General features: G+C 43.9%; 3 pseudogenes; 1 reads left to right on the plus strand and 2 right to left on the minus strand.

Annotated features, from left to right (window-relative positions):
* The first annotated feature begins 1,687 nt into the window (after positions 1-1,687).
* LOC132344454 (protein Shroom2-like) lies at positions 1,688-4,078 on the plus strand (annotated as a pseudogene).
* Positions 4,079-13,482: 9,404 nt separating this feature from the next.
* LOC132344455 (zinc finger protein 280B-like) lies at positions 13,483-31,487 on the minus strand (annotated as a pseudogene).
* Positions 31,488-50,961: 19,474 nt separating this feature from the next.
* LOC132344653 (zinc finger protein 280A-like) lies at positions 50,962-51,699 on the minus strand (annotated as a pseudogene).
* Between the last annotated feature and the right edge of the window lie 20,390 nt (positions 51,700-72,089).

The raw sequence follows: 72,089 nt of genomic DNA on the forward strand, positions 1-72,089 counted from the left end.
GGTTCACAAAAGCATTGGCAGGAGCTTTCCTGGAGCCTGCTTCTGGGTTTAGAGTGCGTGTCTGTGAGGAAAGAGCCAGGAGGGCTGCTTGAGGGTCATTCAGTCCCATCAGGCATCTCGGGCTATAAGAATCTGCTCATTTTGTAGTGTGGTTTATCAGACCTAGGGTAGCACACCAAGGATTTTCCTCATAGTTCAGTCAGTAAAGAGTCTGCCTGCAATGTAGGAGACCTGGGTTCAATTCCTGAGTCAGAAAGATCCCCTGAAGGATGGCATGGCAACCCACTCCAGTATTCTTGCCTGGAGAACCCCATGGACAGATGAGCCTGGTGGGCTTATAGTCCATGGGGTCACAAGAGTCAGACATGGCTTAACAACTAAAGAGAGAGAGACAGTAGCTTGTTAACTGAGGGATCCCTTGGGATTAGGTGCTGCTGGGGACTGGGCCCTCTGGAAAGACCTGTCCAGACTCACCTAGATGGAGCCTGGAGAGGGACCCAGGCCCAGCCCACACCTCATCCTCCACTGCTCCAGGTCCTGCTTCCCAGCAGGAATGGATGTGACCAGGAGGTGATAAGGTCTTGTCCACTGTGTGGTTTGTCCTCATGCAGAGGGAGCAGTTTGTCAAACATTCTGAATATGGAAGTCTGCATGGATTTCAAGAGGAGAGGAAGTTGTGCTCAGGAATCACCTGAAGACCTTCTTTTTCAGAATGGATATCACAAGCTGTAGAGGATTTGTTTCTATTGCTTTGTTTGTTTGTTTTTTCCAATCAAGTTTCCCCCAAAGTGAGGATTTGGATAAAGATGTAAATACACGCTGAGTAGGGCTTCACTTGAGGCTCACTTGGTAAAGAATCCACATACAATTCGGGAGACCAGGGTTAGATCCCTTGGTAGGGAAGATCAGCTGGAGAAGGGAAAGGCTATCCACCCCAGTGTTGTTGGGTTTCCCTTATGGCTTAGCTGGTAATGAATCTGCCTGTAATGTGGGAGATCTGGGTTTGATCTCTGGTTTGGGAAGATACCTTGGAGAAGAGAAAGGGTATACACTTTGGAACGCTGGCCTGGAGAATTCCATGGACTCTGTAGTCCATGGGATAGCAAAGAATCGGACATGGCTGAATGTCCAGTGTACTTTCACTTTCATTCACTCCAGTATTCTTGGGCTTTCCTTGTGGCTCAGCTGGTAAAGAATCCACTTACAATTTGGGAGACCTGGGTACAATCCCTGGGTTGTGAAGATCCCCTGAAGAAGGGAAAGGTTACCCTCTCCAGTATTCTGGCCTATAGTCCACGGGGTCACAGAGGGTTGGAAACTACTGAGCAACTTTCACTTAACTTCAAGTTACTAGTAAGTGGGGAGGGTTTATACATGTGGAGATAAAGGAATGCAATGAAGAGGGGTGTTCCCTGTGTTTTTCTGCTTGGGTGAAATGCTGGAATTTTCCCTCTGAATTTAAGCACCTTGAGGCAGAGTAGGGTCAACCTACTCTGTTGGACTCAGAGTAGGGTCAAGTTGAGTGGCTGTGGGCAGGAACTCCTAGAATTCATCCTCCCAATCCTGGAATGTGTGACCTGGATAGGCCCATCTTTGAGTTGGGCTCCCCTGTCTGGAAGGCTCCACCCTAGGACCAGCCGGTTCACTCATGTGAGTTCTGATCCTTGAGCTATGCCTGGAACACAGCATGTCTCCAATGGACACCTCTTGTTTTGGCAGAATCGAGTGGGTGATGGACAACACCAAGATGAAGATGGTGCCCATCAAAATAGTGCACTTGGAGAGCCAGCCTTGAGAAGGAAAGCTGTCAGTCACTGGCCCGCATCCCAGAGCCACCCACATTGCCCCACGGCCTCCAGTGGGATCAAATCAAGATGCTCAGCAGGTCGGAGCAGTCCTACTCACACTTCTGCCCCTACAGCCTCCAGGGTGCCAAGCCCCAGCCCCCTGGAGACCCTGGGCCTCCCGCCAAGGACGGTCGGGCCTCCCCTCCCACGCTCAGGTACATGAAGGCCAAAGATAGGGCCGATGATGACCTCAAGTCAGAGGAGCTGGCCCGCAAAAGCTCAGGCAGGGATAAGTCACTGGCAGATATCCTGGACCCCGATGTGAGGATGAGAACCACCATGGATCTATGGAAGGCATCTTCCCTAAAGATGAGCACCTCCTGAAAGGACTGCAGCAATGGAGGAAGCTGCTGTCCAAGGTGCTCTCGCCCAGGATGGCAGAGAAGTGAGTAAACCACCCCACCCCATCTCTGCCCCTCACTTTCCCTGTGTGTGGTTCTAACCTTTTGTGCTTCCACCTTGAGGGGCCTGAGATGTATCTCTTTATCCATTCACGTGCATGCTCTCTGATGACAGATTTCTCCATAGGTGTTTGGCACTTCGGGGATTATTTTTTTGACACCCACCTCAAATTAAATGTCCATCTGGGCAGTGACGTCAGTTGGGTAAAGATGTGAAAAGACACATTTCTAGGGATGCCCATGGGTGCTTTTCTCATAAGGTAGCGGTTCTCTGCTGTCTGCCCTTGGAGCACTTGGCAATGTTGGGAGACACTTCTCATTGTCTCCTTTGGGACAGTGGAGGCCAGGGATGGTGCTCATCAAAGTTCAGGGACACAGGACAGTGCCCCCCCCCAAAAAAAGAACAATCAAATGCCAAAGGTCACTAGTATTGAGGAGCAGAAACTTGTTACAGAGGTGTGAAAATTGAGGCTACGGAGGATATGTGCTTACAAAAAAAAAAAGAACTTCTGTTTTTACATATTTAGCTGAGGGGGTAAATTTGCTGTAACTCATTCTGTATAGAGAACTGGATGGGAAGCTTCCCTGGTGACTCAGATGGTTAAAGAATCCACTTGCAACAGGAGAGACCTTGGTTAAGTCCCTGGGTTGGCAAGATCACCTGTAGAAGGGAATGGCTACCCACTCCAGTATTCTGGCCTTGAGAATCACGAAGACAGAGAAACCTGGTGGGCTACACTCCCCAGGGGTTACCAAGACTGGGACATGACAGAGTGACTAAGAGCATCACATTTTATTATCTAAAGGACCCTCTCTAGCCTCTTGCATTCAGTCGCCTACCCTCCAAGATGCATCTGCTTACATCTGTCATACCCGTGCATGTGGTCTTGGTAAATATCACTGATTGACAGTAGATGGGAGCATGAATGTGCAGCAGACAGGGGCTCAGAGGCTGCAAATGTGGCTGCTGGTGGAAGGATGCCTGGTGAACTTGGGGTCTGTGGCTGCACTCTCAATGGCAAAAGACAGCTCTCCATAGACCTCAGGCTCCCCAAGAAAACTACCTTTACCCTCCTCCCCCACAAGCAGGGCTTCAGGTACTATTTGGCAGGGGTTTCTAGTTCTGGCTGGAGTCCCTGGTGGATCAGATAGTAAAGGGTCTACCTGCAATGTAGGAGTCCCCAATTCGATCCCTGGGTTGGGAAGATCCCCTGGAGAAGGGAATGGCAACCCACTCCAGTATTCTTGCCTGGAAAATCCAAGCAACAGTGGAGTCTGGGGGGGCTACAGTTCATTGGGTCTCAGAGTCAAATGTGACTGAGCAACTTCACTTTCCAGTTCTGGCCTCAGGACCTGCCATTTCCACACTTCTTTTTGTTTGCTTGCTTTATTGATTTTTTTTTTTTTTTTTGCATACTCCCTAGAATGTGTGATCTTCTCTTCCTAACTAAGCGATCAAACTCTTATCCCCTGCATTGGAAGGCAGAATCATAGCCACTGTACCGCCAGGGAACCCTACTCTGTTCATGCTTCTGCTGGCTCCTTTCTCTGGCTGGTGTCCTTTCATCAGCCCTGTGATTTGCAGATCCCAGCCCAGGTTTCAGGTGTACCTGCAGGCACATTTTGTTTCCCAGGAGGGAGGAGACCAGCCTACTGGAGACCACACCCTTGGCCACCAACTACATGTACTACAGCAAATAGGCCCCCAAGGCAGAGCTGCTGATAAAGATGAAGGACCTGAAGGAGCAGCAGGACCCAGAAGAGGACTCGGGGAGTGACTTGGATCATGACCTGTCAGTGGAAAAGTTAGGGAGGCTGAAATTCAGATGATAATGTGCTGGCTGGTGGCCCTCAAGTCCACCCTCAGCCTGCCCCTGAACCATGTGCCATTTGTGTTGGGCAGGATGTTGACATTTGGGCCTTCATGTGAAGCCTTTTATGGGAGAGTCTTCTGTCCTAAAATTGGGCCTCTCCGCAGGACCTCCTTGCTATCTCTCTGTCATGAGATTCAGTGTCAAAAGAACTTTGTGGCCACCAGTCTCTTTCATTTTAAGATCAATGGATAATGTCTCTTCTATTCCAGTTGAAACCCAAGGGACTTAATTATATGACCTTTAGAGGGTCCATACCATTTTTGAGTGCCAATTTAAAATTCTTATAATCAGGTAATAAATCCAACAGCAGATTGTAAAGCCTGTGCTAACCAAAAAGCAGTCACTGTTCAACTCCAAAAACTAACCCACGCCCTTAGGGATACAGCAGCAACATGCAAAATAGTCATTCATTCCCTGAAGGCACTGTGTATTCACAGCACAAAAACAAACACACAATACAGGGCCTGCAGGCCACACATGGCCCCCACTCTGCTATTGTCAATTATGTTTTATTTAAAGACAACTAATTCATTATTTTACACATGGCCTCTGGTGGACTTTAATACTGTAAGCCATGTTGAGTAGTGGCTGTGTGGCTTCTAAAGTCTAAAATATTTACTCTCTGGTTCTTTACAGAAAACATTTTCAAACATAATGTAGTTGGTCAGAAAAGTAAAACTGGGTGAAGGCATACAGAGATAAAGCAGTGTGATAGTAGAGAAGGCTCTGATGAGCTCATAATGAAGAAAATCCTGGAGTGACATTAGGGACTGGGGGGATGTGGGGGCAACAAGTACTAAGGCCCTGGTGTAGGAGATATGTGACATGTTGGGCAGGCAGCAAACACCACTGGTGGGAGCACTGTGGACAGAAGGAGGGAGGATTGTAGATGTAGGTCAGGGATCAGAGGGTGGACCAGAAGGAAGGAGAGTGGGAGATGAGTTCAGGGTGCAGTGGCTGAAGCTGTGTGCACAAGGAGGCTAGGAGGGGAGGTCAGGGGCCAGTGTCTATAACTGGAAAAAGAGGAGGGAGGACCAAAGAGGAGATCAGAGACCAGTGTTTGGAGTGGTGTGGACAAGGACTGGTATGATTGGAGAGGAGGGCACGTACCAGTGGGTGAAGTTGTGTGGACAAGGAGGAGGGAAGATTAAACAGGAAGTCAGGGCCTTGTGGTAGGAGCTCCATGGAAATTTAAGAGGCGAATTGGAGATCAAACTCTGGTAACTGTGGCCGGAGCTGAGTGGACAAGGATGGGAAAGAATGCACTTGAGGTCACACAGACCCATGGCTGCAGCTGTGTGGACAGGGAGGAAGATGATGATCAGAGAGGATGTCAGGGACCAGTGATTGGAGACATGTGGATAAAGAAGAACAAGACTGGAGAAACAGTCAAGGTGCTTGAGCTGCAGCTGTGTAGACGAGGAGGGACGATTGGATATAACATCATAAGACAAGTGGCTGGACCTGTGTGAACAAGGATGAAGAGGTTTGGAGATGAAGTCAGAGACCAGTTGGCTGGAGATGTATGGACATGTAGCTGGAGAATTGGAAAGGAAGTCAAGGACCAGTTTCTGGAACTCTCTGTACAAAGAAGAAGAGGATTGTAGATAACTGTCAGGGACAGGGGGGCCAAAGCCATGTGAACAAGGGTGAGGAAGATTGCAGTTCAGGTCAGTGACCACTAGAAGCTGTGTAGACAAACAGAAAGGGGAATGAGAGACAAAGTGAGGGACCAGTTGCTAGAGCTGTGTGGACAAGGAGGAAGATTGGAAGTGTGGCTAGACCAGTGGCTGAAGCTTTGTGGAAAAGGAGGAGGAGGACCAGAGAAGAGGTTAGGGACATGTCTTCTGGAGATGTTTCAACAAGCAAGTGAAGGATTTGTGATAACAGTCAAGGCAACCAGTGGCTGGTGCTGTATAAAGAAGGATGAGGTAGATTGGAGATAAAGTCAGGACAAGTGGCTGGAACTGAGTATGCAAGGAGGAGAAAGACTGGAGATAAAGTCAGCAGCAAAATGGTCAGACCTGTGTGAATAAAGATTAGGTTTGGTGGTTTGGAGATTTTAAGTCAGGGATCAGTGGCTGGAGCTGTGTGACAAAAAGGAGGCAGAATGGAGAGGCAGTCAGGGACCAGTAGCTGGAGCTGTGAGAACTGGAAAGAGGAAGATTTGACTGGAGGTTAGGGACCAGGACCTGGAACTTTGTGGACAAGGAGGAGGAAATTTGGAGAGGTGATCAGGAACCAGTGACTGGAGCTGTGTTTATAAGGAAGAGCAGGATTGGAGAGAGGGTCAGAGCCCTGTAGCTGTTGCTGTGTAGACGAGGAGGGAAGATTGGATATAAAATCAGAGACAGGATATAAATTGGATATAAAATCAGTACCTGTGTGAGGAAGGATGAGGGGATTTGTAGATCAAATTGGGGACCCGTGGGAGGGACTGTGGGGACACGGATGAGGAGGATAGCAGTTCAGGCCAGTGATCACTTTAGATGGAACAGTGTTGACAGAATGGAAGACCTTTGAGAGACAAGGTGAGGAATCCAGTTGCTATAGCTACATAGACAAGGAAGAGGACGCTTATAGAGAAAGTCAAGGGACAAGTGTCTGGAGTTGTGTTGACATGCAAAGAGAGGATAAGAAGAAATACAGGGACCAATGATTAGAGCCCTCAGCACACGCCCAATAAGGATTAAAGAGGAAGTCAGGGGCCAGTGGTTGGAACTTTTGGGACAGAGGAGATCTGGAGATGAACTCAGGTGTCCCTGGCTAGTGCTGTTTGGTCAAGGAGAAAGCCTTGCCATGAGCATGAGCAACCTTTGCCTTTTTTGTGAGGTTTCAGAGATGGACCTTCACTGCAGAATAAGCACCTTCTACCTGTAGAGTCTTCCAGTTTGAAACATCACTCTTTGTACTCTGCAGAATGCATATATCAGGCATCAGGACTATAGGATGGATGGCTTAGCTTGATCTTCCTGCTGCTCCCGGACCCACAGGCTTGGGAGAATGGGCAGGCTGGGATGTGTTCTCACATGGAGAACAGAAACACTTTGATAGGGCCTCAATAGAGTAAATGGGCAGACGTGCATGTCCCCGGCACCAGTGAGTCGTGGAACTTAACTGGGAGCTGTCCTTAGCGTCTCACAGGCAGACATTCGAACAAGGTTTAGGGAATTTCCTCATGCCAGGAGAGCATGCCCCATTTCTCCCTCTGTGCAAAGTGTGGCCAAGCTGCTGCAGGCTTGAGCAGCATTCATGTCTGTCCAGCAAGGGAGGGAGGGTACCACATCCCCTTCTGTGGTTCAGCAGTAACCACCTACTGTTGGCTTTCAAGTTTGAGAAAGCACTCTCCAAACGTGTGGACTAAAACAGTCTGATCTCCCACTGGTGCAACTCACTCAGGAGGAGAAGGGCTTGCCTTCATGCCAAGGATAAGCTTCTCTTCTAAGCGATGGTGTCCAGAGAGAGGCAAACGGCAAGAGCACCACTTAGAGAGACAGAGACACACGGACACCAGCCCTTGGTACACATACAGAAGGATTGCCCAAAGCAGTGCTATGGCCAGAAGTAGAGATAAAGAGACACAGAGAGAGCTCTGTACCCTAAGTCTCTGGTTTCCCTGAACAGTGGATATCAATTGTAGCAAACAGTAAGCTTTTCCCCTACTTCTCTAGAATCCGGACAGCAACAGGCTGTCTGTCCCATGGAGAAAATATCCAGCCACTTGGTGCCTTTGCATATCCTTTGGATATTCAGTGAGAGCACCCAGTTATTGACTTTCCCTTGGGACACAGGAGTGCACTGTTCAAATTGCAGAACAGGAACCCTGGGTAGGAACTTCCAGAGCCAGGTCAATGACAGTGCCTGGCGTAGTGGCAGATGAAAAACCCTCTCCCTCCCTGGAGCAGAATCTGGCCACGCTGGGGTGCTGGAGCCCAGGAACCATGAAAGATGCCCTCTGGTCTAGAGGCATGTCCATAAGGGTACTGCCCACTACCCTCTTGGCCACTGGTCTAGATTTGGGCCAGCAACCTGTGCGTGGCTCACAGCCTAGGGCCCCGCCTGTTTGGTTGATATCCCAGGGCCGGTTCACCCTGTCCTGGGCTGTCTGCCACTCCTTTCTTCAGCCTCCAGCCAACCCACACACACACCAGCCCCTGCCTCCCAACCACCACCATCTCTCCCCACCCTCAAAGAGCTAGTGGGCCCCACAGGTTTACTGCAGCCTGGGCCACCATTGCGCACCACTTGCTGTGCTATTATGTTCTGTCCCTTCACATCTGCACCAGCTTGGGGTCATGGCCAGGGCCAAGGGGAGCATTGAGAGGTGGTCAGAGGAAGGCAGGTGTGTCCCAGGATCCCGGACCTTCTTAGTTGTGAGCCTGGTTGCTCAGGGGGCAGGGGCTCCATGGCCTGCCATCCCGATGTTGTGCACAGCTGGGACCTTGCACACCAGTTGTCATGCCAGGTGAAGAGGCCACCCTCTTCAAGGTGGAGGTGGTGGAGGACAGCAAGGGCCTGGTGGACACAGACGTGATGGGGATCGGGCTGATGTTTCAGCGTCTGGCAGAAGACATCATGGAGGAGGTGGAGGTTGTAGCGGATGAGGAGCAGGAACAGGGGTCCTCCTAGGAGCTAAAGGAGAAGACGGTGGAGGAGCAGGGCCAGGAGAGGCCTGGAGGCCCGAGTGAGCTGCCAGCGCTAGATGTACTGCAGGCACTGGCTGCCCTGCAGGTGGAACTGAGCTCTGAGCATGAGAAAAACCACAGGGCCTATGTTCGTTTCATGCACAAGAGCATCAGAGGAGGAAGCGTGACTTGGCTCAAAGGAGCACCATCATCCAGGGCATCCCTGGCTTCTGGGCCAAAACTGTATCCTTTCTGCTGCTCCTTGGGGTCCGCTGCTCAGGAGGAGGAGGAGGAGGGGCAGGAGTAGGAGCAGGAGGAGGGGTTGGGGTGAGGGCACAGGAAGGGTGCTGGAGGCCCCTGAAGGAAGTGTTGTCCTGGGCAATTGGCAAGCTCCAAAGGCACAGGCGAGTAGAGTCTGGGTAGGCCCACACCTGTAAGTGTCACAGCCATGACTTTGAGTGTCTCTTTCAGGCCTGCATCTGAGGAGGAGCAGGACCCGAGGCCTCTAAGTCAGGAATGACCAGAGACAGTACACCAGAGCAGCCTCGGCAGACACTTATTATTGTAAATGTGGAGGTTCCCGGGAAATAGCTGAGACATGGGACACACACACACGCACGCACGCGCGCGCGCACACACACACACACACACACACACACACTTTGCTTTCAGAAATGGTTTGTCAAAATGACTGCAAGTCTGAACATGTAAGCAGTGACATGCCACCTCCCAGCATACACAGTTCTGGAGAAGAGTAGCGGTCAGAAACAGCCCCTGCATAGGGAATGCAGACCACCTCAGATGTAGAACACCACAAGAAACCCAGAGCCATGAGCGTATCTGATGGTATGAGAGGGCCTGACGACATCAGTAGAGAAGGCAATGGAACCCCACTCCAGTACTCTTGCCTGGAAAATCCCATGGACGGAGGAGTCTGCTAGGCTGCAGTCCACGGGGTCGTGAAGAGTCGGACCCAACTGAGCAACTTCACTTTCACATTTCACTTTCATGATTTGGAGAAGGAAATGGCAACCCACTCCATTGTTCTTGCCTGGAGAATCAGAGGGAAGGGGGAGCCTGGTGGGCTGCCATCTATGGGGTCGCACAGAGTTGGACACGACTGAAGCAACTTTGCAGCAGCAGACGACATCAGTGGTGGCTGGGCAAGCGGAAGTGCCCAGCATCCTTGCAGATGCCTGTTCGGGTGTCTTTCCTCCACCCCAGACTAGGGCTGATGCTTCTGGCTCTTCTTGGCCTGGCATGTGGCCTGAATGACTCCTTGACCTAAAGCAGGTTGTGAACCACCTTCAAGTTTCCGTCATAATCAGCGACCAAGATAAAGACTTTCTCAGCAACATGATCAACTTGAAAGTCAGTGAGGGCGACTGAGGACGGTTGGGTATGGGACCTGGCAGGGAATGGGAGGATCATGTTATTAATGTTCCTGCACTGTGAGACTTTGGAGAGGCATCGTGGAAGCTGTTAATGCCTGCCTTGGAGGCAAGTTAAGGCCCGTAGAAGCTTGCACCTTTTCCCTCCTCCCTGTCCTGGTAGGTGCAGGTGCAGAGCCATCTACGATCCTGCTGCAAGCTGATCTTTACCTATCAGGACAACCCCTACTTCTTGAACATGCTGATCATTAAGAAGTATTATCTTGACATTACTGGTAAAACGTGGCTCCGGGGGTGATGAGTGTGGGTGTGCAAGGGTGTGGATGATCCACCTGTGGGATCCACCCCAGTTTCCCCTGTCTTTCTGCAGGGTGTAGGGCACGTTGTTCCACTCCAGTCCACTGGTTCTGGGACTTTGAACTTGGAGAACCCAGCTGCAGGCTGGACACCAGGATCCTTAACTTTCTCAACTGGTTGTCAGGCCATAACTGCTCAGAATTGGACAGTATTGCTGAGGTGAGGTTGCTTTGGGCCTGCACACAGTTGGCAATTGATGGAGTTCTTGGCTGCTCAAGGGAGGGTTCTGGTCAGCTCTAGGCTGACCTTGCTCATGTTGCCAGCAGGTCATCAGCAAAGACGTTTGGGACGTTCCCCTGAAGTAGTACTCCAGGGAGTAATGTTCTTCCATGAGAGGTAAATGACAGAAACACATGTGGTGAGGAGGTCTGGAGGTGGGCTGAGAAGGGACAGCCATGTAGTAGCTGTGACACTGTCCTTTCCCAAATGGGAATGCTCAGGCTCATGCAAGCTGGCTGTGGAGCCTGAATTTGGGCCATGCATGTAGCAGGTGCCCTGCTGAGACTGGGGGCTTGGGGACTCGGTGTGTCCATGAGTGAAGCAAGTCTCCCTCAAATCTGCTGCGGTTGCAGTGTGAGAGTCCTACGTGATACTATTAGAGGCAGGGTGAATTACGTATCTTTGTCAGAATCATCCGTCTGTGGGTCCTGTCATCCCCCAGCCTCCTGCTGCTCACTGAGTTTGAGATTGCCTGGGCTTCTCACTCCTGCCCCTTACCCTGGGAATTGAAAAGGCATCCTCTCTGGGGTCGCAGTGCACCTGTGTGCTGACTTTGGAATCATCTGTAAATTTCCAAATCCACAACTCAGCATCTCACCACCACCTGACATGCTGCACTGGAAGCAGCTTCAGGCTGCCTTGGGAAAATACAGAAGAGCTCGGGGAGGAGGTGGACAGGGAGACCTAAGGGCAGGACATGGTGCCTACTGATGCCGTCTCTGACATTACTGGACACGGGCATCTTCAGCTCCTGAAATATCTGTGTTCCCCGTTTGCATTTGTGTCCCCATGCAGAGCATGTGTGTATATACACGTGTGTGCTTGTGTCGTCTGTGTGTGTGTGTGTGTGTGTTTCTGGCCAAGGCAAGATGCAGAGATGAAAGTGACAGGAGAGGAGGTGCCAAACAACCAGACAAGGTGGCAGGAGGCGTCACCAGTCTCAGGGTGGTTGGTTGCCCTATTTCCACAGTGACCCAGTCATAGAGGGGAACGAAGAAAGGATGGCCAGTCATAACTCGGGACCGTGGCTCCAGAAATCTGTTATTAGACCAAATAGAAAACACGCTCACCATTTATACCTTGTTGTGTGTGTTTGGACTGGGAAGATGGGGTGCATGGTCTGAGGATTCACCCATAGCAAATCAGGTGGCGTGGGGCTTTGAAACCACTGCCTGTGGACCCCTCAGTCTGTGGGGACGAGGGCTGGCCTGTGGAAATGGTAGACGTGGCTATGGCAGGACCTGGGCTGGTGAGGAGGCTAAGGTCCTGTGAAGATGGGCAGAGACCCAAAGGAGAAAGAGGCACAGATTGCTTGCTGCACTGGAGACTTGTTCCACACACGTGAGAAAGAGACCTGGGAATGTCCTTGAACAGTGCAGCCCATCAGCCAGCACACTCCCTCCCCAAAAGTGGCACACACTGGCACGATGTGACACAAAACGCTAGATGTGCTCAAGTAAGCTGTACGTGCAAAATTTCAGGCATCCTAGGAGAGACAGGGTATGAGAGTGGCATGCCTCCAGGCACTTCCAGCCTCCCTGGCAGTGTAGAAGGGCGAAGAAACCACAGGTGTGGGTGTAGGTGCGTGCCTCTCTGCCGGGGTGTGCCTGTGAGGGAGGAAACAGGGAGGAAGCAAGGATAGTGGGTTAATTGCATGCCCCAAAGAACCTCGGGAAAGTGGGAGACAGGGAAGCCCCTGGGGCAGTTTGGAGCCTGATGGTTTTCAGGGTCCAGGGGCTAGGCAATAGTGGTCCTGCCAAAGATAATACCTCATGGCTTGTGCTGAAAGTCCTGACGTGAATTCCTTCTTTCCTCTGGGGTCTTGCCCCTGCCTTTGGGGTCCTGAGGGGCATAGGTGTGCGTCTTCACCTGAGGGAGGATTCTGGCAGTCTCGCTGGTGCAGAATCTCTGATTTTGTTATAGGGGATCTGCACCAGGTGACGCTCAGAGGGACCTTACCTTCTACGTAACCGTCTTGGATGCCCCTGGGCCCAACCAGGGACTGGCTTCCTTGGCACATGGGCTATGTAGGCAAGCAGGGATGCCTGACTGTATGGAGTCCTACCTGGGCCTAACGAGAGCAACTGAAAGAGAGTCTTGGCATTTAGTAAATCAGTGAGGCCTGGGTGATTCAAGCCCTCTTGGTGCATTTGAAATAGAAAAGCTGCTTTCTGCCCAAGGGAGGCATGAGCTGTGAGCCCAGAAAGGGCAGGTTTCTCAGGGCATCATCTGTTTGGGGACTCTGTGTGTCTGGGTAGTGTTAAATAGAAGGGACAACGTGTAGGGATGCCACCTTACCTTTATGGCCTCATGGAACAAGGCAGGTTCCATGCCTTGTACCGGAAGAGACCATGTATCCATGTGCATCTTCTTCACAACATTGGATTAGACCCAGACCTATCACAGTCTCCTGGGGCTCTTGGAGGCTTGAGTGTCTCTTTGGCCTTTTTCTGCTACTTGGAGATAGCACTTGGGGGAACAGATAGACAGGTGCACACAGAAAGCTACACAGCAGGAAGAACAGGGGGACTCTTTCAGAATGTTGTTGGCCCTAAGGAGTGGTAGGCTAGCAACAGGGGCACAACATTCACAAGGAATGACCTAGATAGGTGCACACTGAGAAAGCAGTTCTCCAAGTCAGCTGAGCCCAGAGGTCCTTGTTTTCTGGTCCCCTGAAGGAATGCACAGGGAATGGATCAGGCCAATGTGACTGGTACTGTGAAGCTGTCCAAGGTGATGGGAGAATGCAGAATGCAGGCGCATGTCACTCAGCTGTCCAGGGAGAGCACTTCCAATCCTGCTCGCTGCTCTGCAGGATAGTCCCTGTCACGAGCAAATGCCAAGATTTTGTAACCTTTGAGGATAAGTCAGAATTAAAAGTGTAACCTGACATGATAAATGAGCAAGTGAAAGAAAACAACCAGGACAAAGAAAGTCGGGTGCTTACCAAAATTCATGTTCCTGGAGAAGAAAGCTTGTACTTCTGCATATGTGCAAGTTTACTCTCAAGAATGTTAGTGTGTCAGGTACATGTGTGTTCACATGTGCACGCAGAAGTGCCTGCCAGTACACTTCTGAGTGTCAGAACTAACCTAGCCAGGTGATAGAAGTTGGATAGCAAAAACATGAAGGTCTTAGGGAAAGGTACATAGTCTCTGGCCAGCAGAAGCACTGAAGCCAGGGAATCGATCCCCATTATCTCACTAAGCAAACATGTTCTAAGTGGAATCACAGTGGTGCACCCAGGACCCTGGCAGAAAGGAGAGGCAGGAGGAAAGAGCCTGTGGAGTGTGCAGAGGGAAGTCCACTACACCTACAGTTTATGAAAAGTAGAAATGTACCTAATGAGCTGGAAGAGAAACTGTACCTAATTAACTATCTAGCTAAGGAGATTTCCAGCCAAACAGCCAAAAGTGCTGCCTGGTTTCTTTTTGCTACATATAGCAAAATATGAAGGGAAATTTAAAGGGGGGGGGACTTTAAGAGAAAGATATTAAAAAAGGAGAAAGAACTTGCTGATTTGGAAATTTTCCAGTCTTAAGATGACAGAAGATGCTAAAATTAATGGCTCTCAAACAAAGATCACATTCAGGGCATTGAGGTAAGGTGGTCTAAATATAACATTGTACATCACCTATATGTCAGTTCTTAAAAAAAAATTTTTTTTTTAAATAAAGGTGGTCTAAAGATGAGTGTGACTGTAAAATTCTTTGTTAAGCCTCAGAAAGCTGGCATTATTTAGTCAGACCAATGCCCTCCAAAGAGTTTAGCGGTGTCACTCAGAGATCATTTCAGTCACACAATACGACTTTTACCAAGTTTCAGGGTGTTGTCCCTCAGCTATCTCAGCAGAAAACCAAGACAGAGTAGGCCTTATTATGAAGACATGTGTGATGGTGGCTTTGGAGTGGGGTGCTTTGGCATGAACACCAGTAAGATTATCAGGAGATACACCAAGTTTTTAAGAGAGCATATTTAAGTTCAGCTTGGACTGAAAAGACCAGCTATAGTACAAAATAAGACAGCTCTGGACTTCTACCTTCAACAAGCAGGAAGCAGGCTAGGCAGACTGTTCCACTGTAACCATATACTACCCACCTTTCATGCAATGGAATCATGTCAGAGGGCAGAATTAAAAATTCAGAGACCAAAGCCTAGGAAGTTTCCAGGCATTGAATACAAATCAAAGTACTGCCAACAAGAACTCATGGGATTTCAGAACTGCTATTATTAAACTCCCATCTCCCCTCCCCTTTCTGGAACAGGAGTGTCTATGAAGGTTATCTATGCATGACCCACCACTGTATGTTAGCTGTGAAAGTGAGCAGATTAACTCATCTCTTTTGTTCACAGATCCTCAGGAACTGTCTAGAGGAACTACACTTATATAATTTGAATCGTTGTGTTGGAGAAGACTCAAGAGTCTCTTGGACTGCAAAGAGATCAAACCAGTCAATACTAAAGTAAATCAGTCCTGCATATTCATTGGAAGGACTGATACTGAAGCTGCAGCTCCAATACTTTGGCTACCTGATGTGAAGAACTGACCCATTGGAAAAGACCCTGATGCGGGAAAGATTGAAGGCAGGAGGAGAAAGGGACAACAGAGGGTGAGATGGTTGGATGGCATCACCACCTCAATGGACTTGAGTTTGAGCAAACTCCTGGAGTTGATGATGGACAGGGAAGCTTGGCATGCTGCAGTCCATGGGGTCGCAAAGAGTAGGACACAACTGAGTGACTGAAAACTTGAGATACTGCACAACTGGACCCTGTTCCATATCTGGACCTGACTTAGATGCCAAGGTCCAGAACTTCAAGCTAATGCTATAATGGATAAAATCTTTGAAAGCATCGGCAGGAAAATGCATTTGGGACATACAAGTATGTAAACAATTTGTGGCCATGTGTGTACCACGTCGTTTTAAATTATGTCCACAAATCCTTTGCTTCAAGGGTGGACCTTATACTCCCCTTCACATGTGTGCTGGACTTATGGCTCACTTGCAACGTTAGAATATTGTAGAAATGAAAATGAAGTGTCTGAGACTAGGTCAGAAAAGGCACTGGAGCCTATTTGCTCATCCTCTTGATCACTCAGCTTAGTCATATCTTGAGAACACTCAGGTAGCCCAGTACAGAGGCCCACGTGAAAGAACTGAGGCTTTCTCCCAACAGCCAGCAAGGAAACTGGTTTCAACAGCTATGTGAGTAAGCCATCTTGGAAGGAAATCCACCAGCCCATGTCAAGGCTTCAAATGACGGCAATCTCATGAAACCCCGAGCCAGAACACTCAGCTGAATTACTCCTGGATTCCCAACTTTCAGCAGCAGTATGAGATAATATTCTTTTAAGCGGTTAGTTTGGGGTAATTTGATATGCAGCAGTAGTTCATTAATGCACTGCCAACTTTGGGCAATGTCTTTATCCAGCGGTGCCTGTCCATTTATTCCAATCTAAGCCATAATCTGCTACTTCAGTTTAGAAAAAAATACCCCACCCTTGATCTGACCACCCTCAGTATCAGATCACATTCCTTATCACTCACCTCAATATCTTATCAGCCTTGCCTAGCCTCAGCAATGATCCTCTCAGTTTAGCCAGAATTCACCCTCACCCTTGAAGTGAAGTGAAGTCGCTCAGTCATGTCCAACTCTTTGCGACCCTGTAGACTGTAGCCCACCAGGCTCCTCCATCCATGGGATTCTCCAGGCAAGAATACTGGAGTAGGTTGCCATTTCCTTCTCCAGGAGAATCTTTCTGGTTTTTTTTTTTTTCTTTTTTTAATTTTTTTATTTTTAAACTTTACATAATTGTATTAGTTTTGCCAAATATCAAAATGAATCCGCCACAGGCATACATGTGTTCCCCATCCTGAACCCTCCTCCCTCCTCCCTCCCCACACCATCCCTCTGGGTCGTCCCAGTGCACCAGCCCCAAGCATCCAGTATCGCGCATCGAACCTGGACTGGCAACTCGTTTCTTACATGATATTCTACATGTTTCATTGCCACTCTCTCAAATCTTCCCACCCTCTCCCTCTCCCACAGAGTCCATAAGACTGTTCTATACATCAGTGTCTCTTTTGCTGTCTCGTACACCAGGTTATTGTTACCATCTTTCTAAATTCCATATATATGCGTTAGTATACTGTATTGGTGTTTTTCCTTCTGGCTTACTTCACTCTGTAAAATAGGCTCCAGTTTCATCCACCTCATTAGAACTGATTCAAATGTATTCTTTTTAATGGCTGAGTAATACTCCATTGTGTATATGTACCACAGCTTTCTTATCCATTCGTCTGCTGATGGACATCTAGGTTGCTTCCATGTCCTGGCTATTATAAACAGTGCTGCGATGAACATTGGGGTACACGTGACTCTTTCCCTTCTGGTTTCCTCAGTGTGTATGCCCAGCAGTGGGATTGCTGGAGGGATCGAACCCAGGTCTCCCACATTGCAGGCAGATGCTTTAACCTCTAAGCCACCAGGGAAGTCTTATGCTCCTCTTAATAAGTTTCCATCCACTGACACCCACCCTGTTGTTCATTGCTTTTCAGCCTCCCAGTCTCTCTCTGCAACCCCATGGACCCACCCTTCTCCTTAGATATAAATCACAGCTGTGTCCCTGCTGGAGTCAGACTTAAGCTCAATATCGTTCCCCTATTATAAGACCCAGCTGTTGTACTCTTATCTTGAATAAGGTTTTGTTACCACCCTTAGTTATGAATAATTTTTTAACATTTCCAAGTTCTGTTACTAGGAATTACTCCTTACTTTTTATACAGAATTCATTTTGAGGAACAGATTTCTAGAATCAAAACATTTCATATTTTTACCATACAAACAGAAAATATCTCTTAAAATATATTTATATATCTTAAAAAAACAAATGTAGTAATCTGAAAAGGATGTGTATATAGACATTTCCGTGTATTTTCACACATACTCTCAGACCTGCAAGGAAAACTTAATTCTCAGTGAAAGTGAAGTTGCTCAGTCATGTCCGACCCTTTGTGACCCCCTGGACTGTAGCCTATCAGGCTCCTCCATCCATGGGATTTTCCAGGCAACAGTGCTGGAGTGGATTGCCATTTTCTTCTCCAGGGGATCTTCCCAACCCAGGAATTGAACCCGGGTCTCCTGAATTGCAGGCAGCTGCTTTACTGTCTGAGCCACCAGGGAAGCCAGTAAACTATAAATTAAAACATTCAGCCTGCAAATAGTGAAATCTTTGGAATTAACTTGCCAAAAATCATAAAGAATGAAATTTTAATTTAAAAATTATACATGCAAATATACAATAAAAAATAAAAATTATACATAAAATATTTGGGATTCAGACAAAATTGCTATTTAAATAAAAGTAGATAAAGCCCTAAACCCTTTATAAAAAAAAGACTCAGTATCATGTAATAATCTATAATAGAAAAGAACCTAAAAAAGAATAGATATGTATCTGCATAACTAAATCACTCTGATGGTTTTTCCTGTGGTCATGTATGGATGTGAGAGCTGGACTGTGAAGAAGGCTGAGCACCGAAGAATTGATGCTTTTGAACTGTGGTGTTGCATAAGACTCTTGAGAGTCCCTTGGACTGCAAGGAGATCCAACCAATCCATTTTGAAGGAGATTAGTCTTGAGATTTCTTTGGAAGGAATGATGCTAAAGCTGAAACCCCAGTACTTTGGCCACCTCATGCCAAGAGCAGACTCACTGGAAAAGACTCTGATGCTGGGAGGGATTGGGAGCAGGAGGAGAAGGGGACGACAGGGGATGAGATGGCTGGATGGCATCACTGACTCGATGGACGTGAGTCTCAGTGAACTCCGGGAGTGCAGGTTAGGAAGCAACAGTTAGAACTGGACATGGAACAACAGACTGGTTCCAATTAGGAAAAGGAGTACATCAAGTCTGTATATTGTCACCCTGATTATTTAACTTATATGCAGAGTACATCATGAGAAACGCTGTGCTGGAAGAAACACAAGCTGGAATCAAGATTGCCAGGAGAAATACCAATAACCTCAGATATGCATATGACACCACACTTATGGAAGAAAGTGAAGAGGAACTAAAAAGCCTCTTGATGAAGGTGAAAGAGGAGAGTGAAAAAGTTGGCTTAAGACTCAACATTCATTGATTAGCTCTAGTAATTTTCTGGTGGAGTCTTTAGGGTTTTCTATGTAGTGAATTATGTCATCTACAAACAGTGAGAGTTTTACTTCTTTTCCAATTTGTATTCCTTTTATTGCTTTTTCTGCTCTGATTGCTGTGGCCAAAACTTCCAAAACTATATTGACTAGTAATGGTGAAAGTGGGCACTCTTGTGTTCTTCCTGACTTTAGGGGAAATGCTTTCAATTTTTCCCTATTGAGGATAATGTTTGTGGTGGGTTTGTCATATATAGCTTTTATTATGTTGAGGTATGTTCCTTCTATTCCTGCTTTCTGGAGAGTTTTTTATCATAAATGGATGTTGAATTTTGTCAAAGGTTTCTCTGCATCTATTGAGATAATCATATGGCTTTTATTTTACAATTTGTTAATGTGGTGTATTACATTGATTTGTGGATATTGAAGAATCCTTGCATCCCTGGGATAAAGCACACTTGGCCATGGTGAATGATCTTTTTAATGTGTTGTTGGATTCTGATTGCTAGAATTTTGTTAAGTATTTTTGCATTTATGTTCATCAGTGATATTGGCCTGTAGTTTTCTTTTTTTGTGGCATCTTTGTCAGATTTTGGTATTAGGGTGATGGTGGCCTCTTAGAATGAGTTTGGAAGTTTACCTTCCTCTGCAATTTTCTGGAAGAGTTTGAGTAGGATAGGTTTAGATCTTCTCTAAATTTTTGGTAGAATTCAGATGTGAAGCCGTCTGGACCTGGGGTTTTGTCTGCTGGAAGATTTCTGATTACAGTTTCAATTTCTGTGCTTGTGATGGGTCTGTTAAGATTTTCTATTTCTTCCTGGTTCACTTTTGGAAAGTTGTACTTTTCTAAGAATTTGTCCATTTCTCCCATGTTGTCCATTTTATTGGCATATAATTGTTGATAGTAGTCTCTTATGATCCTTTGTATTTCTGTTGTCTGTTGTGATCTCTCCATTTTCATTTCTAATTTTATTGATTTGATTTTTCTCCCTTTGTTTCTTGATGAATCTGGCTAATGGTTTGTCAATTTTATTTATCTTTTCAAAGAACCAGCTTTTGGCTTTGTTGACTTTTGCTATTGTCTTGTTTCTTTTGCATTTATTTCTGCCCTAATTTTTAAGATTCCTTTCCTTCTAGTAACCCTGGGGTTCTTCATTTCTTCCTTTTCTAGTTCCTTTAGGTGTAGGGTTAGGTTATTTATTTGACTTTTTTCTTGTTTCTTGAGGTATGCCTGTATTGCTATGAACTTTCCCCTTAGCACTGTTTTTATGTATCCCACAGGTTTGGGGCTGTTGTGTTTTAATTTTCATTCGTTTATATGCATACTTGATTTTTTTTTAAATTTCTTTTGTGATTTGTAGGTTATTCAGCTGTGTGTTTTTCAGCCTCCATGTGTTGCTATTTTTAATAGTTTTTGTCCTGTAATTGAGATCTAATCTTACTGCATTGCGGTCAGAAAAGGTGCTTGCAATAATTTCAATTTTTTTGAATTTACCCAGGCTAGATTTATGGCCCGGGATGTGATCTATCCTGGAGAAGGTTCCATGTGTGCTTGAGAAAAAGGTGAAATTCATTGTTTTGGGGTGAAATGTCCTATAGATATCAGTTAGGTCTAGCTGGTCTATTGTATCATTTAAAGTTTCCTTGGTAACTTTCTGTTTAGTTGATCTATCCATAGGCGTGAGTGGGGTATAAAAGCCTCCTACTCTTATTGTGTTATTGTTAATTTTCTCCTTCATACTTGTTAGCATTTGTCTTACATATTGTGGTGCTCCTATGTTGGGTGCATATATAATTGTTATATCTTCTTCTTGGATTGACCCTTCTATCATTATGTAGTGTCCTTCTTTGTCTCTAAAAAACCTCGAATAGCCAAAGCAATCTTGAGAAAGAAGAATGGAACAGGAGGAATCAACCTGCCTGACTTCAGGCTCTACTAAAAAGCCACAGTCATCAAGACAGTATGGTACTGGCACAGAGACAGAAATATAGATCAATGGAACAAACTAGAAAGCCCAGAGAGAAGTCCATGCACCTATGGACACCATATCTTTGACAAAGGAGGCAAGAATATACAATGGATTAAAGACAATCTCTTTAACAAGTGCTGCTGGGAAAACTGGTCAACAACTTTTATAAAAGAAAGAAACTAGAACACTTTCTAACACCATACACAAAAAGAAAGTCAGAATGGATTAAAGATCTAAACATAAGACCAGAACTATAAAACTCTTAGAGGAGAACATAGGCAAAATACTCTCCGACATAAATCATAGCAGGATCTTCTATGACTCACCTCCCAGAATATTGGAAATAAAAGCAAAAATAAACAAATGGGACCTAATTAAAATTAAAAGCTTCTGCACAACAAAGGAAACTATAAGCAAGGTGAAAAGACAGCCTTCAGAATGAGGGAAAATAATAGCAAATGAAGCAACTGACAAACAATTAATCTCAAAAATATACAGGCAACTCCTGCAGCTCAATTCCAGAAAAATAAATGACTCAGTCAAAAAATGGCCAATGAATCGACAGTCCAGTCTTCGATGCAAGATACAGGAAGCTTGGGGCTGGTGCACTGGGATGACCCAGAGGGATGGTATGGGGAGGGAGGTGGGACGGCGGTTCAGGATGGGAACATGTGTACACCTGTGGCAGATTCATGCTGATGTAAGGCAAAACCAATATAATATTGTAAAGTAAAAAAAAAAAATCATAAATAAAATGTATTTAAACTCAAAGAAAATAAATAAACATTAAGAAAAAAAATGGGCCAAAGAACAAAACAGACATTTCTCCAAAGAAGAAATACAGATGTCTAACAAACAATGAAAAGATGCTTAACATCACTTACTATCAGAGAAATACAAATCAAAACCACAATGAGGTACCATTTTACACCAGTCAGAATGGCTGCTCTCCAAAAGTCTACAAGCAATACATGCTGGAGAGGGTGTGGAGAAAAGGGAATGCTCTCACACTGCTGGTGGGAATGCAAACTAGTAGAGCCACTATGGAGAACAGTGTAGAGATTCCTTAAAAAACTGGAAATAGAACTGCCTTATGACCCAGCAATCCCAGTGCTGGGCATACACACCGAGGAAACCAGAATTGAAAGAGACACGTGTACCCCAATGTTTATCACAGCAGTGTTTAGAATAGCCAGGACATGGAAGCAACCTAGGTGTCCATCAGCAAATGAATGGATATGAAAGCTGTGGTACATATACACAATGGAGTACTACTCAGCCATTAAAAAGAATACATTTGAATCAGTTCTAATGAGGTGGATGAAACTGGAGCCTATTATACAGAGTGAAGTAAGCCAGAAAGGAAAACACCAATACAGTATACTAATGCTTATATATGAAATTTAGAAAAATGGTAATGATAACTCTGTATGTGAGACATCAAAAGAGACACAGATGTATAGAACAGTCTTCTGAACTCTGTGGGAGAGGGAGAGGGTAGGATGATTTGGGGGAATGTCATGGAAACATGTATAATATCATATAAGAAATGAATTGCCAGTCCAGGTTTGATACAGGATCCTTGGGGCTGGTGCACTTGGATGACCTGGAGGGATGGCATGGGGAGGGAGATAGGAGGGGATTCAGGATGGGGAACAGGTGTATGCCCATGGCAGATTCATGTTGATGTGTGGCAGAACCAATACAATATTGTAAAGTAATTAGCCTCCAATTAAAACAAATTGAAAAAATAAAATGCAAGGTTATAAAAAAAAGTCCTAAAGAATGTAGAAGGTATATATTAATTGAAACAAAAATAGAAAACAACAAAAATAAAACATGTTGGGACAATAAAACAAGAGCTGGCTCTTGAAAAAAGTAAATCAGAAACATTGATACAACTGTGGCAAATCTGATAAGGGGGAAAGGGAAGTTAATCCCAATACTAAAAATGAGAAATGGAATGAGATTCTGAGAGGGTAATATTCAACCCTGAGTGGAATTACTTTTGTTTCAGGAAAGATCCAGTCAAGCAAAAACCTGGGGAAAGGAAGGGACAAAGGAAGAAAAAAAGAGGAAGAGAGACAGGGGAAGAAAGTAAGAAAAAGAAGGGAAGGGAGAAAGAAAGAAACGTAAATGTCTCAACAGATGTAAACTATCTAATAACACAATTCTCTTTAAATTCTAAAAACAGAAATAGAAATTTATTAAGCCATATACTCATTGCCTTTTTTTTGGTACTAAGAACAAGAAAACCCATTTACAAATCACTATTTAGAAGTTCTGGACAACACAATAAGATTATTTTTTAAAAACTAAAAATATGCCATGTTATTTGTAAACAGACAGACAGCAGAAATAATTTTTTTAAAAAACATTTTATTTCTAAAAATAATAATTTTACTTACAATTTTTTGGCAACTAGTAATAAATTTATCAGAAAGAACAAGCAAAATAGACAAGGAAATTCACAAAGGGCAATAACAAAATAGTTATCTTGACAGATATACAATATATTTTTAAACAAAACAAAATGACATTGCCTTAAAAATTATAGAAGTATCAATAGAAAAACAGAGAAAGCTCCTGAAAGAATTCAACTCACTATTAACTATCTTTTATCTGCAGGCACAGACCTGACTCAAGTTAATTCTAAGAAGCAAAGCCTTGATGTTATTATCTCTTGTGTGTGTGTGTGTGTGTGTGTGTGTGTGTGTGTGTGTGTGTGAAAACCTAGGAAATTTAGGCCGGAGAGGGAAGAGAGGGTAGAGACTTAAAGTGCCTTTAAGGAGGAGGAGGAAAGGGAAGGGGTTGGCGATTTCACTGTGTGATCTGAACAGCACTGGTGAAGCTCAAACAAAGGAGGTAGCAAGCCATGCAGGCCTAGGGGAAGAGCATTTCCAGAAGAACAACAGTTGCAAAGTCTTTGGATCGGGAAGAAATGGAATTTGCTTGAGGAAAAGCAAGGCCAGTGCTGTCAAAAACAGGGCACCAGTGGGAAAAATAGTAGAGTAGAATGACAGAGAATGGAAGAGAGGAAGTAGTCAGGGACCATATCACTGGAACCTTTTTATTTGGCAATAAATACAACTTGTACTCCTTAGGAGCATACTCCAGAGCAAACAACAGTAACTGTGTTCAAAATACTAAGCAACAATAAAAACATAAATAAAACATTTCATATTTTTACTATAGAAATGGAATAAAGGAGATGAGAATGCAATAGGCTGCACATTTATTTACACATAGAGTTTTCACCTGAGACCAGAACACACACACACTCATACACACACACACACTTTATACACCTAAAAGTGGTTTAAGCTGACACTTTGCAAAGTGCTTTGGCCCAAGCAAACTAACTGGAAAGGCCTACTAATATACTCAAAGTGCAAATCAATCAATCAAGCATTGAATAAATAAATACAATCTACTTGTATTTGAATTTACACTCAGGAAATTACCTAAAATGGAGACAATAGACTTACTACAGCTTAGTCATCTGTAGTCCTTCCTCTTCAGTTCTGAGACGGATGCTAACACCTTGGTGATTACCACTTTCCAGCATTTTGTGAAAGCTTAGAGCATTTAAATAAATTGTGGAGGTAGGCGGTGGGGAGGGGGCGTGGAGAGTGAAGAGAGACAAAGAGGAGGAGAAAGGAAGAGGAAACGGAGAGATTTCTCCTGGCATAGGTATACAGCCAGGATCCCAGGTTCCTTGAATGATGCACAGAGATTGCTAGGTATCTGTGCCAGAAGTGGAGAAGGTATGGTGTTCAACTCCAGGAGGAGACTCAACTCCAGGAACCCACAGTGGAAGCCAAGTGTGCTGATGTTCAGGAACCAATACCTAGAGGGTACCCCGCAGGTCTGTGAAAGAGCCCATGGAGACTGCAAGAAAAAAGGTTTCCACAAGTATAATCACAGACTAGATAGCTGGATAGAGTAGAGGAAGGATAATAACTCTATGACCTGATAATTACTGAAATAAACGAGACAATTCCTGCACATCAGACTGTGTCAAGTAAGGCTGAAAATCAGTATTAGTTTGATAAAATGGGAAATTACACACACAAAGAATTAGCTGTTAACTGCAATACATGTCCAAGACAAGATAAGATACAAAACTGAAATCTCACATGTTCTACTAGAGTAAGATACTTGTAACTGGAAAAGATAAGGAAAAGTTCTATACAGGGTTTAATCACCCTGGACCCTTTGTATCCACTACATTTACTATTCTCAGTCAACTCCATTGTAGCTTAAGGGTAAGAGAACTAAATTTAGCCCAATTCATAAACTGAACAGATTCCTTGTGTTTGATCCTTTTCAGTTAAAACTATGGGTCCAGTACAAATCAAACTGGATGTCAAGGCTTTTTTCCTTGGGAATCTTAACTTGCTTTACTACTGTGACTGAGACAGATATGGCTACTTCACTGTGACTAAAGGCTAGCCAAATGGGAAAGGGGATGGAATGAATCAAATTCCCCTTTTGATCACTCAACAGGAGGTCCACAGGCACCAGCCCTCATTCTATTAACTATCTCTGCTTCTCCAACTGCAGTCAATGATAACACAGGGCCTGCTTGATGCTTGCAGGGGCCTCTCACCAAACACAGGCATTTTGATGGTTGGCTTCCTTGAGATGTCCCTGGTCTAGGTAAAGACACTCTGAGACAGTGTTCCTTCTGCCTTGGCTCCATGCCTGGAGTGAATGCATACCTCTTCCTCAACTGGGACAAGAAGCCACAGCTCTCCACTGACTAAATCCTGTGTCTGGTCCAAACTCACATCATAGCTTCTCCATCAACTTCTCCACACCAGGCTTTTGGAGCCAGGTTATCTTAGATCAGCATAACAGAGGCACTTCGGAGAGTTCAGCAGCACAAGGGACCATACTGTAACAAAGCCATTCCAATCTGGCTATATAGTTAATACTGAGATCTTCAAGGCATGAAAACAGTTGAAAATTACATTGCTAAACCACTCTACAGATTATATGTATAGTTGAGCTTTCAAACTTACAAATAACATGAAATACCAAAATAGGTTGTTACTTTTCCTTTCTCCACCTCTCTCATTCTCTCTCTCTCTCACACACACACACACATACTTTTTAGTGTTAAGACAATTGTATGAAAAACAGGAATATATTTTTAAATAACATCTCAATATTCAAACAAAACTGTATTTCATGTATTTAAAACAAAAACACATAAATTACACATTGGTTTCTCTATATATGATATTATTGAATAATGCTATAATTGAATTTTTCGTTTTTAATGGAGTTTATAACTTTGAAATACTTGCTTCAGACTTACTTAAAGTAAAATTAACCGGGTTTTTTGACCTCCTACTTTTAGATTTGGGGGTTGATGGTTTAGAATCAGATGTGTTCACAGTAATGGATGCTACTTCCACCAATCCTGGTTGAAGGGGTTCCAGTGATACCTGAATAACAACTTTTGTTTCAGGAGGTAATCCTTCTAGCTGCTTAGGCTTCTTAAACATTTGATGACACTGGGTCTTGTGCTCCCTTTTCTCTTTACAAGTTTAAAACTGTAGCACACATTGGAACTCTGGTGAAAACTCTTTACCCAGTGCCATCTATAACGAATATGTATTGTGTTGCAGTTTTAAAAATTTGGAGACAAAGGGGGCAAAGTAAATTCTTAATGTTACCATGGTATGCTCTGAAATGTGCATCCACATCTGCAAATAATGATGATCTGTAACTGCAAACCTGGCATACATAGGGCATTTCACCAGGCTTATGATTATCTTTCATGTGCTGTAAGAGAATCTGATCTGCCTCAAAGGACAATTCACAGATTTTACAGACTGTGCAGGGCTCCTGGGACGTGTGGACACTTTCAGTGTGACACTGCAGCTGGAAGGGAGTAGGAAACTGGCGGTGGCAGTGCTGGCAGGTGGTGTGGTATTTCCAGCTGTCACCTCTCAGCCTCTCAAGTTCCAAATGGTGCTTCATGTGATTCATAAACTTAACATTTTTTAGAACTTTCAAGCAGCTGCAGCATTTAAAGGCTGTGTGAGTTTTCGGTTCTGGCTGCCCATCTCCTATATGCTGTCCATACTAGAAGTCATGAAATAACACAATCAGATTGCCTTCTGTGGGATCAGCAATCTTGTTTTGACTTGATATACTTGGAAAGTCAGTTTTTGTCAGTCCATTTTCCCCTAAAGGACTTACATGCTTGCAATGAACACTGTCCTTTGGAAAAGCTGTTGGACAAGGTTCTCCACTCTGAACATGGCTTAATGAGGTATGAACACTGTCTGGTGTGCTTTGCTGAGTAGTCACTGTATGAAAAATACCTGAAAGAGACAAAGCTAAAGGATGTTCTCCTATAATTTCATCACTGAGTTTAGGCCTTTGGGGACTTGTGCTATTTGTTTCAGAAGTGGAAAGCCGCTGTGATACATGAGGACTTTTATTCATATCTCCTGCAGAAACTGCTGTTTCTATTGGATGCTGCAATGAACTTGTGAAGGTAATCAAAGGAGAACATAATTCTAAAAAGCTATTAGGCACTATTTATGGTGAAATAGTTTTATAATCCACTTTGGACAAAGGCTGAATTATAATAGAATTATCTGTTGATCTTGATTCAGAGACAGAAACTGGCAAGACAGTCTTTGCTTCTGATGCAGGAGTCACATGACTAACAGGCTGTAATTTCTGAGCATTGTCTTTCCTGAAGTGACCATACCTATTTCTCCTTGAACAAGAACCTGGGGTAACTCTGTTCAGTATGTTTGAAACGACTGGTTTTGAATTTGAGGTCATCCCAACAAAGATCATATCCTCATCTTCATTTACATGTTCCACTCCAACCAAGATCAGTTCAGCATCTTCGTCATCTACTTGTTTGGTTTCTCCCTTGCTTTTCTGTGGTTCTGGCTCTTGTTCTTCTTCACATGACATACATGGTGGTTCCATATTTTAAATACTCTTTTGTTCTTGGAGGGTGTGGCCATAAGTCCCAGTGCTTCCTTTAAATAAACTGCCACCTAGGTATAAATATACTACATATTAGTTAAGTACAGAAAAATGTGCTATTTGGTTATCTCCAAAATTCTAGGGTAGTTATAAGCACACTTATCTTACAGATACAGATACTGAGCATCAAAGAGATTAAATGACAGCTGAAAAACCTTTGACTACAAGTCTACATGACTCAAGAATCATAGCTTTGTTCCATGTTGATTTTAATCTCTTCTAACTAAAAAAAGAAGGAAAGAAAAAAAAAACAAACAAACCACCACTGATCATTAGGAGAAATCACATGTAAAGGACGAGTATTTTTACAAAAGCACTATTGTACAGTGTTTAGAAACATGGACTTTGGAGTCAAAGAAGATTAAGCTGGAATTCTAAGTTAATCACACACCAGCTGCATCTTTTTGGGCAAATTTATAATTTTTAAATGTGTTTCCACACCTTAAAGACAAACATGCTTATTTCTTAGACTTAAGGTTAAGCTCTTTTAAAAAAGTGTCAGCTATTTAATGGCATCTTGTTTTGTAGTAAAATTGGAAAAAAGAAAAAAACATCTTAAATGTACATTACAACTGATTCATACCTACTAATTTCATAAATGTTAATACAGAAAATAGGTAGCAAATTCAAATATAAAGTATCTATACATAGTTAACAAATAGCATAATTCAATGTCAAGCACTTAACACAGGCCTAGCAAATTGAGAATGTACTTTCTTGATAATCTCACCCCCAAATCCACACTGATATATCCTAAATTTCTCACTCTAATCCTGACTAAACTTAAATCCAACAATGCTTCATCCTTCATTCCACGTCTCTTGCCCACATAGCAGGCAAAGTCATGCCAGTATTTCTCTAATACCAATATCAGACACAGACATCACACACACACATACAATGGATATCCCGTATGAATACAGATGCAAGAGTCCTCAACAAAATACTGGCAAACAAAACCTAACATATAAAAAAGATTATATACCATGATCACGTGGGGTTTATGGAGGTATGCAAAGTTGGTTCATTATATGAAAGTCAATCAACATTATGCCATTTTAATACAATAAAGGACAAAAAACACATCTGCCTGCAGAAAAAGCATTTTCTTGAATCTAGCACCTTTTCATAATAGGGGTTAAAGTAAAATACCTAATAACTAAGAACAATAGAGAACATTCTCAAAGGGTACCTGTAAAAGACCCACAGCTAACATCATACTTAATAATGAAACACTGAAAGATTTCCCTATAAGATTGGGAACAACACAAGGAAGTCTATTCCACACTTTGGTTCAATATTATACTGGCAGTTCTATAACCAGAGCAATCAAGTAAGAAAAAGGAATTGTTGTTGTTGCTCAAAAAAAAAACCAAAAACCAACCAACAAACAAACAAACAAAAAAAAACAGCCTTCAGAATGGAAAGGAAAAAGTCAAAGTATATTGGAGATACCATACTTTTATATATAGAAAATTCCAAAGAAACCACAGGTATTAGAATTAATAAAAAGCTTGAAGAATACAAGATAAATATTTTAAAAATCAATCACATTTCTATACAGTAGCAACAAATGTTCTGAAAATGAAGTCAAGTAAACACGTGACTCTACATTAACATTAAAAAGAACACTTAGGATGTCAGAAAGAGAAAGACAAATATCATATGGTATCACTTACATGTGGACTCTAAAATATGACACAAATGAACTTATCTATGAAACAGAAACAGACTCACAGACATAGAAGACTATGTGATTACCAAGAGAGGACGGGTCGGGGAGGCATAGATTGGGAGCTGGTGATTAGCAGATGCAAACTATAATGTTAATATATAGAATAGATAAAAAAGATCCTACTGTATAGCACAAGGAACTATATTCATAATTTGTGATAAACAGTAATGGGAAAGGATATGAAAAAAATGTTCATGCATGTGTGCATGTTTACATATGAAGGAAAGGAAAGGTAAAAGGAAGGAAAGGAAAGGACTACTCTTGGCAAGTATGTACAGAAACTGGATCCTTGTGTGTTATGGATAGATTTTAAAATGGTGCAACTGCTACAGAAAACAGTATAAAGCCTCCTCAAAAAATTAAAAATAGAACTACGACATGACTCAGCAATTCCACTTCTGAATATAAATTCAAAAGAAGTTAACATGGGGTCTTGAGATATTTGCACAGCCATGCTCAAAGCAGCACTAATCACAACACCTAAGAGGTGGAAGCATCTAAACTTCCATCAAATGTGATATATACATATAATGGAACATTATTAAGCCATATAAATGAAATTTTGCCACATGCTACAACATTCGTGATCCCTTAAGACATAAAGCCAAAGGAAATAAGCCAGTCATAAAAAAGACAAATACTGTATGTTTCCACTTATATGAAATATCTAATATAGTCAAGCAATAGAAAGGAACAAAGTAGAATGATGGAGTCCAGGGTCTAGGGAAACAGGGAAGAAAAGCGGAGTTGTTGTTTAATGGGACAGGTGATGGGTACAGAGTTTCAATTTTGCAAGATGAAAAGGTGTAGAGATCTGTTTCATAGCAATGTGATAAGGAATTCCATGGTAGTTCAGAGGCTAGAACTCCAAACTTTCCTATCAGGGGCCTGGGTATGATTCTCAATGAGGAAACTGTCATTCAAGCTGCATAGAACAGCTAAAACGATGACAACAACAACAAAACAACACTGTGACTCTGTGTGTGTGTGTGTGTGTGTGTGTGTGTGTGTGTGTGTGTGTGTGTGTGAGTTGCTCAGTTGTGTATGACTCTTTGCATCCCCATGGACTGTAGCCCACCAGACTCCTTTGTCTATGGGATTCTTCAGGCAAGAATACTGGAGTGGGTTGCCATTTCTTTCTCCAAAAAGGCTGATGAAATTGTGTGAAATACTTAGCATGTAAAAATGGTTAAAATGGTAAAAATTTTAAGTTCGATGTTTTTTTTATGACAATTAAAAATCTAACAACCAGGAAAAGAATTTGAATAGACTTTTCATGAAATATGATATACAAATGGCCAACAATCACAAAAAATACTGCTTAACATGATTGAAAGTGAAAGAAAGTGAAGTCACTCAGTCATGTCCAACTCTTTGCGACCCCATGGACTGTAGCCTATCAGGCTCCTCCATCCATGGGATTTTCCAGGCAAGAATGCTGGAATAGATTGTCATTTCCTTCTCCAGAGGATCTTCCCAACCCAGGAATCGAACCCAGGTCTCCTGCATTGCAGGCAGACACATTACGTTCTGAGCCACCAAGGAGGCCCGTAATAAAATGTAAATCAATCTCAGTGAGATACTACTTCACACCTATTAGGTTGCTGCTGCTGCTGCTGCTAAGTCATTTCTGTCCTGTCTGACTCTGTGCGACCCCATAGACGGCAGCCCAACTCACTCGCCCTTCCCTGGGATTCTCCAGGTAAGAACACTAGAGTGGGTTGCCATTTCCTTCTCCATTGCATGAAAGTGAAAAGTGAAAGTGAAGTCGCTCAGCCATGTCCGACTCTCAGCGACCCCACGGACTGTAGCCCACCAGGCTACTCCATCCATGGGATTTTCCAGGCAAAAGTACTGCAGTGGGGTGCCATTGCCTTCTCCTACCCATTAGGTTGACTGTAATCAAAAAGAGGAATAATAACAAGTGCTGCAGAGGATGTGGAGAAAAGGAATCTTCATATATTGTTGATGTAATTGCTGTAAAATTGTACAAGTTTGCCAGTACCTCAAAAATTAATATAGAGTAGCCACATGATCCAGAAATTTCACTCTTTTGTATATATCCATAAAAATGAAAATGTTAAGTCCATGCAAAAACAGTGTTCACAGCAATATTACTCACAATAACCACAAAGAATACACTATCCAAATATTATCCATTAATTGATGAATGGATAAATAAATTGTGGTATATGCTCACAATGGACTACAGGTAAGCCACATACCATATTGATATAGCATATTCAGCCATAAAAAAAAAAATGCACTGCTATACAGCCATGAAATGGATGAATCTTGAAAATACACAAACTAGTGACTTCCCTGGAGATCCAGTGTTTAAGACTCTGCACAGGTTCCGTCCCTGGGCTGGTAACTAAGATCCCACATGCTACATAGCTAAATAAATATAAATATTTGAAAAGAAAATATGACATCTGAATAAAGCCAGATACAAAGTTCACACATTGTATCCGGGAGAACTGTAGATAGAAGAGAAGCAGGAAAGAGAAGCAGTCTGTAATCCAAATGAAACATTTTTTTCAGGGAGGAGGAAATGAACTGCTCTAATAAAGGCTGCCAATAAATTAAATAAAATAACAACCTCAGGCTCTACTACAAAGCCACAGTCATCAAGACAGTATGCTACTCGCACAGAGACAGAAATATAGATCAATGGAAAAAAACAGAAAACCCAGAGATAAACCCACACACCTATGGACACTTTATCTTTGACAAAGGAGGCAAGAATATACAATGGAGAAAAGACAATCTCTTTAACAAGTGGTGCTGGAAAACTTGTCAACCACTTGTAAAAGAATGAAACCATAACACATTTTGGAGAAGGCAATGGCATGCAACTCCAGTACTCTTGCCTGGAAAATCCCATGGGGAGAGGAGCCTGGAAGGCTGCAGTCAATGGGGTGGCTAAGGGTCAGGCATGACTGAGTGTCTTCACTTTCACTTTTCACTTTCAGGCATTGGAGAAGAAAATGGCAACCCACTCCAGTGTTCTTGCCTGGAGAATCCCAGGGACTGTGGAGCTTGGTGGGCTGCCGTCTATGGGGTCGCACAGAGTCGGACATGACTGAAGTGACTTAGCAGCAGTAGCAGAACAGTTTTTAACACGATACACAAAAATAAACTCAAAATGGATTAAAGATCTAAACATAAGATCAGAAACTATAAAACTCTTAGAGGAGAACATAAGCAAAACACTCTCCGACATACATCACAACAAGATCCTCTATGATTCACCTCCCAGAATATTGGAAATAAAAGCAAAAATAAACAAATGGGATATAATTAAAAATAAAAGCTTCTGCACCACAAAGGAACTATTAGCAAGGTGAAAAGACAGCCTTCAGAATGGGAGAAAATAATAGCAAATGAAGCAACTGAAAAACAACTAACCTCAAAAATATACAAGCAACTCCTGCAGCTCAATTCCAGAAAAATAAACGACCCAATCAAAAAATGGGCCTAAGAACTAAATATACATTTCTCCAAAGAAGACATACAGATGGCTAACAAACACATGAAAAGATGCTCAACATCACTCATTATCAGAGAAATGCAAATCAAAACCACAATGAGGTACCATGTCACGCCAGTCAGAATGGCTGAAATCCAAAAGTCTACAAGCAATACATGCTGGAGAGGGTGTGGAGAAAAGGGAACCCTCTTACACTATTGGTGGGAATGCAAATTAGTACAGCCACTATGGAGACCAGTGTGGAGATTCCTTAAAAAAAAAAAAACAAACCTGGAAATAGAACTGCCATAAGACCCAGCGATCCCACTGCTGGGCATACACACTGAGGAGACCAGAATTGAAAGAGACATGTGTACCCCAATGTTCATTGAAGCACTGTTTCTAATAGGCAGGACATGGAAGCAACCTAGATGCCCATCAGCAGACAAATGGATAAGAAAGCTGTGGTACATATACACAATGGAGTATTACTCAGCCATTTAAAAGAATACATTTGAATCAGTTCTAATGAGGTGGATTAAACCGGAGCCTATTATACAGACTGAAGTAAGCCGAAAGAAAAACACCAATACAGTATACTAACACATATATATGGAATTTAGAAATATGGTAATGACAACACTGTATGCAAGACAGCAAAAGAGACACAGACGTATAGAGCAGTCTTTTGGACTCTGTGAGAGAGGGAGGGGGGGATGATTTGGGAGAATGGCATTAAAACATGTATAATATCATATTCAAAACGAATTGCCAGTCCAGGTTGGATGTAAGATACAGGAGGCTTGGGGCTGCTGCACTGGGATGACCCAGAGGGATGATATGGGGTGGGAGGTGGGAGGGGGGTTCAGGATGGGGAAAACGTGTACACCTGTGGCGGGTTCATGTTGATACGGCAAAACCAATACAATATTGCAAATTTAGAAAAATTATAATAATAATAAAATTTTTTAAAAATAAAAAAAAAGAAGATGGCGGAGGAGTAGGACGGGGAGAACACTTTCTCCCCCACAAATTCATCAAAAGAGCATTTAAACGTCAAGTAAATTCCACAAAACAACTTCTGAATGCCGGCAGAGGACATCAGGCACCCAGAAAAGCAATCCAACTCTTCGAAAGGAGGTAGGAAAAAATATAAAAGACAAAAAAAGAGACAAAAGAGGGAGGGACGGAGTTCCGTGCCGGGAAGGGAGTCTTAAAAAGAGAGAAGTTTCCAAACACCAGGAAACCTTCTCACTGCCGAATCTGTGCCGAGCTTTGGAAGCACAGAGGGCAACATAACAGGAAGTAAAAATAAATAAACAATTAAAACTCGAAGATTGCGAGTCCTACGGTAACTCCCCCAGCGGAGAAGCAGCGCAGACGCCTGCACGCGCCATTAGCAAGTGGGGGCTGGGCAGGGAGGCGCAGCGCGGGCTGCATCGCTTAGAGTAAGAATCTGGCCTGAATACCCTGAGCACTATCTGAGCGAAATAATTTGGGCTAGCAAACCAGACTGTGGGATATCTACCACGCGAAAAGCCAGCCCTAACCTAAGACACCGCCAGGCCTGTACACGGAACAAAGAATTGAACAGAGATAGCCGGCTGCAGACCTTCCTCCTCCGGTGACAGGCAGCCAGAGCCGGAAGCGGGCAATTGCAGCCCCAGAGAGACATTATCTATAAAACTGTAAGCAGGCTTCTTTGCTAACTAAAACTTCTTGGGGGTCTGGGCGGTTAACATCTGCCTGAGAAGGTGCGCCGGTTTTACGCCCAGATAACCGAGTGGCGGGGAGGCGATAAGTCGCAGCATTGGCGCTCACCAAACACCTCATCACTTGAGCTGCTCGGACCTGGGAAGAGCACAAAACTCAGGCCCAACTGAGTCTGCGCCTCTAAGGACTACCCGAGTGCCTGAACCTGAGCGGCTTGGACCTGGGAGGTACATGCAACCCAGGGCCAGCCTCGGATTGTTCCTGGCGGAACAACCTAGAGCCCAAGCAGTGTGGGCAGGGAGGCTACACGCACCGTGAGTGGGGGCAGACCCAGTGTGGCTGAGGCACTGCGAGCGCACGCCAGTGTTATTTGTTTGCAGCATACCTCCCTCCCTCCCCACAGCGCGACTGAACAAAGAGAAGAAATACAACACCACCCATCAGAACACCGACACAAGCTTCCCTAACCAGGAAACCTTGACAAGCCACCTGTACAAACCCACACACAGCGAGGAAAAGCCACAATAAAGAGAACTCCACAAACTGCCAGAATACAGAAAGGACACCCCAAACTCAGCAATTTAAACAAGATGAAGAGACAGAGGAATAGCCAGCAGATAAAGGAACAAGATAAATGCCCACCAAACCAAACAAAAGAGGAAGAGATAGGGAATCTACCTGATAAAGAATTCCGAATAATGATAGTGAAATTGATCCAAAATCTTGAAATCAAAATGGAATCACAGATAAATAGCTTGGAGACAAGGATTGAGAAGATGCAAGAAAGGTTTAACAAGGACCTAGAAGAAATAAAAAAGAGTTAATATATAATGAATAATGCAATAAATGAAATTAAAAACACTCTGGAGGCAACAAATAGTAGAATAACAGAGGCAGAAGATAGGATTAGTGAATTAGAAGATAGAATGGTAGAAATAAATGAATCAGAGAGAATAAAAGAAAAACGAATTAAAAGAAATGAGGACAATCTCAGAGACCTCCAGGACAATATTAAATGCTACAACATTCGAATCATAGGGGTTCCAGAAGAAGAAGACAAAAAGAAAGACCATGAGAAAATACTTGAGGAGATAATAGTTGAAAACTTCCCATAATGGGGAAGGAAATAGTCACCCAAGTCCAAGAAACCCAGAGAATCCCAAACAGGATAAACCAAGGCGAAACACCCCAAGACACATATTAATCAAATTAACAAAGATCAAACACAAAGAACAAATATTAAAAGCAGCAAGGGAAAAACAACAAATAACACACAAGGGAATTCCCATAAGGATAACAGCTGATCTTTCAATAGAAACTCTTCAAGCCAGGAGGGAATGGCAAGACATACTTAAAATGATGAAAGAAAATAACCTACAGCCCAGATTATTGTACCCAGCAAGGATTTCATTCAAGTATGAAGGAGAAATCAAAAGCTTCTCAGACAAGCAAAAGCTGAGAGAATTCTGCACCACCAAACCAGCTCTCCAACAAATACTAAAGGATATTCTCTAGACAGGAAACACAAAAATGGTGTATAAATTCAAACCCCAAACAATAAAGTAAATGGCAACGGGATCATACTTATCAGTAATTACCTTAAACGTAAATGGGTTGAATGCCCCAACCAAAAGACAAAGACTGGCTGAATGGATACAAAAACAAGACCCCTATATATGTTGTCTACAGGAGACCCACCTCAAAACAGGGGACACATACAGACTGAAAGTGAAGGGCTGGAAAAAGATTTTCCATGCAAATAGGGACCAAAAGAAAGCAGGAGTAGCAATACTCATATCAGATAAAATAGACTTTAAAACAAAGGCTGTGAAAAGAGACAAAGAAGGTCACTACATAATGATCAAAGGATCAATCCAAGAAGAAGATATAACAATTATAAATATATATGCACCCAACACGGGAGCACCGCAGTATGTAAGACAAATGCTAACAAGTATGAAAGGAGAAATTAACAATAACACAATAATAGTGGGAGACTTTAATACCCCACTCACACCTATGGATAGATCAACTAAACAGAAAATTAACAAGGAAACACAAACTTTAAATGATACAATAGACCAGTTAGACCTAACTGATATCTATAGGACATTTCATCCCAAAACAATGAATTACACCTTTTTCTCAAGCGCACATGGAACCTTCTCCAGGATAGATCACATCCTGGGCCATAAAGCTAGCCTTGGTAAATTCAAAAAAATAGAAATCATTCCAAGCATCTTTTCTGACCACAATGCAGTAAGATTAGATCTCAATTACAGGAGAAAAACTATTAAAAATTCCAACATATGGAGGCTGAACAACACACTCCTGAATAACCAACAAATCACAGAAGAAATCAAAAAAGAAATCAAAATTTGCATAGAAACGAATGAAAATGAAAACACAACAACCCAAAACCTGTGGGACACAGTAAAAGCAGTCCTAAGGGGAAAGTTCATAGCAATACAGGCACACCTCAAGAAACAAGAAAAAAGTCAAATAAATAACCTAACTTTACACCTAAAGCAACTAGAAAAGGAAGAAATGAAGAACCCCAGGGTTAGTAGAAGGAAAGAAATCTTAAAAATTAGAGCAGAAATAAATGCAAAAGAAACAAAAGAGACCATAGCAAAAATCAACAAAGCCAAAAGCTGGTTCTTTGAAAGGATAAATAAAATTGACAAACCATTAGCCAGACTCATCAAGAAACAAAGGGAGAAAAATCAAATCAATAAAATTAGAAATGAAAATGGAGAGATCACAACAGACAACACAGAAATACAAAGGATCATAAGAGACTATTATCAGCAATTATATGCCAATAAAATGGACAACATGGGAGAAATGGACAAATTCTTAGAAAAGTACAACTTTCCAAAAGTGAACCAGGAAGAAATAGAAAATCTTAACAGACCCATCACAAGCACGGAAATTGAAACTGTAATCAAAAATCTTCCAGCAAACAAAAGCCCAGGTCCAGACGGCTTCACAGCTGAATTCTACCAAAAATTTAGAGAAGAGCTAACACCTATCCTGCTCAAACTCTTCCAGAAAATTGCAGAGGAAGGTAAACTTCCAAACTCATTCTATGAGGCCACCATCACCCTAATACCAAAACCTGACAAAGATCCCATAAAAAAAGAAAACTACAGGCCAATATCACTGATGAACATAGATGCAAAAATCCTTAACAAAATTCTAGCAATCAGAATCCAAGAACACATTAAAAAGATCATACACCATGACCAAGTGGGATTTATCCCAGGGATGCAAGGATTCTTCAATATCCGCAAATCAATCAATGTAATACACCACATTAACAAATTGAAAAACAAAAACCATATGATTATCTCAATAGATGCAGAGAAAGCCTTTGACAAAATTCAACACCCATTTATGATAAAAACTCTCCAGAAAGCAGGAATAGAAGGAACATACCTCAACATAATAAAAGCTATATATGACAAACCCACAGCAAACATTATCCTCAATGGTGAAAAATTGAAAGCATTTCCTCTAAAGTCAGGAACAAGACAAGGGTGCCCACTTTCACCATTACTATTCAACATAGTTTTGGAAGTTTTGGCCACAGCAATCAGAGCAGAAAAAGAAATAAAAGGAATCCAAATTGGAAAAGAAGAAGTAAAACTCTCACTATTTGCAGATGACATGATCCTCTACATAGAAAACCCTAAAGACTCCACCAGAAAATTACTAGAACTAATCAATGATTATAGTAAAGTTGCAGGATATAAAATCAACAAACAGAAATCCCTTGCATTCCTATACACTAATAATGAGAAAACAGAAAGAGAAATTAAGGAAACAATTCCATTCACCATTGCAACGAAAAGAATAAAATACTTAGGAATATATCTACCTAAAGAAACTAAAGACCTATATATAAAAAACTATAAAACACTGGTGAAAGAAATCAAAGAGGACACTAATAGATGGAGAAATATACCATGTTCATGGACTGGAAGAATCAATATAGTGAAAATGAGTATACTACCCAAAGCAATTTATAGATTCAATGCAATCCCTATCAAGCTACCAACAGTATTCTTCACAGAGCTAGAACAAATAATTTCACAATTTGTATGGAAATACAAAAAACCTCGAATAGCCAAAGCGATCTTGAGAAAGAAAAATGGAACTGGAGGAATCAACCTACCTGACTTCAGGCTTTACTACAAAGCCACAGTTATCAAGACAGTATGGTACTGGCACAAAGACAGAAATATAGATCAATGGAACAAAATAGAAAGCCCAGAGATAAATCCACGCACATATGGACACCTTATCTTTGACAAAGGAGGCAAGAATATACAATGGATTAAAGACAATCTCTTTAACAAGTGGTGCTGGGAAATCTGGTCAACCACTTGTAAAAGAATGAAACTAGAACACTTTCTAACACCATATACAAAAATAAACTCAAAATGGATTAAAGATCTAAACGTAAGACCAGAAACTATAAAACTCCTAGAGGAGAACATAGGCAAAACACTCTCTGACATACATCACAGCAGGATCCTCTATGACCCACCTCCCAGAATATTGGAAATAAAAGCAAAAATAAACAAATGGGACCTAATTAAACTTAAAAGCTTCTGCACATCAAAGGAAACTATTAGTAAGGTGAAAAGACAGCCTTCAGAATGGGAGAAAATAATAGCAAATGAAGCAACCGACAAACAACTAATCTCAAAAATATACAAGCAACTCCTACAGCTCAATTCCAGAAAAATAAGTGACCCAATCAAAAAGTGGGCCAAAGATCTAAATAGATATTTCTCCAAAGAAGACATACAGATGGCTAACAAACACATGAAAAGATGCTCAACATCACTCATTATCAGAGAAATGCAAATCAAAACCACTATGAGATACCATTTCACACCAGTCAGAATGGCTGCTCTCCAAAAGTCTACAAATAATAAATGCTGGAGAGGGTGTGGAGAAAAGGGAACCCTCTTACACTGTTGGTGGGAATGCAAACTAGTACAGCCACTATGGAGAACTGTGTGGAGATGCCTTAAAAACTGGAAATAGAACTGCCCTATGATCCAGCAATCCCACTGCTGGGCATACACACTGAGGAAACCAGAAGGGAAAGAGACACGTGTACCCCAATGTTCATCGCAGCACTGTTTATAATAGCCAGGACATGGAAGCAACCTAGATGTCCATCAGCAGACGAATGGATAAGAAAGCTGTGGTACATATACACAATGGAGTATTACTCAGCCATTAAAAAGAATACATTTGAATCAGTTCTAATGAGGTGGATGAAACTGGAGCCTATTATACAGAGTGAAGTAAGCCAGAAGGAAAAACGCCAATACAGTATACTAACGCATATATATGGAATTTAGAAAGATGGTAACGATAACCCTGTATACGAGACAGCAAAAGAGACACTGATGTATAGAACAGTCTTATGGACTCTGTGGGAGAGGGAGAGGGTGGGAAGATTTGGGAGAATGGCATTGAAACATGTGAAATGTCATGTATGAAACGAGATGCCAGTCCAGGTTCAATGCACGATGCTGGATGCTTGGGGCTGGTGCACTGGGACGACCCAGAGGGATGGTATGGGGAGGGAGGAGGGAGGAGGGTTCAGGATGGGGAACACATGTATACCTGTGGTGGATTCATTTTGATATTTGGCAAAACTAATACAATTATGTAAGGTTTAAAAATAAAATAAAATTAATTAAAAAAATAAAAAGATAAAAAATAAAAATAAAAAAAAATAAAAATTGACCACTGAGTTTAACATTTGGAATTCACTGGTGACCTTGACAAGAGTGGATTTAAAGGAAAATGAGAGAAAAAGAGATAAAAAATTCTACAAACAACTCTGCAGAAGCCTATAATAAGCAAATATGAAATTAAAAAAAGCAGAAGCAGGATGTGTTACAAAAGACAGATTTTTAACGAGAGGTGACATTATAGTCAGTCTGTTTGCTGATGGGAACTGTCCAGAGAAACAGAAAACTTAATCCAGGACAAAGAAGAGACTTGCTAGAATATCAATGAATAAACAAGAATTGAGTAGCAAATGGCAACCCACACCAGTACTCTTGCCTGGAAAATCCCATGGACGGAGGAGCCTGGTAGGCCGCAGTCCATGAGTTTTCGAAGAGTCGAACAGGAATAAGAGACTTCACTTTCACTTTTCACTCTCAGGAATTGGAGAAGGAAATGCCAACCCACTCTAGTGTTCTTGCCTGGAGAATCCCAGGGATGGCGGACCCTGGTGGGCTGCTGTCTATGGGATGGCACAGAGTCAGACATGACTGAAGTGACTTAGCAGCAGAAGCAGCAGTGCACAAGAAGTGTACACAAGCCAAATAATTCGCTCACAGTAACAGAACTGAGATCATATGAAGAAAGGCTGGCATGGTGGATTAATGGGTATGGTCGCCAGCCTTCAAGATGACCCCGTGAATCACATCTCCTGATATTCCCACCCCTATGTAGTTCTCTCTCAAACTATCACAGGGTTGACCTGTGAGACTAAGCAAATACAGAAATGAAGATGTGTAACGCCTGAAAAAAGACTCTGCACTTTATCGTGGGTGCAAGTTCTTTCCTGAATCACTCATTCTGGGAAAGACAGCAGCCTCCACACGAGCAGCCCTTGGAGAGGCCCATAGAAGGAGGAACTGAGGCCTCATGAGTACAGCCAAGTGAAAGAACTTAGATTCAATAAGTCTTCAGAGGTTGCCAAACCAGATAAAAGCTTGACTACCACCTCAAGAGGGACCCTGAGGCTAAACTACCCAACTGGATTCTAGACCAATAGATATCAAATGTAAGTTCTTTCAAACTATTCAATTTTAGATAATATGTACAACACAAACAGTTTGAGTTATAATATCATTCACATCATACTTACACACATAAGAGTTCTGCTATAAATATGGCAAAACGTAAAAAACACAAAACAAACCAAAACACCTAAAAACAGGAGTTGCCTGGCAGTCCAGTGGTTTAGTTAGGACTCAGCTCTCTCACTGCCAGGATCCTGTGTTCCATCCCTTGTTGGGGAACTAATATCCTATGAAGCCACATGTTGTGAACAAAACAAAACATGCTGTCAAGTCCAAAGCTGTACCAGCAATAGATAACTATGCAACAGGACTGTAGGCACAAGTTGCTGGGCATAGAGCTACCTATAATCTTGTTTACTGGCATGAAATGAACTCAGATGCCCCCGCCCCCATCCAGTGGAGTTCAATTATTTAATGAAATAAAGCTCTTAAGGGTGCAATAATGAGCAAGTAATCCCATGAAAACATGTTAAATCACAACACATTTTCTCTGAATGAAACACTTTATTCATTTGGCCATGCTGCTTGGCTTGTGGGGTCCCAGTTCCCTGACCAGAGATTAAATCCAGACCACTGCAGTGAAAGCCAAGAATCCTAATCACCAGGCCACCAGGGAACTCCCATACCTTCATTACTTTGCTTTTGTAGCTAAAACCTTAGGATACGTGCATTGCCCCATTTTAGCCTCACCAAGTGGTAGGAGTCAGCTCTACACAGCTTAAAACCCATGGTGCTCTTACTTTTTTTTCTTTCAAGAATGCAGGAGAAAGCAAGCCAGTAGCCTCCCTGCCTGCTTTTAATGTTGCAACTCAGAGACCTTCAGAGTGACCTGAAACCATGATTGCCCTGAAGTCATCACCCGCAATCAGGGTCAGCTAATCCCCAGGAGAACTCTCTCCAGAGCAATATGTCAGCCCAAGAATGAAAGGAGAAAAACGGAAGGCAAGAAAGACACAACTTTGTTCCTTATTGTAAAGATGTCTGTCACCTTACCTCAGGGGCACACTGAAAACCTGAGTGCCTGAGACTTCCCAGGCAGGAGAAGTTACATCCTGGGGGTGGGCAAAGCGAAAGGTCAGGGTGAGCCACCTCTTTCGGAAACGTTCTATCCCCTAGGCCCTACCTGGTCCTACCCTACGTATTCTGACCAGGTGTCTCACACTCGACCAGGACAAGTGATTGAACTCCTCTTCCCTGAGCTTCTTCCTCCCACCTCCCTTCTCTCAGTACAAACAAACAAACAAATACCTCATCTGCCAAATTCCCAAACCAAAGGCCTGAATCTCGGGGCCCCCAGGGACTGGGGCAGCCCTGGAGTCCGAGGAGAGGCAGAGCAAACAGGAAAACGACCAAAGCGCCGCGGCAGTGGAGAGGCCACTAGATCGATTTTTTTTTTTTTTTTTTTTTTGCTGTGCCCGCCTGACTGTGCTGGAGAGCAGCTCCCGCCCAGAATAGAGAGGGGAGAGGGCAAAAGGGACCTGGGGCCTGTAGGCCCGGCCTCACGCTCCCTCCTGAGGACCGGTGGGCCCTCACAGGCCGCCCCGCTGAGCAAGGCCCCGCGCGACTGGGGACCTGAGAAACCCTTCCCTGGGCACTACGGTACCGCTTTGGCCGCACCAGGCCCCAGTCCTTACCGGTCCCCGTTGGCCGCGGTGCCAGAACTGCCGGCAGCTCACCTGCACCTAGGCGGTCCCTGGGTTAAGCCTGAGGAGGCGAGCCCGAGGGGACTACGCCGCCTCGACTGCTTGCGTGCCCGCTGCCAACGATGATTGGTTGCCAGGTGCTGGCGCCTGCAATCGCATGGAGGCAACCGCCAGGGGCGTGGTCAGGCTGAACCTGATTCGGAAGTGTCTTGGGTCTGTCAAGATTGCTCAGCTCACCAAAGGGGAAAAAAGAAAAAAATACATTGCACAGTCGCCAGGGCACAGGGCTGAGAACGACCTCCGAGTCTACCAGGGGAGTTCAATGATGGTGTCTAGCACTCGCAGCCCTCAGGGGTGACCTGCCCCTTGCTTAAGGAACTTGACTATACACCTGGATCTTGAAGCCCCTCCTCTTGGAATTCCATTTCGATCAATGCAGGGCAGCCTGCCCCCGTTTTTGCACAGCTAGAGTGAGCTGAGCGGAGAAGGCAACGGCAACCCACTCCAGTACTCTTGCCTGGAAAATCCCCTGGACGGAGGAGCCTGGTAGGCTGCAGTGCATGGGGTCGCTAAGAGTTGGGCATGACTGAGTGATTTCACTTTCACTTTTCACTTTCATGCATTGGAGAAGGAAATGGCAACTCACTCCAGTATTCTTGCCTGGAGAATCCCAGGGACAGAGGAGCCTAGTGGGCTGCTGTCTATGGGGTCAAACAGAGTCAGACGGGACTGAAACGACTTAGCAGCAGCCTAGTGAGCTGAGAATGAGCTTTACTTCTTTTTCTTTCTTTTTTTTTTTTAATTTTAGAGCCTTACACTTTTTAATGGCTGAGGAAAACCGAAAAGAATATTATTTTCTGACGTGAAAATTGTGTGAAATCCAATTTTTGGTGTCCTTAAAGTTGAAACAGGGACTTGCCTGTTCCTTTGGTTATTGTCTATGGCTGAAAACTTGATCAATCGCCAAAGATCATATTTGCAAAGCCTAAAATAGTTATTTTTGGGCCCTTCGCAGAATCTTTTTAAAATGCTTCTTTCTGCTGGAAGTCTCCTAGTAGTCATATGGGGGAATAAAGTCTTGGTTTTGTTACAATATTTTCTTCTCTATTATATTCACTTTTCATTCTTTATTAGTTCCATTCCTTCTTATCACTATGTTTGTTCTGTTGTTCATCTTTACAACTTTTTGAGATAGTTATTTGTAACTCTCATTTCTCTTATATGTAATGCTATAAGTTTACCTTACTTTGCTGTTGTTGTTCAGTCCGTCAATCATGTAGGACTCTTTGCAACCCCATGCACTGCACGAAGCACACCAGGCTTTGCTGTCCTTCACTATCTCCTGGAGTTTGGGCAAACTCATGTTCATTGAGTTGGTGATACTATCCAACCATCTCATCCTTTTCTGCCCACTTCTTCCTGCCCTCAGTCTTTCCCAGCATCAAGGTCTTTTCCAATGAGTTGGCTTTTCACATCAGGTGGCCAAACTATTGGATCTTCAGTTTCAGCATCAGTCCTTCCAGTGAATATTCAGAGTTGATTTCCTTTATAATTGACTGCTGGATCTTGCTGTCCAAGGAACTCTCAAGAGTCTTCTCCAACACCACAGTTCAAGAGCATCAATTCTTTGGCACTCAGCATTCTTTATGATCCAACTGTCACATCCATACATGACTGCTGGAAAAACCATAGCTGTGACTAGATGGACTTTGTCAGCAAAGAGAATGTCTCTGTGTTTTAATATGCTGTCTAGGTTTGTCATAGCTTTTCTTCCAAGGGGCAAATATCTTTTAATTCCATGGCTGCAGTCACCACCCACAATCATTTTGGACCCCAGGAAAATAAAGTCTGTCACTCTTTCCATCGTTTCTCTGTGCAACTTTAACTGTGTCCCACAATTTTTGCTGCATAGTTTGTTCATTATCATTCACTTCCAAGTATATCCTAATATTCTCTTCTTAAGACAAAGATTATATATTGTATAGGCTTCCCTGGTAGCTCAACTGGTAAAGAACTTTCCAGCCAATGCAGGAGACACAAGAGGCCTGGGTTCAATCCTGGGTCAGGAAGATCCCCTGGAGAAAATAATGGCAATCTGCTCCAGTAGTCTTGCCTGAAAATTCCATGGAGATATATATTATGGATTAATGGAGTTAGTGATATTTTCCAAATGAATGGCATTTTAAAAGATGTTTCTTTGTCAATTTCTCATGATTGCATTATGGTCAGATCACACAGTATAAATATTATTGATCCTTTGTATTTGAAGATTTCAATTTAGTTAAGTGTACCATACTTTAGATTTCCATTCCAGTGAAGTCAAAATGAAGAGGGTGTGATGTAGAGAAAATACTTGCAATGTCTAAAATATATATCTGTGAAATGACCTCCTTTAAGCCTCACAATTATTCCAGCATCTTTTAGTAGGATACCTTTAACTAAGTTTCAGGTTTTATGCAAATTTTACCAGTTTTTCCAAAAATGTTCTTTTCCAGTTTCATATTCCCATATAGGATAAAGAATTGCATGAGGATATATAGCAAAAAGCTACAGATACCTCCCTTAGCTTACTCTGGTCTATAGCAGTTTCCTAAACTTTCCTTGCTTTACATGACTTTTGACAATTTTCAGGAGTCCTTCAGGGACAGGCATTTTGCACAATGACTCTCAATATGGGTTTGATATGTTTCTCCTGGTTGCGCTGGGGTTTATATATTTTTAGAACTATACCTCCAAGGCAAAATATCTTTCTTATCACTTCCCATCAAGGATTCATACTATCAATATGACTTACCACTAGTTCCTCTGCTATAAAGTTATCTCCTTCCCTCTGACATATTCTGTTCTTTAGAAACAAGTCACTAAACCCAGCCTACACTTGGGGAGGGGCATGGACTCTCATCTTGAGGAAAATATCTGAGAGAAACACAAATTACTGAGTATACAAATTAATTGAAACTCATTTATAAGGAAGATCTGGTTCTTCTAGCCATATCTTTTAATTTTAAATTAATTAAATTAAATTAAAGTAAAGATTTAAGAGTTTTTCCAGGTGGTGCAAGTGGTAATGAACTTGCCTCCCAATGCAGGAGATGTAAAAGACACCCAGGTTCAATCCCTGGGTCATGAAGATCCCCTGGAAAGGGAAATGGCAACCCACTCCCATATTATTGCCTGGATAATCCCATGGACAGAGGAGCCTGGCAGGCTACACTGATGAGGTCACAAAGAGTTAGACAGGACTGAAGCTGCTGAACACACACAAAGATTTAATATCTCAGTTACACTAGCTACATTTTAACATCTCCAAAGTGGCATATTAGACAAGGACATAGAAAACATTTTCATTGAGAATTCCTGGTTATCTGGTTGTTAGGGCTTTGTGCTTCCACTGCAGGGGGCAGAGATTTGATCCCTGGTTGAAGATCTAAGATCCCTTAATCCTCACAGCAAAGCCAAAAAAAAAAAAAATCCTACCAGATGAACACTCCATCTGAAAATTCAGATAAAGGATATAAACAGGTAACCTCACAGAAGAGAAACATACACATTTATATATGTGAAAAGCTGGTCATCCTTATTAGGGCATACATGTAACAATTATTTAAATTTTTTCTACTGCTGCAGAAACTTCTGGGAACAGCACTGACTTAGATAATTGTTTTGCCAAGCTTTCTTTTTTTCAAATGTAATGCACATTAACACATGAAACTGCTTTATCTCTGTCTCAAAAATTTTCTGTTTTCAATATCATTCAGCTTAAATATTTTATTTTTCCCATAACAATTTATCTTAGGAGCAGTAAGTTATTCAGGTTCAGAAGCAGGAGTAGGAGGAGCCTAGAACACAACATTAAAGAAGCTTGTGAGTCACAGATGGAGAAGGTAATGGCACCCCACTCCAGTACTCTTGCCTGGAAAACCCCATGTACAGTGGAGCCTGGTAGGCTGCAGTCCATGGGATCCCTAAGAATCTGACATGACTGAGTGACTTCACTTTCACTTTTCTCTTTCATGCATTGGAGAAGGAAATGGCAACCCACTCCAGTGTTCCCAGGGATGGGGGAGCCTGGTGGGCTGTGCGACCTATGGGGTTGCACAGAGTCAGACACGACTGAAGTGACTTAGCAGCAGCAGTGAATTACAGAGGGGCCACTTTTGCACTTTGGGTTCCTGGCAATCCTTAATCTATCCTCAGCCTGGGTGCAGTTATATTCCTTCATGGTTTTTGTTTGGCCATGCCACGGAACCTGTGGGATCTTAGTTCCACAACCAGGGTGTTGAACCCTGGCCATTGGCAATGAAAGCAAGTCCTAACCGCTGAACCACCAGGGAATTCTCATATCTTTTTCTTTCTTTCTTTCAAATATTATTCATTTACTTGGCTGTGCTTGGTCTTAGTTCCAGCATAAGGGCTCTTCAATCTTCACTGTAGCATGTGGGAGGCAGTATTTTAAATTGTCATGTGCGGTATTTTTAGTTGCAGTATGTGGGATCTAATACCTTGACTGGGGAATGAACTTGGACTCCCTAATTGGGGAGCACCGAGTCTTACTACTGGACTACTGGGATGTCCTTCCTATGGTCAAACCCAGGTCTCCCACATTACAAGTGAATTCCTTACTCTCTGAGACACTGTAGCTTTGACTATAAGAACTTTAGTCAGCAGAGTGATGCCTTTGCTTTTTCTTTTTTTTGTAATGCTGTCTATGTTTGTCATAGCTTTTCTTCCAAGGAGCTAGCTACTTTTAATTTTGTGGTTACATTCACCAACCACAGTGATTTTGGAGGTCAAGAAAATAAAGTCTGCTGTTATTTTCACTTTTTCTCCATTTGTTTGCCATGAAGTGATGGGACCAGATGTCGCAATGTTCATTTTTTGAATGTTAAGTTTTAAGCCAGCCTTCTCACTCTCCTCTTCGCCATCATCAAGAGGCTCTTCATTTTCTGCCATTAGGCTGGCAGCATCTGCATATCTGAGGTTGTCGCTATTTCTCCCAGAAATCTTGATTCCAGATTGTGCTTCATCCAGCTCAGCATTTTTAATGATGTACTCTGCATATAAGTTAAATAAGTAGGGTGACAGTATACAATCTTGACATACTCCTCTCTCTATTCAGAACCAGTCTCTTGTTCCATGTCCAGTTCTAACTGTTGCTTCTTGACCTGCATACAGATTTCTCAAGAGGCATGTCAGATGGTCTGGTATTCCCATCTCTTTAAGAATTTTCCAGAGTTTGTTGTGGTCCACACAGTCAAAGGTCTCATCACTTCATGGCAAATAGACGAGGAAACAAAGAATCAGTGACAGACTTTATTTTCTTGAGCTCCAAAATCACTGCAGATGGTGACTGCAGCCACAAAATTAAAAGATGCTTGCTCCTTGGAAGAAAAGCTGTGACAAGCCTAGATGGCATATTCAAAAGCAGAGACAATACTCTGCCAACAAATGTCAGTGGAGTCAAGACTATGGTTCTTCCACTAGTCATGTATGGATGTGAGAGTTGGACCATAAAGAAGGCTGAACACAAAAGACTGGACGCTTTTGAACTGTGATGTTGGACAAGACTCTTAAGAGTCCCTTGGACTGCAATGAGATCAAGCCAGTCACTCCTACAGGAAATTAACACTGAATATTCACTGGAAGGACTGATGGTGAAAGTGAAGCTCCAATACTTTGGCCACCTTATGGGAAGAGCCGACTCATTAGAATACACCCTAATGCTGGAAAACATTGAAGGTAGGAGGAGAAGGGGATGACAGAGAATGAGATGGTTGGATGGCATCACAGACTCAATGGACTTGAGCTTGAGCAAGCTTCAGGAGATGGTGAAGGACAGAGAAGCCTGGTGTGATGCAGTCCATGGGGTCGAAAAGAGTGAACACGACTGCCCAACAACAAATTATTGTTTGTCTTGCTTGACTTTTTTCTTGTTTCTGCAGTTTTTCACTTCTAATTAAATTTGTTCTAGGAAACTCAGGGAAGGTCTAGGACCTAAAGTTTTTCTACAAATAAGAGACAGGATACATTGGTGGGAGGTGGGCGGGGGGTGGTCTGTCCCTAGGAAAGCCCTGCAGGGTCCTGCTCAGTTATATGATGAAACAGACTGACAGTGTCAAGTGTTCAGTAGAATTGGAAATGCCAATACTGTTAATGGAAATACACATTGCTTCAATCGGTTTGAAAAAGCACTTGACTGTACCTGCATATTAAAATGGGTCAGTCAGTAACAAATCTGCCTGCAACGCAGGAGACACAGGTTTGAACCCTGGGTCAGGATAATCCTCTGGAGAAAGCAATTCCAACCCATTGTGTTATTCTTGCCTGGGAAGTCCTATGGGCTGTGGAGCCTGGGGGGCTAGAGTCTATGGGGTTGCAATAGTTCAATACCACTTAGAAACGAAACCACTACCACATGCATTATCAGAAAAGCTCATGTCTAGACATACAGATATAGCTATCCTAGAGAAATTACTATGAAAGACACACACAGGTTCATAGGCAGCTTATTCAAAAAGGCAAAATAAGAGCCTCAAATTTCAGGCACAGTAAAATGGACATATAAGACTATGCCCATTCATCCAAAGGAATTCTACCCAGAAATACAAAAGAATGTTCCACAGCTACATACAATAAGAATGCATCTCACTAATTTAAAAGAAAACCAAGACCAGGGGGACAGAAACTCTATTGTGTGATTCCATTTATTTAAAATTTGAAACAAAGAAAAATGAATCCCTGGTGCTAGAGGTCAGAGAAATGGTTACTTTGGTAGAAGAGAGTGGCCAGGAAGGCACATGGAGATTTCAAAGCTACTTGATGGTAGAGAGATGAAGCAAGTACAATCTCAGCTACAGTAAAGGCAGACTTTATTTTCTTTGTTCCAAAATAACTGTGGATGCTTACAGAGCCCATTAAATTAAAAGGTGCTCACTCTTTGGAAGAAAGGCTATGACAAACCTAGACAGTGTATTAAAAGACAGACGCATTTACTTTGTCAACAAATGTCCATAAAGTCAAAGCTATGGTTTTCCCAGTAGTTAGATACAGATGGAAGAGCTGAACCATAAAGAAGGCGGAGTGCCGAACAATTGATCTTTTTTTAACTGTGGTGCTGGAGAAGACTCTTGAGAGTCCCATGGACTGCAAGGAGATCCAACCAGTCAATCCTAAGAGAAATCAACCCTGAATATTCAGTGGAAGAACTGATGCTGAAAGTCCAATACTTTGGCCTCCTGATGGGAAGAGTCAATTCATTGCGGAGCGGGGGGAGGGGGGGGACCTGATACTGGGAAATACTGAAGGCAGGAGCAGAAGGCGTGACAGAGGAGAGGATGGTTGGACGGCATCAGCAACCCAATGGAATGAGTTTGAGCAAGCTTCAGGAAATGGTGATGGATAGGGAAGCCTGGCATACTGAAGTTCATAGGGTCACAGGGAGTCAGACATGACTGAGAAACTGAACAACAGAAGCCAGGCAGGGTCTTTATGTACAGCTGGCTAAACCTCAAAAGGGCTTTTTTGAATTTCTGCAGGTGGGTAGAACATAATTTTTTAGCCAGATCCCTTGCTGCAACACGTCTGGAATATTTTGTGTTTGTACTCAATCTTTTTTGTAGTTTTTCTGGGTAGCATTTGGGAGTCAGTGTTCCTCACAATGACGGATGCTGTCTCTCTCAGTCTCAGCTAAACTGAAGTTTGGATCATGACCTCTGTTTCAGGAGGCAACCCTCACAATTGCTCTGGCTTTTTGAATGACTGATGATTCTTTGTTTGGTGCTCTGTCTTTTCCTTCAGGTTCAAACACTGTAGCCAGCACTTGGAACATGGAAAGACCCTCTTGTTTCAGTGCCTCCAAGCGTGATTTATGAAGGATGTCACCAGTTTGAAAACTTTGAGGCAAAACAGTCAAAGCAAATTGTTCATGTTTCCATGCCACATTCTAAAATGTGCCTCTACATCAGCCAAGGCTGACAATCTGTAATTGCAAACACGGCACACATAGGGCATTTTGCCAGGTTTGTGACTGTCCTTCATGTGCTGTAAGAGAACCTGATCTGTTTTGAAGGACAATTCATAGATATTACAGACTGTGGAGGGCTCCCGGGAAGCGTGGACATGTTCAATGTGACACTGCAGCTGGAACAGAGTAGGAAACTGGTGGTGGCAGTGCTGGCAAGTAGTATGGATTTCCCAGCTGTCACCCTTCTGCCTCTCCAGGTCCAGATGTTTCCTCACGTGGGTCATAAACTTGACATTTTTTAGAACTCTCAAGCAACTGAGGCATTTAAAGGCTGTGTGAGTCTTCTGTTCTGGCTGCCCATCTCTTGTATGCTGTCCATAGTAAAAGCCATCAAGTAACATGATCAGATTTCCTTTCATAGGATCAACAGTCTTGCTCTGACTTGCAAGAGTCAAAAAGTCCGTTTTCTCCAGCCCCTCCAAACTACATGTTCTGTCTGGATCCGTAAGACTGAAGCATGCCTGGTCAGTTGCGTGAGTCTGAAAATGATGCCCCGCTGTGAACATGGCTCGCTGAGGTTGGGAGATCTTCCAAGATCATAATCGTGTCCTTTGAAGGAGAGATACCTAGAGGGGCCATGGTGGAGGCAGGTCCCCCTGGGATTCCATCACTGAGTTTGGGTCTTTTGGGATTCCCACTGTTACATTTTACATCTGAAGTGGGACATTGCTTTGAATTAAGAGAACTTTCATCCTTGCCTCCTAATGAGAGACCAGCTCCAGATAGACAATGAGGCCCTGGAGAAAGCAATTCTGGATTGTGAAGCACAGCTTCCAGAGAGCTCATTTAATAATCAGGTTTAGATGAAGGCTCAAAAATAATAGGACTGTCTCTTCCTCCCCATTCAGACTTAGAAGCTGGTGATACGGCCACTGGCCCTGATGCTGGGGTCCTGAGATTTGCAGGTTGCAACGTGCAGGAGGGATGTGGACTCACGTGGCCCTTCTTTCTTCTTGAAGATGCGTCCCTGGTTACTCTGTTCAAAATATTAGAAATGATTGGCTTTGAACTTGAAATGACTCTGACAAAAAGGTTTTGGCATCCTCATTGACGTGCTGCACTCCAACAAAGATGACCTCAGCATCCTCATTGTCCTCATCTCTGGGTTTGGACCCTGCAGTTTTTTTCTCGGGTCGTGGTGGTGCTTGTGCTTCCTCACAAAGGAAGAGATGGGCCATTTTACAATCACTTTTGGCTTCAAGTGGCCCTTTCTAGTGTTTTTTTTTTTCCACCTAAAGGCAACCACAGGACAAGGTCATCCCCTCTGATCTCAGGTGTCACTCTCTGTGGTTTCAGTTAACCCTCAGTTGTTCACCAAAAACATTAAATGGAAAACTCCAGAAATATATAACTCATAAGTTTTAAATTGCATGTCATTCTGAGGAGTGTGATTGGAATCTCACACCATCCTGCTTCCTCCTGCCCAGAATGTGAATCGTACTTAGTCCTGCACATCTCATGCGTTTGTCACTCAGTTACCACAAAGACTGTTGAGGTGTCACAGGGCTTGTGACCAAGTCACCCTTATTGTACTCAATAATGGCCCCAAACCATAAGCAGAGTGATGCTGGTCGTTTAGATATGCCAGAGAGAATCCATTAAGTGCTACCTTTAAGTGAAAAGATCAAAGTTCTCAATTTGATATAAAAAGAAAAAAAAATGTATGCTGAGGTTGCTAATATCTGTGGTGAATGTGAAAAAGAGAAAAGACATCTGGGTAAGTTTTGCTGTCAAACTTCAAACTGCAAAAGGTATAGCCACAGAGCATAGTGCTTAGTTAGGGTGAAAAAAAAATCACTAAATTAGTACAGTGATATATTTTACATAGAGACTACATTCACAAAACTGTTATAAAAATACATTGTTATAATTGTTCTATGTCATTATTACACCTTCCCTGGTGGCTCAGATGGTAAAGTGTCTGCCTACAATTCGGGAGACCTGATTTCGATCCCTGGAGAAGGAAATGGCAACCCACTCCAGAATTCTTGCCTGGGAAATCCCATCAACGGAGGAGCATAGTAAGCTGCAGTCCATCAGGTCACAAAGAGTTGGACACGACTGAGCGACTTCACTTTCACTTTCCTGTTATTATTAAGCAGTTGCCAATCTCTTACTGTTCTTTTATAAAATAAACTGCATCACAGGTATGTTTGTATAGAAAAACCATTGTGTATATAGGGTTTGATACTATGTGAGGTTACAGATGTCCACTGGGGGTCTTGGAACTTATTCTCTGCAGATAAGTGGTGATGATTATATTTCTTTCAAAAGACAAAATTTGTACCTGATTTAATCCTCAGCTGAAACATTGAGATAACTATTAACACCCTTAGACATAAAGAAACATCTCAAACTCAGTTAAGTGACGTGACCATTTTAAACTTCCTTCTCCAGCCCCTACTTTTGCCTTGTCTCCCCATAGTGGCCCCAGTGCTCCTGTTAAACTCTACAGGAGAGCTGGTAGGCACCATTTTGCTTATAGATCTCCAATCTCACTCAGAAATGCTGACCAACATAAAATGTCCAAAAGAGCCCCCAGCTGTCCCTTGGGGGTGCCCCTCACTCCCTCCACTCTCTGAGTCCAGAAGGCACCAGACTCTATACATGGATCAAAAATAGTTTTTTTTTTAAAAAATTACAGAAAGTTCTAATAGCAAAACTTGAACCTGCCTCATGCTGGCAACTATGTATACATATACATACATACATACATACAAAAAATATATATATATATGCATATATACACATATATGTATATGTATATACATATATGTGTATATATATAGCATTTACATTGTACTTGAAACTATTTACACAGCATCGACATTGTATTAGGTATTACAAGGAATGTGGAGATGATTTAAAGCATGTGGGAGCATCCCCTTCAGTTACATGCAAAGATTACACCATTTTATATAAGGAACTTGAGCATCCATGGATTTTGGTATGTGTGGGTGCAGGGTTCCCAGACCCAATCTCGCAAGGGAACCGAGGAGAGAGGACAGGGCCTTCTCAGGACTTCTGCTACTCCCCCTGCCTTGGACACTGTCTCAAGTACCATCACCCAGCTCCTGACCTGCTTCAGTCCACAGTTTCTCTGCCAGGCTTCCTTGACCCTGATGTCAGAAATCACAGCCTCCTCCAACTCACATGCCATATTCAACTCCAGAGCTATTGGGTTGCTGTATTTTTGTTTCTAGAACAAGTTCTGCTGTCTGTCAGTGCTATATGTCTGCTGCATAAATAAACAGTAGCTGTTATGAATACAATCTTTTATCTGTACCACAGGCTTACCCACTAATTCCTGGCTCCCCAGGTTCTTACACTTGATATTAGCAAAGAAGCTGAGAAGCAATTTCTCCAAGTATTTAAAGAATTCCAAATCTTAATGAATTAAAAGTATCATGCAAGGGAGAAAGTCAGCCAGTATGTAATTGGATGCTGACAGGGGCAGTAGTGGTCATTGAAATAAAAGGTTTGTAACACAATTTCTCTCCATATAATACATTTGTTGATAGCTTCCATGCTGTTAACACATTTCATTGACATTAAGGGACATTCTACAGTTTACATTTGACCATTTCTGATACCAGATGACATTTCATCAGCAGCATATTATAGTTTGTTTGGTTGTGTATAAATGATAGCCCTAGCGGTAAAGGTCTCTCATGCCAATGCAGAAGATGTAAGAGATGCAGGTTCCATCTCTGGGTCAGGACGACCCCCTGGAGGAGGGCATGGCAACCCAGTGCAGTATTCCTGCCTGAAGAATCCTATGGACAGAGAAGCCTGGTGGGCTACAGTCCATAGTGTTGCTGCTGCTGCTGCTACTAAGTGGCTTCAGTTGTATCCGACTCTGTGGGACCCCAGAGACAGCAGCCCACCAGGCTCCACCATCCCTGGGATTCTCCAGGCAAGAACACTGGAGTGGGTTGCCGTTTCCTTCTCCAATGCATGAAAGTGAAAAGTGAAAATGAGGTCGCTCAGTCCTGCCCGACTCCCAGCGACCCCATGGACTGCAGCCCACCAGGGTCCTCTGTCTATGGGATTTTCCAGGCAAGAGTACTGGAGTAGGGTGCCATTGCCTTCTCCAAGTCCATAGTGTTGCAAGGAGTCAAACATTACTGAAGCAACTGAACACACACACATACATATGTATATACATATATATTTTATAGTGGTATGAAAAATAATGCTGTGGGACTTCCCTGGTGATCCAGTATTTAAGACTCCTCACTTCCAGGCCAGGGTCATGGCTTAAATCCCTCTCAGGGACCTATGATCCCACATGCCACTGGGTGTGGCAGAAAAAAAAAAAAAAGAATAATGCTGTATCTTACAGCTGATGTCATTTTAGATTTAATGGAAATTTCTGTTTTTCATAAGCAGAATCCAGCCTATTAAATTCATGTCACAAGTCACTAATGGGATGCTAGCTGCATTATATAGGCAAATGGTTTAAAAAGGAATTTACAAATTGGCTTGCTTCCTGTTTGCTTTTTCTCCCAACCAGCAAGCTAAGAATGATTTTTATGTTTTAGTTTATTTGTTTTCTTTTAACTTTTAAAAATATGTTTAATATTTTTTTTTAATTTGGGGGCAAACATAGGAATATTTTGTGACATGTGAAAATTTTATGATATCTAAATTTCAGTGTCACAAATAAAGTTTTATTGGAACACAGCCATGATCATTTGCTGCTGCTGCTGCTAAGTCACTTCAGTCGTGTCCAACTCTGTGTGACCCCATAGACGGCAGCCCACTATGCTCCCCCATCCCTGGGATTCTCCAGGCAAGATCACTGGAGTGGGTTCCAGAGGCTATTTCACACTGCTAATGGCAGAAACTGCATTGGCCCTTAATTCCCGGTTACTCTCCAGCCCTTTACAGAGAAATTTTGCAAAATCATGGCTGTAGAGAACAAAATGAAGCATTCCAAACCCCATGGCTCACCAGCTGCTGAAGTCCAATTGACTCAGTGCATCTAAACACTCCCTATTCTGAGTCCCAGTGGAGGGTGAAGCTGGAGTGTCTCTGTCTCCACACCCCAGAAAGATTTCTCTGGAAATACCAGCACAGCTTCCTGTGTCCAGTGTCCGTGAAACTCCTACCTGGCCCTCCAAAAGCCTTTTCTCAGTGAGGCTGGATCAGGAGATTCCAAGCCTTTGAAAACCCATTCTAATCCAATCCAAAGTATCCAAACGGGGCTCCAATCAGGTTTCTGAACCAGTTTTTCCCCATGGGATCTTACAGCTAGAAACCTGTCTACCAAATTGTTAGAGAGAGGAAAGAATGTGGGTGGGGCTTCAGGGCCCCGCCCAGGGGCTGTTTTCCAGGTCTCAGTGTGGTGAGTGTCCCCACTTCCCTCGCTGGCATCCAGAGGCCCACCACCTTATCTCCAGTTTATCTGCATCTTTATTTATTTGGGGTTCAATAGCTTAAGGGCAGAGGAAAGTGGTCCACACAGGTATTCCAACAGAGCTCGGGCTGATGTCAGGAATGTAAAAGGGCAGGGGTTCTCTTCCAATACCAGGAAATTCTCCATCTGCAAACAGCAAACCCCTGTCCTCTTCAGGGAGCAAGAGTGGTGGATTGGGGGCGGGTGGGCATAGTGAGGAGAGCAGAAAGCAAGCTTACTCCTAAATGATCTGCACTTGAAGACTCAGCACCTGCTGGATTTCAGGGGTCCTCACTGTGGATCTTCATGCTGAACCCCAGGAGTTTTTTCTAGGCAGGGGCTCATGCTTACTTAAACCACGTCAGGGGTGTCAGGTCACACCCTGGTCCCCATCCTTCTGCCTTCCTCCCTCATTCCCCCTCTTCTCTCTCCTTCCCCTTTGCACCACCGAGATTATATCTCAAGCTTTCCCTCCCACTGCCTTTACAGCCCTGTGCACACAGATACTTAGAGGAGGAGGGTTTCAGAGAAGAAATATGTGTATTTCCATTCCTTATAAGGTAACAGAGTCACTGAATTAGAACAAAAATGAAGTTCACTGATGAACGTGATCTCAAGTGTTTAACCAGATATAACATCAAAAACACTGTTCTTATCAAATCAACATGTGTTCACCTTAAATTTACACAATATGTGTCCATTACATCTCAATGAAGCAGGGAAAAAAAAAAAAAAAAAACAGAACTGACCATTAGAAAGAGCTCGTTTTATACTCTTTTAAGACGGTTGATAGTGAATGCTAAACTGAGCCTAGTTGCTCAGTTGTGTCTGACTTTTTGCGACCCCATAGACTGTAGCCAGCCAGGCTCCTCTATCCATGGACTTCTCCAGGCAAAAATGCTGGATTGGCTTGCCATGTCCTTCTGCAATATTGGTGAGTATCAAAACCCAAGGCTAGGGACTTCCCTCGTGGTCCATTGGTTGAGAATCTGCCTTCCAATGCAGGGAATGTGTGTTTAATACATGGTAGTTAAGATCCCACATGCCAGAGGGCAGTAGAAAGGACAAAGGATCCTGCATGCCACAACTAAGACTCGAGGCAGCCAAGTAAATGAATAAAAATATATATTTTTTGAGCTCTATGCTCTTTACATTCTTCTGGATAGATTTGCAAGCAAGATATTAACAGTTTTATTTATTTATGGACACACCATGAGACTTCCTGAAGGATCTTAGTTTGCTGACCAGGGACTGAACCCAGATCACCAGACTGACAGCATTGAGCACTAAACGCTGGTTTGCCAGGGAATTCCTAGTTTAATTTACTTAAAGGGTTTATTTTTATTGTATGCCCAAAGGTACATCCTTTGCTGTGTTTACACTTACAATAAAAACATTTTGGATGTCAATTTTAAAATGCTTGCAAAAACTTAGGGGAAAGGAAGGAAAATGTTGACTATGTATTTATGCTTCTGGGCTTCCCTGATGGCTCATACAGTAAAAAGTCTGCCTGCAGTAGAGCAGACCGGAGTTTGATCCCTGGTTCAGTAAGATCTCCTGGAGAAGGGAATGGCTATCCACTTCAGTATGCTTTCCTCGAGAATTCCATGGACAGAGGAGCCTGGGGAACTACTATCCATGGGTTTGCAAAGAGTCAAACACAACTGGATGGCTAACACTTTCATTTTCATATGTTTCTAAAGATTGTTCAAATCTCAGAATCACCTGGGACATTATTAAACATAGAGATTCCAGGGCTGCATGTCATACCTAAGAAACTAAAATTGCCCTAGGAGGGGGCCTGGGAATCTGAAAGTTCAGTGTTTCCCTCACTTGATTCTAATGTGAAGTGAGTCCCAGGGTGTAAAATCATCCAATACTTTGGGAAAGATTGATCTGTGGTGGTTCAGCAGTTAAGAATCCACCTGTTAATGAGGAGACCTGGTTTCAATCAAAGGGTTAGAAAGATCTCCTGGAGGAAGAAATGGCAACCCACTCCAGTATTCTTGAATGGGAAATACCATGGGCAGAGGAGCCTGGCAGGCTACAGTCTATGGGGTCACAAGACTCAGACACAACTTAGCAACTAAATCACAACAGTGAAAGTGAAAGTCCCTCAGTCGTGTCCGACCCTCCCTGACCGCATGGACTATATACAGTCCATGGAATCCTCCAGGCTAGACTACTGGAGTGGGTAGCCTTTCCTGTCTCCAGGAGGTCTTCCCAACCCAGGGATCAAACCCAGGTCTCCCACATTGCAGGCAGATTCTTTACCAGCTGAGGCACAAGGGGAACCCAAACAACAATAAAAACATGCTTAAAATATCCAAGAATCTATTCCTTCAGGAGACCCTGAGGGTTGAGGATCAGGAATTCATTTTTTCTTCATGTGACACACTGAGCACCTGCCTTGGGAGGAGCAGGTTATTGGTAATTCAATAAACCAATCAGATGTTGTAGCTTGAGCTGGGAGCTTCATCCTTCCCACCACCCTTCAGAGATTCTAGGATCTCCACACCCTGTCTTGGGGCTTCTGGATGTCCTTCGTACTAAACTAAGTTAGGATATAAGCAAAGCTCAGAGATCTGGATCCAAACTTCTCAGTTTGGGCCACACTTGCAAATTTCCTGGGCTGTGCTTCATAACCCTCAGTGAACCTAAGGAATTCCCTATGTGTCTTGTGCAAAAACACATTCTTGTCGAATAGTTGTGAGTGGGGCCTGAGAGTCTTGAGTTTCTCACAAACTCCAGGTGTTGCCCAGGCTGCTTAAGGTGTCCATATTAAACAGTGAGTACTAGAGAGCTTTTGAAAAGTACTGATTGATTTTGAAAAGTTCTGGTTGATTTTGCCGATCTTACTCCATACCCACAGACTAAGTATGTCTAGCAATACTTATAAGTAATAAGGAATGGGACCAGGGAGTCAGTGTTACTCAGGGTCTCAGATATTTCTAAGGAGCAGGTAGGGTGCAACGTGAAGCTACACCACAATGTGCAGCCAGGCACATCACCCTACAATCAACCCTGTTTTGGGCTTCATTGTGTCCTACAAAATCCATATGTTGAGGGGACTTTCTCAATGATCCAGTGGATAAAACTCTCCACTCCCAGTGCAGGGGGCTGGGATTCTGTCCCTTGTCAGGGAACTAGATCCCACGTGCTGCCAGGAAGTCCAAAGACCCCACATGCCACAACTAACAATTGGTGCCATCAAATAAATTAATTCATTTAAAAAATTATGTGTAGAAGTCCTAACCGCCAACACTGTGGAATGTAACTATATTTGTAGATTATATTTTTAACAACGTGGTTAAATTCAACAAAGTCACTAGGATAGGGCCTAGTCCAATCTGATGGTTCTCTATATAAAAAGAGAGAGTGGAATTCCCTGCAAGGCCAGTGGTTAGGGCTCAGAACTTTCACTGCCAAGGGCCCAATTTCAATCCCTGGCCTGGAAACTAAGACCCAGAAGCGAAGCAGCATGGCCAGAAAAAGAAAAGAAATTATGACACACAAGACATCAAGGATCCATAGACATAAAGGGACAGGAGGACATGAGAATGCAGCTCTCTGTGCATCAAGGAAAGAGATCTCCAGATACACCACACTGTTAACACCTTGATCCTGGACTTCTAGCCTCCAGAACTGGGAGAAAACAATTTCCTGTTGTTTAGGTCTCTTGTATAACTTGTGGCCATCTTAGTACATTAACACGTTCTTTAGATCAGGAGTCCCTAGAGAGGGCTCACCTCAAGGACAGGTAGGGAGTATGCAGGTGATGCCTGAGCTCCCAGGTGACTCCTAAACATCAACAAATGCCCACCCACTCAGATTTTCCAGGACACAGCCTGCTCCTGTGGACCCCTTCTTGCAGACCACTGCTGCTAAAAGTCCCCACCCAACTCTCATTCTGGCCCCAACTTTCTTTACTTCTCTCCTAGACTGTAAGGGACAGAACCTTGAGAACAGAGCGAGGCCTGTACTTAAACCATCCTGGTTGTGAAGGGGAGTATGTGTTTTAATGAAAAAAAAGAAAGAAAGAAAACCCATAGCTGTCTAGCAGAAGCTTATCACTGGATGTACAGAAAAGCCTTCACATGTTAGGTTAGGAAGAAGCAGAAGACACGATTTCAACCTTTTCATCAGGCAAGGTTTCCAGGAAGGAGGACAGCATGCTTTCTGTAGATGGGTTGAGAGCAGATGAATTTATTGGAAGGCCTTTGGGTCTGTAGCCAGGAAAGGAATATGAGTGGGGAGGGGGTATGTCGTCCTTCAGTTCTTTCTACCTCCAGAAGTTTCTATGATATGGGCCATGGTCACAGGCTCCCAGAGATCAGGGAGAGAGGGATGTTTTGTGACTTCATCCAAGCCTGACCCATATAAGGCTGCCTCTCAGCAGCCAACATTAGACTTCTGGGCCGTCTGCCAGGCTCAAGAAATGACCTACTGGGAACTCTCTGGTAGTCCTGGAGTGGTTAGGACTCTGCACTTTCACTGCTGAGGGCATGGATTCTATCCATAGTTGGGGAACTAAGATCCTGCAAGCTGCACTGGCTGGCCAACAATAGAAACAAACAAAAGAAAAACAGACATGACCTTTCCCACCTTTCCTTCCATGGACAACCCCAAGGCCGGGTCCAGTTCAGGTCCATTGCTGTGGTCAAGGAGGAAGCTCCCTTGGGCTTGTGGCTGTGGAGTGACATGTGGTCAGCCTGAGTGTCCACCAACAGGGCTGGCATCTCACACCAACTGAGAACCTGGTACCCAGGAGGAGGTCAGGCCCTCGGGACACAGGCTGGTGCCTGCTGACCTACAGATCAGGGCTGTGTGAGAAGTGGACTCTACAAGGTGGCCAGAAGGCACACCTTTTAAGAGAGCACTAATCTAGGTGTCCAGACTCTACCCGCTTCCTCCATCTCTAGGGGAGAACTTGGCTCTTCCATTGTTCTCACAAACATTTTCCTCTTCTACTCTCCCTGGAACAGCTTCATCTCAAGAGATTGTTGTTGTTCATTTGCCCAGTTGTATCTGCAACCCCATGGACTACAGTGTGCCAGACCTCCCTGTCCCTCACCATTACCTGAAGTTTGCCCAAGTTCATGTCCATTGCATTGGTGATGCCATCCAACCATCTCATTCTCTGTCACCCTTTCTCCTTCTGCTCTCAATCTTGCCCAGCATCAGGGACTTTTACAGTGAGTCAGCTGCTCACATCACATAACCAATACAGTGGACCTTCAGCTTCAGCATCAATCCTTCTAATGAGCATTCAGGGTTGATCTCCCTTAAGATTTACTGGTTTGATCTCCTTGCTGTCCAAGGGACTTTCAGGAGTCTTCACCAGCACCACAACTTGAAGGCAACAATTCTTTGGTGCTCTGCCGTCTTTGTGGTCCAGCTCTCACAACTGTACTTGACCACTTGGAAGATCATAGCCTTGATTATATAGACCTTTGTCAGCAGAGTAATGTCTCTGTTTCTCAACACACTGTCTAGGTTTGTCATAGCTTTCCTGCCAAGAAGCAACAGTCTTTTGATTTCATGGTTGCAATCAACATTGCAGTGATTGCACATCCCAAGAAGAGGAAATCTGTCAGTACTTCCACCCTTTCCCCTTCTATTTGCCATAGAGTAATGGGGCCACATGCCACAATCTTAGTGTTTTTAACACGTAGTTTTAAGCCAGCTCTTTTACTCTCCTCCTTCATTCTCACCTAATCAGTGTAGAGCTTCTGGCTTCTTGCTGCTACTGCTCTCAGTTCTAATTCCCTAGGTAAGAAATCATAAAAGGATGGTTTTGCAGCTTAAATTAAGGGTGGGGCAGAGAGGGGCCAAAACATAAGGGACCATGACACATTGAAAAAGTCAATCAATGACGACTTGCACCACCTGCTTACCCACAGGATTAAAGGTGAAATGAAAGTGTCAGTACTGTCTGATTCTTCGTGACTCCATGTATGGTAACCCAACAGGCTCCTCTATGGAATTCTCCAGGAAAGAATACTGGAGTGGGTAGCCAGTAACTTCTGCAGGGGATCTTCTCCATTCAGGGACTAAGACTGAGTCTCTTGCATTGCAGGTGAATTCCTTACCACCTGAGCCACCAGGAAAGCTCAAATCAAGGTGATGCTAATATCCAGGACATACCTAGATCAAAAATTTGATACTCCATGCAGATCCCAGCTCCTTCGGTCACAAAAAGTAGTATAGTTGGAGCCCTCTGAAGGGGTGCTATTATTTTGTTTAGTTCCTAAATCTTCTCTGTCTCTTAGAGGACTTGGTCTCAGCAAAGAGCTCTGATGGGCAAAGAGAATTAGTTAAAAGACATAGTGTGGCCAGGTTGGCAGAGAACCAGGATTTGGAGGAAATTTGATCTTTACCCTGTGGCTTAAAGTAAAAACTTAAGGATTAAGGTTTTATAAAAAAAAAAAAAAAAGTTACAGATGAATCACACCAAGGAGAAAAATGCCAAGTTACCCTCAACACTGAAATACTGAACTCGGAAGTGACATTTTTTGATGATTGGGAAAGGATTTCCTTCAGCCTTCAAATAAATAATTGTGTGTGAAAGTTTTTATTAATGTAAAAACAAAATAAAACTTGTGGGGATATTAGTGCCATAAAAGCACATTTAGACAATGGATTTAGGTATGTTGGGTTGTCTCTTAGAAACGGGAGGCTTCCCTGGCTGCTCAGATGGTAAAGAATCTGCCTGCAATGCAGGAGACCCAAGTTCAATCCCTGGGTTAGGAAGATCTCCTGGAAAAGAGAACGGCTACCCACTGCAGTATTCTCACTTGTAGAATTTCATGGACAGAGAAGCCTGGCAGGCCACAGTCCATGGGGTCCCAAAGAGTCAAATACGGCTGAGCAGTGGGAAAGTGGGCATGGGCTAGTGGGTCCCAGAGGCTCCAGATGGTCTGCGGGCGAATATCCCCCAGGACTCCGGGCCTGAATTTGCACAGTGAATCCATCTTGGCACTGCCCAGGGTCCGAGATGGAGGCTTGGCATCTGCTGAATCCACTGGGGAAAATTCTCCAGTCCATGGTCTGGGTGGGGTTAACAGTGAGGGTACCTTGAAAGAAGGTTCCCTCCAGTGGTGCTCACTCCTGGACACTTAATTCGTTCCAGACCCCGAGGACACCCCTTGTATATGATGACAGATTGAATGGCCTCAGAAATAAGTGAAGATGCCCTGGAAATGAGAACCACGGGGAGTGGATAAATGGTGCCCTGAACTCCTGTAGCCGATCCTTGCCTATCAGAGAGCATCTAGGCCCCACTCACACTCAGGCCCTTATATTTAACCACTAACAGGAGAGTCATGTGTTTAAAGGGGAGAATCATCATCACAGATCACAGAGGGCACCAAATGATTGACACTGCAGTTCCCTTTATTTCTTTGGAACAATCCAACACAGGGGTAATGACACCATCAACCTCCCAAGCCCAAAAATCCCCCTCCAAAATTCAGATTCACATTTCTAATTTTGTAAGAACACATCTCTCCAAAAATCCCACCAACTGCTCCCCCCAGCCTACTGTAAATCACCTTTTCTTTTCCCGCATGCACTGAACAATTTTCTGAAACTGTGATTTGTGTTCCTTCTAGATGCACTGAGGTCTGGGTGACAGTGTCCCAGTGCCGGGGACAAAGCCTGCAACCCATGAGTTGGGCTAGGCAGGCATGTAGCAGGGGCACAGGATGGACTCAGTGTCATAGAAGATCTGGTCACCGCAGTGTGGACAGGGGTTGGTGCTGAACCAGACCATGCTGAGACGCCCAGACTCCCACAGCAGCTGCTTGACCAGCATGCAGCTGAGCCAGGAGGCCAAAGTTCAGGGTGCTGCACACGTCCTCATAGCTCTCCAGGGCTGCAGGGTACAGCATGTGGCTCAGCTTGCTCAGCCCCATGGTGTGGTGCAATAGGCTCTCCAGCATGGCCATGGAGAAGGGGTTGCCACAGAAGCTGAAGGTGGTGAGCTGGGAGCAGCAGCTCAGGGAGGGCAGGAGGGCGCTGAACTGGGTGTCCATGATGCTGCACTCATCCAGGTCCAGGTCCTGCAGGGTGGCCGAGGTCCTCTTGATCGAGACCTGCAGGGGCTCTGAGCTGAGGCTGGTCAGGTTGACACCACTGAGGCCCAGGTCCTTCAGCAGGCCGATGCTTGGGCACTGCGACAGGTATGTCAGGTCTCACTCTGAAATCAGGCAGTTGGTGATTGACAGGGTCTCCAGAGGGGTCTTCTGGAACCTGGGGTGAAAGAGGGCAGTCAGTACCAGGGGCAGAGGTGGCAGGTGGCAGGATGTGGGAAGGAGAGGTCTGTTTCACTGGAACACAAGGTATCTCACTGGCTTGGAGCTGGCCTCTCACATTCTTGACGGGAAGGCAGGGGGTCTTCTGGCCACAAGCTCATGCTCATATGGGTATGACCTCCCCTGCACAAAATGATAAAATATTTTCAATGTGGGAAACAAACAGTAAACAAATGTTATTTGCCTATTTCAGCTTACTAGTATTTGGTTAACAGGAATTAAGATGTTTTTACAGGACAAGATTAGTTGAATTCAATGGCAGGATGGATGCAGTGGACATGGGCTGATGGGTCCCAGAAGTTACAGATGATCCTTGGGTGAATATCCCCCAGATATTCGGGGGCCACAAACCGTCCACCACCACCTTCAATTCTTTCTTTCTTCTTCCTTTTCTTTCTTTCTTCTGTTTTCTCAATGAACATATTGATTCATAATGTTTGGAGTTTGCAGCTGCCAAAAAGGGAATCAATGCAACTTATTCATACAGACAGACTAGGCTGCATCATCTCAGCTTTTATCACTGTGTTCAAGGCAGAGCAATAACCTGTTACTGAGTATTTCCTATGTATTCAGAAGTCTTAGAGGAAAATAATAATTGTAATTTGGGCTTAGAGAGATTGCAGCCACTTTAACAATGATGCTCATTTGACTTTTTCTCTTCTCTGGACTGCTTAGGAGCCTCAGTTTCCCCTCCTGATCCCTCCTTGTCATCTCCAGAATCACCCACTTCCCACAGCTCACCTGGAGCCTAAAACAGCTCAGGACAGAAGCGGCAGGTGGGAGGGAGAGACAGAGCTTCAGACTGCAAAAAACACGCCTGATGATGTCCTCCTCACTTAGTTATCTGTCATCACCTCAGCTAAGACATCACTGTCTCGGAAAGAATTCCCAAAGGCATCACACCTGACCCGCACTAGACGGACTCCCAGCAAGAAGTCCCCTTTCACAGCATCTAACCTAGGCCACACCTCTGACCCTAATCAGAGAGGTGACCCGACAAGACGCCCAGGGACAGAGCGGCGGCATCGTGAGGACTTCCGAGTGGCTCAGGCCCCCTGGCAATGCCCCCAGGGGGCACAGAGTAGACGCCCCGATGGTAACAGAATGAGAGAGGCCCGTGCTGGTCTGCGGTGCTGGCGCCATGCCTAACCCAAGCACTTGGTGCAGGCGGTCATTGAGGAAGGAGATGGATACAGGTAGAGCTCCTGCAAGTGGGGCAAGTTCAGGAACTAGGCCGTGAGCTGGCCCACGCAGTACTCCTCCTGGTCGGGGTCAGTGTGGGGCAACATGTGGATGTGCCAGAGCAGCAGCCAGCACAGGTTGCCCATCCAGCCCAGGTGCGGCAGGAACCTGCCCAGCGTGGCTAGCTTCCAGGTACAGTTCACCTCCAGGTCCTGGACAGAGTCCAGCTGCACCACCTTCAGGATCCCCCTGATGTTCTGCATGGGCATGACGATGATCCTCAGCTTCGTGCAGCAGGCTCCTCCTCTGTTTGGCCTTCTTCAGCAGGTAGCAGAGGGCCTGGTCCAGGGTATCCTCCCTGAGGCACAGCTTGACCCGCACCTGCACAGGGGCCCGTGCCGGCTTCAGCCCCATCTGTGCCTCTGCTCTGTGCCTCTTCTGCATGGGCTGGGCTGGCTTGGGCTCCAGCAGCGAGCAAATGCTGGCCACGTAGTCCAGAAGTCCGGGTGGGAGTTCTGGCACAAGTCCAGCACCTGAAGCTTCTAGTGCCTTCAGGGCTGCGGGGGACATGTCGAGCTGTGCAGAGGCATACAGGCACCAGGACCCCGCGAGGGCTCTTCACTCCACACACCACAGCTCCTCTGGCTTCAGGAACCCCCTTGTTCCCCACTTTAAAGGACACTGGAGGGGGCATGTGACTTTTGTCCCGTCTGGCCCTCAATCAATCCTGTACACCTGAACGCCTGTTCCCTGGTGACCCCTCATCCTCCTTCCCTGGCTGCATCTTGCTCACACCCCCAGGCCCCACCAGTCTGCCAGGTTGACCTCACCTGTGTCGGACCTCCTGTGCAAGTGGACGTCCAGGTCGTCGAGTGCAGCCTGAAAGGTCTCCAGATGAGGCTGGTGGTTGTTCATCAGGGTCTCCAGCGGGAGGCAGGGGAAGGGCAAGACCTACACCATCGAATTCAAGGCCTGGATGTTCCTCCTGGCAAAGGCCACCATAAAGAGAGGCGGGAAGAACTCTATGGGCAGCTCCTTCAGGGCCTTATGGCCAAGGCCTCATTCCACAGCAGGCTCTGGTCAGCCAGCTCCAGCAGTCGAGTTTGGGCTTGGACACCCATCCTGCAGAACCTAATCTGGAATGTGTCCTGGGGGGATGTCAGAGTGCAAGGGAAGGGGTGGGGGTTCTTCTCTGGCCAAGAAACCTGGGAGACCCTGCTATCCGTCCAACCTTGGGGAACCCAAGGCAGGGTCAGAGACATCCTCTGGCTACAAATTCACAGCTTTGGCCCCACTGGTACAAGGACAAGCATCTCTCCAGGAAGCAACAAAGTGACAAGGTGACATCTTGCCCCATCCCGTATCTACTGGCTGCTGCATTTAATCCCAATCCCTGATGGCTGGTAGATATCTAGGAGTCTTACAGCTGACCCCACTCTCTTCAGATAAAGCTTCTGATTATTACTCAAGGGCTGAAAACAGGAATGAGGAGTTTAGCCCAACACAACCTGTCTTTAAACTCCAACCAATAACTCATGCAACGGGTGCTGTTATGTCACTTAATAAAAAAGATGTACCTTTCACTGTGTGTCTCTTCTACAAATGTTCTTACCATTTGGTTCAATGGAGCAAAGCGCTCATATTCAGAACAAAGCCACCACTATTTAAACTATTCTACAGATTTTTTTTTTTTATTCCATGGAATTAAAAAACAGTTTTTAGCTTTTAAAACAAAAAGAAACCCCAAGAATACTATAAGCTAGTAAAATCACAGAAGTATAAAATGATATGAACTATAATCACTGGTAACAAACTAAAATGTAAAATGTCACCCAAAAATTCATCCTAATTGAATGTCTTTCATTAAATCAGTTCCAGGAACTTCCCTGGCAGTTCAGTGAAGAGGACTTTGAGCGTTCACTGAAGAGGCACAAGGTATATCCCCATCAGGGAACTATGATCCCAGATGCTGTTCGGTGTGACCCATCCCCTCACTCTCACCCCATCCTACGGATCCACCCTCCACGGCCTGCTCGCCACCACCCCCCCATCCCCACCAAATTCTATTTGGTTAAGAAATATTGTAACAGTCTGTACAAGTGGTGAAAATCAGGGAAGAAACCAAACTGTCTGGGATAAAGGTAAAACTTCATGTAGAAGCAAAAGCAAAGTGTGCAATTGCCAACGTGATGGAAAGGTAAAGAAATTTCTTCACAGGATCGTTGCCTGTGTGGCCTGTCCCATGAAGACCCCGGCAGGTACAGCTGACAGAGCCCAAGGCGCCAGCATGGAGCAATGTGCTCAGGCCTGAGTCCTTCTTTTCCTTCAAGGACACACCTTTCAGATTCTGGCTGAAATTTCCATTTCTGGCTAAAGTACTATCTTACTACTAGATCTCCATCCATCTAAGGCTGAGTGGACATTTTTACTTTCTCACTACATACAACTGATGGATGCATCAGAGCAGCAGCCAGCACAGGTTGTCCATCCAGCCTAAGCGCAGCATAAACCTGCCCAGCATGGCCAGCTTCCAGGTGCAGTTCACCTCCAGGTCCTGGACGGAGTCCAGCTTCACCACCTTCAGGATCCCCCTGATGCTCTGCATGGGCATGGTGATGATCCTCAGCTTCTGGCAGCACAGGTGCAGCAGGCTCCTCCTCTGTTTGGCCTTCTTCAGCAGGTAGCAGAGGGTCTGCTCCAGGGTATCCTCTTTGAGGCACAGGTCGACCAGCACCTGCACAGGGGCCCACACCAGCTTCAGCCTTGCCTGTGCCTCTGCCCTGCACCTCTTCTGCATGGGCTGGGCTGGCTCGGGCTCCAGCAGCGAGCAAACGCTGGCTGTGATGCCGGACCACGTGGTCCAGAAGTCCTGGTGGGAGTTCCGGTGCAAGTCCAGCACCTGAAGCTTCCACCACCTGCAGGACCTCGGGGGACATGCAGAGCTGTGCAGAGGCCTACGGGCACCAGGACCCCACGAGGGCTCTTCACTGCACACACCACAGCTCCTCCGGCTTCACAAGCCTCCTTGTTCCCCACTTTAAGGGACACTGGAGGGGCACATGCCTTTTGTCCCCTTGGCCCCTCAATCAGTCCTGTATACCTGAACGCCTGTTCCCAGGTGACCCCTCATCCTCCTGCCCTGGCTGCATCTTGCTCACACCCCCAGACCCCACCAGTCTGCCAGGTCGACATCACCTGGGGTGGACATCCAGAGCAAGTAGGACCTCCAAGCCATCGAGTGCAGCGCTGAAAGGGTCACACACACACACTGAAAGATAGAAACACACACACAGCATCACAAACAGACAGAGTGAGATACACACATACACTGAGAGACACACACACTGATAGATACACAAACTTTGAGAGAGACACACACACATGCACACTGGGAGAGATGCACACAAGGAGAGAGGGACCCTCACACTCTGATAGACACACACACATACTCAGACACACACAGACACACACTGAGAGAGACAGACATACACACTGAGAGAGAGACCATACACATACAGACACACAGACACACAAACAGTGGGAGAGAGACACACACAAACCATGAGAGACATACACACACAGATGCACACAATGGGAGAGAGGAACACACAACGAGAAGCCAGACTAGCACCCTGAGAGAGCCACACACACTGAGAGAGCCACACACACACTGAATTGGATGGAAACACTGAGAGAGTGACACACACCCTGAGAGAGAGACCCACACAGGGAGAGAGACACACACTGAGAGAAACAAGCACCCACCCTGAAAGATAAACATACCCACTGAGGGAAACACACACAATGAGACACACACACACATTGAGAAAAATGCACAGAGAGAAAACACACAGACTGAGAGAGAGGCACACACACACTGAGACTGAGACACAAACACTGAGACAGACACATATTCTGAGACACATAGAGACACACACACTGAGAGAAAGACACACACACACAAAGAGAGAGAAACACACACTGAGAGAGAGACACACAAAATGAAAGTGAGACACACACTGAGAAAGAGAAACACACACTGAGAGAAATTCACACACTGAGAGAGATACACCAGCACTGTGACATTGATGCACAGACTGTAACAGAGACACACATACCGAGAGGCACACACACACACACTGAGATGCACATACACACACTGAGATACACAAACACATAATGTGAGAGAGACACACACACTGAGAGACATACAATGTGAGAGACACTCATACTGAGAGACACACACTGAGAGAGAGGAACTGAGAGATAAACATGCACACTGAGAGAAATGCACACTGAGAGAGACACACATTCTGAGATACAAACAGAAGCAAACACTGAGAAAGAGGCACACACACTGAGAGAAAGACACACACACTGAGAGAAAGGCGCACACACTGAGAGAAAGACACACACAATGAAAGAAAGACAAACACAATGAGAAAGACACATACAAACTCAGAGAAACACACACACTGAGAAAAATTCACACTGAGAGAGACACCAACACTGTGACAGTGACACACACACCATCACAGAGACACACACACTCTGAGAGAGTCAAACGTACAGTGAGACAGACGCACACACACTGAGAGACATCCCCCACACAGAGAGACACACAAAGACACACACATTGAGAGACAGACATTCACAGACTGAGAGATAAACATAAAACTGAAACACACCCAGACTGAGAGACACACACACATAGAGAGAGAAACACATACACACACTGAGACACACACAAACACACACAGTGTGAGAGAGACACACACACTGAGAGAGACACACACTGAGAGATAAACATACATGCTGAAAGAAAAGCACACAATGAGATACACACACAGAAAATGAGAGGCACACACACACAATGAGACACACACACAGACAGAGACACCAATAAACACACAGAGACACACAGAGAAAGACATATTCAGAAAGTCACACGCACATGGAGACACACATTCTGAGATACAAGCAGACACAAACCTTGAGAATGAGACACATAGAGCCACATGAGAGACACATAGACAGATGCACAAAGAAACACACATACTGAGAGAAAGACACCCACACACAAAGAGAGAGAAACATACATTGAGAGAGGGACACACACATACAGAGAGAGACACAACACACACTGAGAGAGACACACACACAATGATATATTCAAACACACACTGTGAGAGAGATACACACACTGAGAGACACACATATTGCACTTATCTCACACGCAAGTAAAATACTGCTCAAAATTTTCCAAGCCAGGCTTCAAGAGTATGTGAACCATGACCTTCCAGATGTTCAGGCTGGATTTAGAAAAGGCAGAGGAACCAGAGATCAAAATGCCACCATCCGTTTGATCATCAAAAAGCAAGAGAATTCCAGAAAAAAAATCTAATTCTGCTTTATTGACTGTGCCAAAGACTTTGTGTGGATCACAACTAACTGTGGAAAATTCTTTGAGATGGGAATACCAGACCAACTGACCTGCCTCTTGAGAAATATACATGCAGGTCAGCAATCAAGAGGTAGAACTAGACATGGAATACACTGATACCAAAGAGGGAAAGGACTACATCAAGGCTGTATATTTTCACTCTGTTATTTAATTTATATGCAGAGTACATCATGAGAAATGCAGGGCTGGAGGAAGCACAAGCTGGAATCAAGATTGCTGGGAGAAATATCAATAACCTCAGATATGCAGATGACACCACCCTTATGGCAGGAAGTGAAGAGGAACTAAAAAGCCTCTTGAAAGTGAAAATGGAGAGTGAAAAAGTTGGCTTAAGGCTCTACATTCAGAAAACTAAGATCATGGCATCTGGTGCCATCATTTCGTGGCAAATAGAGGGGGAAACGGTGGAAACAGTGACAGATTTTATTT

The sequence above is a fragment of the Bos taurus genome, chromosome Y, assembly GCF_002263795.3.
Source record: "Bos taurus isolate L1 Dominette 01449 registration number 42190680 breed Hereford chromosome Y, ARS-UCD2.0, whole genome shotgun sequence".
NCBI lineage: Eukaryota > Metazoa > Chordata > Mammalia > Artiodactyla > Bovidae > Bos > Bos taurus.